The sequence below is a fragment of the Aegilops tauschii genome, chromosome 1, assembly GCF_002575655.3.
Source record: "Aegilops tauschii subsp. strangulata cultivar AL8/78 chromosome 1, Aet v6.0, whole genome shotgun sequence".
NCBI classification, from domain to species: Eukaryota; Viridiplantae; Streptophyta; class Magnoliopsida; order Poales; family Poaceae; genus Aegilops; species Aegilops tauschii.
Window position 1 is genome coordinate 322,260,351 of NC_053035.3, and position 71,908 is coordinate 322,332,258.

The 71,908-nt window shown below is 44.9% G+C and overlaps 3 protein-coding genes across 4 annotated transcripts; 2 read left to right on the top strand and 1 right to left on the bottom strand.

Moving 5' to 3' along the window:
* Positions 1 to 26,014: 26,014 nt before the first annotated feature.
* LOC109741650 (protein SWOLLEN 1) lies at positions 26,015 to 37,647 on the top strand. Of its 2 annotated transcripts, none has more exons than XM_073497149.1 (17): positions 26,015 to 26,420; positions 27,146 to 29,277; positions 29,384 to 29,617; positions 30,037 to 30,386; positions 30,562 to 30,790; positions 30,866 to 30,941; positions 31,023 to 31,075; positions 31,176 to 31,286; positions 31,365 to 32,954; positions 33,033 to 33,139; positions 33,930 to 34,032; positions 34,182 to 34,362; positions 34,700 to 34,767; positions 35,088 to 35,200; positions 35,677 to 36,672; positions 37,025 to 37,121; positions 37,223 to 37,647. In XM_073497149.1, exons 2-17 carry the CDS (start codon positions 27,156 to 27,158, stop codon positions 37,237 to 37,239), a joined length of 6,447 nt encoding a protein of 2,148 aa, XP_073353250.1. In that variant the 5' UTR covers positions 26,015 to 26,420; positions 27,146 to 27,155; the 3' UTR covers positions 37,240 to 37,647. The 2 variants fall into 2 exon arrangements, with proteins under 2 accessions (XP_073353250.1, XP_073353253.1); XM_073497152.1 differs by having other exon boundaries at positions 26,075 to 26,420; positions 31,179 to 31,286.
* Positions 37,648 to 37,920: 273 nt separating this feature from the next.
* LOC109741647 (2-oxoglutarate-dependent dioxygenase 11) lies at positions 37,921 to 39,952 on the top strand. The gene is made up of 4 exons (XM_020300720.3): positions 37,921 to 38,570; positions 38,668 to 38,915; positions 39,042 to 39,366; positions 39,505 to 39,952. Exons 1-4 carry the CDS (start codon positions 38,310 to 38,312, stop codon positions 39,733 to 39,735), a joined length of 1,065 nt encoding a protein of 354 aa, XP_020156309.1. The 5' UTR covers positions 37,921 to 38,309; the 3' UTR covers positions 39,736 to 39,952.
* Positions 39,953 to 40,224: 272 nt separating this feature from the next.
* LOC109741646 (uncharacterized) lies at positions 40,225 to 42,793 on the bottom strand. Its single transcript, XM_020300719.4, has 2 exons — positions 41,389 to 42,793; positions 40,225 to 40,806 (listed from the first exon to the last, which is right to left on the bottom strand). The coding sequence occupies exons 1-2, from the start codon at positions 42,619 to 42,621 to the stop codon at positions 40,753 to 40,755; spliced, it is 1,287 nt and encodes a 428-aa protein (XP_020156308.1). The 5' UTR covers positions 42,622 to 42,793; the 3' UTR covers positions 40,225 to 40,752.
* Positions 42,794 to 71,908: the final 29,115 nt, after the last annotated feature.

A 71,908-nucleotide genomic window follows, 5' to 3' on the forward strand; every position in this document is an offset into this window, starting at 1 on the left:
TTGAAAAATCACATGTATGTCCTTGGGTGAATTTATAGGTCCCATGCAAGAGATGGGAATGAAATTCAAACATCTGGGCGTCGTGGCTCGCCCGGAAAGATTGAGAAACTTGGTTTTTTAATTCCTGTAAATTCAAAACACGCCTGATAATCATGAAACTTGGCATGGTGTCATGACATGGCACCAACATGCTGCGGTAAAGTTTTTGGCCGAATTGGGACAGGCTTTGGTGTAAGCTTCTTGCAAACCGGAGCTTCTCTCAAGAAGCTCGTGGTTCCGAGAGGGAACGTGTCACCTCCGTGTGCGAATTAAGATACGTATACTGCCTTCTCCCGCCTTAATTTTTTTACACAGGCAGATTAGACCAAATAAAAGTATCGTGCTAAATTTTGAAATTATTTCGGGTTCGTTTGGCAATTTTATGCATTAATTGAGTTTCTGGGCATTTAATGTGCACAATTCAAATTTGAACTACAAGCACATGCTCCAGTGCACCAAAGTTGTTTGAAAAATTACATGTGTGTCCTTGGGTGAATTTATAGGTCCCATGCAAGAGATGAGAATGAAATTCAAACATCTGGGCATCGTGGCTCGCCCGAAAAGATTGAGAAACTTGGTTTTTTAATTCCTGTAAATCCAAAACACGCCTGAAAATCATGAAACTTGGCATGGTGTCATGACATGGGACCAACATGCTTCGGTAAATTTTTTGGCCGAATTGGGACAAGCTTCGGTATATTGCAGCTCGCTCTCCCGCTTCCGTCTCCCCCCAATTCCCCCCGCTCCCCATCTTCCTCACTCGTCCAGAAAACCCCCGCTCACCTTCTTCCTCACTCGTACAGAAAACGCCTGCTCCTCTTCTTCCACTCCTACAGAAAACCTCAGCCCTCCTTCTTCCCCACTCGCACTGCCACTAGGCTCGTCTCTGGCTACTCTGCTCAAACCCGTGAGCTCGGCACGATGCCCACAAGGAAAATGGAGTCGGCTGGTCCCAGCGCCAAGAAGATGAGGCTCCCGCTAGCGGCGATGCCGGTTGTAGATCCCGCACCCGGCAGCGCAGGGAGAAGCAGCGAGCCCCCCCCTACCCGGATGTGAGGAACCGGTAGAATCTCCGGTGGACCGCATCAGCGATCTCCCGGACGTCATCCTTGAGGAAATCATCTCGCTTCTCCCCACCAAGGATTGCTGCCGCACACAAGTCCTCTCAACTCGGTGGCGCCCTCTATGGCGTACCGCGCCCCTCAATCTCGACTGTCGTCAGATATCTGCCCTTCCTGAATTTGATCTCCTCAGAGCCATCGTCTCCTCTCACTAGCAGGGCCCCGTTCAACGCCTCTGCATCCCGACACGCTACCTGCTATCCATACCCGGCGCGGTGGACGCTTGGCTGACATCCCCTGAATTCGGAAAACTCCAGCAGTTTGAGTTATACAATTACCACGAAAGTTTCATACCACGAACACACCAAGAATTCATGCCCACACCACAGTTGTCCATCTCATGGTTTTCCTCCTCTCTCCACACCGCCACCTTCGCGCGGTGCCATCTACCAGACGATCTGGTACAAATGCTTCGACTCCCACTGCTAAAAAAAACTTTCGCTTGTGGTGGTTTATCTGTCGGAGGCCTCACTACACAGCATCATCCACTCCAGTTGCCCTGCCCTGGAGCACTTGTTGATTGTTTTGGGAATAGAAATCCCTATCAGTTTTCTCCAAATAAAGTCGCCTCACCTTAAAAGCATTGGAATTTGTTTTGAAGGACAACAGCTCATCATCGAAGATGCCCCTTCACTTCAAAGGTTGCTCCTTCATAATTGTTATAAACCTTCACAAATAACTATCGTCTCTGCGCCCAAACTGGAGACCTTGGGTCTAATTAGTGGTCTAATTAGTGCTCCGTTTGATGATCACAACAAGTTGGTGTTTGGCTCCACACTTTTTCAGGTACGTATATTATCATCTACACATTTTTAATCATAAGCTGCATTTTTCATTTGTGCGCATAAGTTTTATATCATCTTGGAGTACACTTTGGGTACTAATATTATGTTATGTGCTCAATGAAGAGTTCGTCCATGGATAGCCTATCAATGCTGCTGGATTCTTTCAAGATCCTATATATCGGAATGTTTAGTTATGATCTGAACATAATTATTGGCTTGCGGCGATGCTTTTGGTCTCTGGAGAATTTATATATAAAGGTGATGATTTCATGCACATTGAAAGACCGTATATATTGTACTAGAATTAACCGTTTAGCTGTTGCTCTTTCGACATACTCCTTTTTCAGACCTTAACTATTTTCAAATCTTCATGTCTACTTAGGTACTGCAACCACATGGAGAAAAACGTATAACCAATTGGTGGCATAATAAGCACCAGGATTTTCTCAGTTCTCATGACATTCGTTTGAGGACAATAACGATGGAAAGATATGCATCCAACCAGGCAAACAGAAGCTTTGTCACATTCTTCCTGTTGAATGCGAGGTTAATATTGTCCATGAGGCTTAAGTTTTACAGTAAGAGATTTCTCATGGACGGACATGTTGAACAGCAAAAAAGAAGTTTCACGTGGACAAATGGGCTTCTAAACGTGCTCGGCTTCTATTTACAACAAGTCGTAGTCATCCTGAAATATATATTTTTGCACAGGATGTTGATTTTATGGATCAGACCGATCCATTTGTTTGTGACTGCGAAAAAGAGTGGTTGGGTTAGATGTTACTGCCATGTTCAATCTGGGTTTTGTCTAAAAATTTGATGAACAATTAATCCTTGGGCTTTTTGTACCGTTTGTAAGCTTGAGTTGCATGTTGTTGCCCTCGTACTCCCCTCCACCTGCCACTACACTGCCGCATCTTCCACGGTTGCTGTTCGTTCCCGTCCGAGGCCTCGCCGTCATTCTCCGCCTTGGTTCGCTCTCTGTGCCAGCTGCCGTCTGGCGTTGTCAACATGGTCAACAACCAAGAGGAATCAGGAGATGACTGTACGTGGAGAGGCTCACAGTAAGGACCCACTAGGGTCATTGCATTACGCAAGCAGGTGCCTCGTTATTACAAGCCAAAAAAATACTTCCTCCTAACTGTTTGACAACTAGGTCCCACGCCATTGTCAATGTAGTCAATAAACGAGAAAATTACACAACGAGCAGATAACACCAGGGACCCAGCAACTCGCCCAGTTGTTTTTTAGTTTCAGAGACGGAGCACAACCACGCCCTGTGCGGGGGCTGTGGCCCGTCTAGCCCACGCTTACGCTTTTATTTAAGTACATGATGAGCCCAGTTGATATCTTTTTTCTTTCTGAAAATGGCTAGCCCAGTTATTTTTTTGGAGAATACCAAAACCGAGGCCTACTTGCTTTTCTCAGCCCTGCTAGGCTGCAAATCTTTCAAGACGAGGAGGGATGTAAGTACTAAGAAATGGGCTTCCCCAGAAAATGGGCTATAAGTTGTAAGAAATGGGCTGTAAATTTTTAAACCAAAGCCAACCGGCAATTACATTAAAATATCATTTTTTCTGGATTTCTCTACTCTCTACTCTTATAAAAACCAAAGCCAACTGGCAATTACATTAAAATATCATCTTTTCTCCCACAAGATAAACTACTCATACAAATGCATCTTCATGTTCCGTGCAACGCACGGGCATCTTGCTAGTTAAGATTTTAAATTTCATTCATTTTTTTGCGGAGAATTGTTTTTTGAATTTTATTTTGATATAATTTTTAAAAATTATTTTTAATGTGACTCGAAATTTCGTGATTAAAAGAGTTCGGACCCCACCGAAATATGCAAAACTTCGTTGAATTTTTTTAGCAGTGCCCAGAATATATGGTTTGTAATGCTAATAAAAAGAATATGGGCTTCAAATATCCTTAAGAATTAGCAAATGGGTTGTAAATTATTAAAAATAATGGCTAATGGGTTGTATGCTGTTTTCCACAGATTTGGAGGTTGACTTCTAGGCCTACTAGGTTGACAATGACGCTATCCTAATTTTTTTTTGACGCGTACGCAAGGCTTTGTCAACTTAGTCAACACAGAGCAGTGACTGTTTGATGTCCATCCAACGGCCGCCGTGCTTCTTCAATCTCTGATCTTCCTGCTCCAGCCGCCCAAACCAGCGCCGGTGGGACTGCCTGCTCCCTCCTTCCGTGGCTGGTTGTGCTGCCTCCAGGCCATCCCTCTACCCACCCGCACATCCTGTTATTTTCCGGCGACGTCAGCCTCACCCCGCAGCCGACCAGTCAGTGCTCGTACTCCCCTCAGCGTGGGCATCCACTGTGGTGGCTTCACCGGCTCTGGGTCGTTCCCTTCCAGGGCCTCGCCCTCGTCCACCGCGTTTGTGCTCTCGGCGCGGCGAGGTCAACATGATCAACAAACAATAGCCATCGGAATAGGCTGACAGTAGGGACCGACACAAGGAAATGCCTCCTTATTACGCGCAAAATAATGATTCCTCCACCTGACAGCTGGGACCCACCGGAAGGGCCTGTGTATTTCGCGAAAAAAATATTCCCCCCGCTAACAGGTCGGACCCACCAGCTATATCTTCGCACGCAAGGAAGTGCCTCCTTATTACGCACAAAAAAAAGAATACTCCCCTTGCTAGCTCGGACCCACCATAGTGGGAGGCTGACTTGTGGGCCTACTAAGATGACGGGGACACAGGGCTTTGTCAGCTTAGCCAATATGAACGATTCTAGCTCCAGTGACCGTACGATGTCCATCCAAGGGCCGTAGTGCTTCTTCAACCTCTGGTCTTCTTGCTCCAGCCGCCCAAACCAGCGTCGGTCGTGCCGCCTGCTCCTGCCTCCCGTGTCCGGCTATGCTGCCACCGCTGGCCATGCCATCCCTTCACCCACACCTCATGTTATTCTCCAGCAACGGCAGCCTCACACCGCAGCCGAAGCAGTCAACCCACGTACTCCCCTCCGCGTGGGCATCCACTGCCGCGTCTTCCCTGGCTCCACGTGTCCCCTTCCTAGGCCTCGCCGTTGTCCATCACCCTGGTGCTCTCGGTGCGGCATGGTCAACGTGGTCAAGGAACGACTTCCATCGGAAGAGTACTGTATGTGGAGAGGCTGACAGCTGGGTCCACGGCAGCAGCAAGGAAGTGCCTCCTTATTACGCGCAAAATAATTATTCCTCCACCTGACAGCAGGGACCCACCGGACGGGCCACCGTATTTTGTGAAAAAAATGTTTGCCCCTGACTTCTGGGACCCACCAGCTACGTCTTCGCACGGAAGGAAGTGCCTGACAGTCAGGACCCACCTGGTTGAAGCATACGTAGCGTTGTCATTCTGGTCGCGAACGTGTACATACATACTAGTCGATCGGTCTGTGTGCAGGCTGCAGCGATGAACCGTGGCCGTGTAAGGAAGGGCACGTGTCGTAGTAGAGGCGCGCACGTGTTGTAGTAGAGGTGCGCACGTAGCATGTACACGTACGTACAACGGCCAAGGTGCAAGAAAGTAAATACGGCCACGTACGTACATACGGGCAGGGTCTCGAACGCCTACTCGCGCATACGTACGGCCAGGGCTCGTGTACATGGCTGGGTCGGAACGGAAAAATTGCGTCGTTGTCGTGTTCATGGGGAGGCAACGGAATGCGCCATGTTCATCGGGAGGCAACGGAATACGTCGTGTTCATCAGGAGCCAACCGGCTTGGACGGAACAGCCGGTGGAAACGAGGCCTGGCGTACCGCAGAACGGAGGAAACAGCCTTGTGTTCAACCAGCCACGGTCGAAACGGGATCCTGTTCATCGGGAGGGATCTGGCGTACCGCAAAACGGAGGAAACAGACTTCTCTTGGACCTCCTACGGTCGAAACGGGGTCCTGTTGATCGGGAGGGGTGTGGCGTACCGCAAAACGGAGGAAATGGACTTGTGTTGGAGCGCTACTATCGAAACGGGGGTCCTGTTCATCGGGAATGGTGTGGCATACCGCAAACGGGACTCCACGGGATACTGTTCATCTCCACCATCGACCTCCTCCAGCCTCCACGGGCTACTGTTCATCCACCGTCGACCTCCTCCAACCTCCACCTGCGACTGTTCATCCAGCCTCCACCGCTCCTCACCGGCTACTGTTCAACCAGCCCTCTCCATGGGGTCCTGTTCAACCACCCCTCCACAGGCTACTGTTCATCCAGCCCTCCACCGGCTACTGCTCAACCAGCCATCCACGGGGTCGTCCTGTTCATCCAGCCCTCCACACACGGGGTCCTGTTTATCCACCCCCAACCGGCTCGATCTGGGTCCTGTTTATCCAGCGGCAACACCACGGGGTCCTGTTCATCCAACCCCCCATCGGGAACTGTTCATCCAAACACCCCCATCAACGCTCACTGTTCATCAAGGGAAGGAGGCAGCAGGGTTCGATCGGCTTCAGTTAGCAGCAGTAGCGAAGAAATCACTCGGGTTCAGTTAACAGCAAGGGATCGATCGCTCGGGTTCAGTAACGTAGCTAGTGCAATCGCTCGAGTTCAGTTAGAGCCCAACGCCTCGCTTGGGTTTAGTTAGAGCGCAACGCCTCGCACACACGCGCATACGTGTACGAGAGAAACGCGCATCGCTCGGCCCCCGACCACCCACCGTAACCGGGAACTCCCCGATATTTTCCTCGTCCTCGCTTCTACCATGGTTTTTTCCATCATGCACGGCCCAAAGAATGTCATGCAGCTGCGTCTCTGGCCCGCCCAGGACGAAAAGCCCATTTTCTGTCATGATTTTTTGTCACAGAAGTAGGAGCCCACCACATCTATGATGATACCGGGTTTTGTCACAATTATCGTCATAGAAGTGTCATGAGCATGACAGATTTTTTTTCGTTAGGCCCAAAATGTCACGGAAGTGTCTTTTTTGTAGTGCGTCATACCCCACTTACTCGGGTTTAAGCTTCTGTCACTCTCGCAACCCACCATAAGCGAACCATGAACATATTGCAACACCCTACTAAGGGGGGTGATACGTCCATTTTGCATCATGCTTTTATATCGATATTTATTGTATTATGGGCTGTTATCACACATTATGTCACAATACTTATGCATATTCTATCTTATTTTACAAGGTTTACATAAGGAGGGAGAATGCCGGCAGCTGGAATTCTGGGCTGGAAAAGGAGCAAATATTAGAGACCTATTCTGCACAACTCCAAAAGTCCTGAAACTCCACGAAAGTTATTTTTGGAAAAAATAAAAAATACTAAGCGGAAGAAATATCAGAGGGGGCCCACACCCTGGCCACGAGGGTGGGGGCGCGCCCCCTGCCTCGTGGGCCCCCTGTTGGCCCTCTGATGCCCATCTTCTGCTATATGAAGTCTTTCGTACGAAGAAAAATCATAAGCAAGCTTTCGGGACGAGACTCCGCCGCCACGAGGCGGAACCTTGGCGGAACCAATCTAGGGCTCCGACGGAGCTGTTCTGCCGGGGACACTTCCCTCCGGGAGGGGGAAATCATCGCCATCGTCATCACCAATGCTCCTCTCCTCGGGAGAGGGCCAATCTCCATCAACATCTTCACCAGCACCATCTCCTCTCAAACCCTAGTTCATCTCTTGTATCCAATTCTTGTCTCTAAGTCTAGGATTGGTACATGTAGGTTGCTAGTAGTGTTGATTACTCCTTGTAGTTGATGCTAGTTGGTTTATTTGGTGGAAGATCATATGTTCAGATCCTATATGCATATTAATACCCCTCTGATTATGAACATGAATATGCTTTGTGAGTAGTTACGTTTGTTCCTGAGGACATGGGAGAAGTCTTGCTATTAGTAGTCATGTGAATTTGGTATTCGTTCGATATTTTAATGAGATGTATGTTGTCTCTCCTCTAGTGGTGTTATGTGAACGTCGACTACATGACACTTCACCATTATTTGGGCCTAGAGGAAGGCATTGGGAAGTAATAAGTAGATGATGGGTTGCTAGAGTGACAGAAGCTTAAACCCTAGTTTATGCGTTGCTTCGTAAGGGGCTGATTTGGATCCACTTGTTTCATGTTATGGTTAGGTTTACCTTAATACTTCTTTTGTAGTTGCGGATGCTTGCAATAGGGGTTAATCATAAGTGGGATGCTTGTTCAAGTAAGAATAGCACCCAAGCACCGGTCCACCCACATATCAAATTATCAAAGTACCGAACGCGAATCATATGAACGTGATGAAAACTAGCTTGACAATAATTCCCATGTGTCCTCGGGAGCGCTTTTCTCTATATAAGAGTTTGTCCAGGCTTGTCCTTTGCTACAAAAAGGATTGGGCCACCTTGCTGCACTTTATTTACTTTTGTTACCTGTTACTCATTACAAGTTATCTTATCACAAAACTATCTGTTACCTATTATTTCAGTGCTTGCAGAGAATACCTTGCTGAAAACCGCTTATCATTTCCTTCTGCTCCTCGTTGGGTTCGACACTCTTACTTATCGAAAGGACTACGATAGATCCCCTATACTTGTGGGTCATCAAGACTCTTTTCTGGCGCCGTTGCCGGGGAGTGAAGCGCCTTTGGTAGGTGGAATTTGGTAAGGAAAAAATGTATATAGTGTGCTGAAATTTACTGTCACTTGTTACTATGGAAAGTAATCCTCTGAGGGGCTTGTTCGGGGTATCTTCACCCCGACCAGTAGAGCAAGAGTTGCTCCTCAACCTATTGAACCTACTGAAAATGAAAATGTCTACTTTGAGATTCCTTCGGGTATGATAGAAAACTGCTAGCTAATCCTTTTGCAGGAGACAGAACAATGCATCCTGATGAGCACTTAATATATGTGGATGAAGTTTGTGGATTATTTAAGCTTGCATGTGTGCCCGATGATGTTATTAAGAAGAAGGTCTTCCCTTTATCTTTGAAGGGAGATGCATTGACATGGTATAGGCTATGTGATGATATGGGATCATGGAACTACAAACGATTGAAATTGGAATTTCATCAGAAGTTTTATCCTGTGCATCTTGTTCATCGTGATCGCAATTATATATATAATTTTTGGCCTCGCGAAGGAGAAAGCATCGCTCAAGCTTGGGGGGGGGGGCTTAAATCAATGTTATATTCATGCCCCAATCATGAGCTCTCAAGAGAAATGATTATTCAAAAAATTTATGCTCGGCTTTCTGATAACAATCGCACCATGCTCGATACTTCTTGTGCTGGTTCTTTTATGATGAAGACTATTGAATTCAAATGGGATTTATTGGAAAGAATTAAACGCAACTCTGAAGATTGGGATCTCGACGAAGGTAAGGAGTCAGGTATGACACCTAAGTTTGATTGTGTTAAATCTTTTATGGATACCGATGTTTTCCATAAATTTAGCACTAAATATGGACTTGACTCTGAGATAGTAGCTTCTTTCTGTGAATCCTTTGCTACTCATGTTCATCTCCCTAAGGAAAAGTGGTTTAAATATCATCCTCCCATAGAAGTAAAAGTAGCTGCACCTATTAAAGTTGAAGAAAAGACTATCACTTACAGTGATCCTATTGTTCCTACTGCTTATGTTGAGAAACCACCTTTTCCTGTTAGGATAAAAGATCATGCTAAAGCTTCAACTGTGGTGCGTAAAAGCAATATTAGAACCTATACACCTCCTGAGCAAGTTAAAGTTGAACCTAATATTGCTATTGTTAAAGATCTCTTGGCTGATAATATTGATGGGCATGTTATTTATTTCTGTGATGAGACTGCTAGAATTGCTAAACCTTGTGCTAAAGATAAACATAGACCTGTGGTAGGCATGCATGTTATTTCTGTTAAAATAGGAGATTATTGTTATCATGGCTTATGTGACATGGGTGCTAGTGCTAGTGCAATACCTATTGACTTATACAAAGAAATTATGCATGATATTGCACCTGCTGAGTTAGAAGATATTGCTGTCACAATTAAACTTGCCAATAGAGATACTATTTCACCAATTGGGATTGTTAGAGATGTTGAAGTCTTGTGTGGGAAAACTAAATATCCTGCTGATTTTCTTGTTCTTGCTTCCCCACAGGATAGCTTTTGTCCCATTATATTTGGTAGACCCTTCTTAAACACTGTTAATGCTAAGATAGACTGTGAAAAGGATGTTGTCACTATTGGTCTAGGTGATATGTATCATGAGTTTAATTTCTCTAAATTTCGTAGACAACACCGTGAAGAGGAATTGCCTATAAAGATGAAATTATTGGTCTTGCTTCTATTGCCGTACCTCCTAGTGATCCTTTAGAACAATATTTGCTAGACCATGAAAATGATATGTTTATGAATGAAAGAAGAGAAATAGATGAAGTATTCTTTAAACAGGAACCCATCCCGAAACACAATTTGCATGTTGAAATCCTAGGGGATCCTCCTCCACCCAAGGGTGATCTCGTGTTTGAGCTTAAACCGTTACCTGATACTCTTAAATATGCTTATCTTGATGAGAAAAAGATATATCCTATTATTATTAGTGCTAACCTTTCAGAGCATGAATAAGAGAGGTTATTGAAAACTCTGAAGAAGCACCGCGCTGCTATTGGATATACTCTTGATGATCTTAAGGGCATTAGCCCCACTCTATGCCAACACAAAATAAATTTGGAGAAAGATGCCAAACCAGTTCGTGATCACCAACGACGGCTGAATCCTAAGATGAAAGAAGTGGTAAGAAAGGAAATACTAAAGCTTCTTGAGGCAGGTATTATTTATCCCGTTGCTGATAGTCAGTGGGTAAGTCATGTCCATTGTGTCCCTAAAAAGGGAGGTATTACCGTCGTTCCTAATGATAAAGATGAATTGATCCCGCAAAGAATTATTACAGGTTATAGGATGGTAATTGATTTCCACAAATTAAATAAGGCTACTAAAAAAGATCATTACCCCTTACCTTTTATTGATCAAATGCTAGAAAGATTATCCAAACATACACATTTTTGCTTTCCAGATGGTTACTCTGGTTTCTCTCAAATACCTGTGTCAGCTGATGATCAATCAAAGACCACTTTTACTTGCCCTTTCGGTACTTTTGCTTATAGACGTATGCCTTTTGGTTTATGTAATGCACCTGCTACCTTTCAAAGATGCATGATGGCTATATTCTCTGACTTTTGTGAAAAGATTTGTGAGGTTTTCATGGACGATTTTTCCGTCTATGGATCCTCTTTTGATGATTGCTTGAGCAACCTTGATCGAGTTTTGCAGAGATGTGAAGAAACTAATCTTGTCTTGAATTGGGAAAAGTGCCACTTTATGGTTAATGAAGGTATTGTCTTGGGGCATAAAATTTCTGAAAGAGGCATTGAAGTTGATAAAGCTAAAGTCGATGCTATTAAAAAGATGCCATGTCCCAAGGACATCAAAGGTATAAGAAGTTTCCTTGGTCATGCTGGTTTTTATAGGAGGTTCATTAAGGACTTCTCAAAAATCTCTCGGCCTCTGACTAATTTATTACAAAAAGATATACCATTTGTCTTTGATGATGATTGTGTAGAAGCATTTGAAATACTTAAGAAAGCATTGATCTCCGCACCTATTGTCCAGCCACCTGATTGGAATTTACCCTTTGAAATTATGTGTGATGCTAGTGATTATGCTGTAGGTGTTGTTCTAGGGCAAAGAGTTGATAAGAAATTAAATGTTATTCAATATGCTAGTAAAACTCTAGACAATGCTCAGAGAAATTATGCTACTACTGAAAAAGAATTCTTAGCAGTTGTATTTGCTTGTGATAAGTTCAGACCTTATATTGTTGATTCTAAAGTAACTATTCACACTGATCATGCTGCCATTAAATATCTTATGGAAAAGAAAGATGCTAAACCTAGACTTATTAGATGGGTTCTCCCGCTACAAGAATTTGATTTTCATATTATTGATAGAAAGGGAGCTGAGAACCCCGTTGCAGACAACTTGTTTGGGTTAGAGAATGTTCTTGATGACCCACTACCTATTGATGATAGTTTTCTTGATGAACAACTGAATGTCATAAATGCTGCTCATACTGCTCCATGGTATGCTGATTATGCTAATTACATTGTTGCTAAATTTATACCACCTAGTTTCACATACCAGCAAAAGAAAAAGTTTTTCTATGATTTGAGACATTACTTTTGGGATGACCCACATCTTTATAAAGAAGGAGTAGATGGTGTCATTAGACGTTGTGTACCTGAGCATGAACAGGAACAGATCCTACGCAAGTGTCACTCCGAGGCTTATGGAGGACACCACGCTGGAGACAGAACTGCACATAAGGTATTGCAATCCGGTTTTTATTGGCCTACTCTCTTCAAGGATGCTCGTAAGTTTGTCCTATCTTGTGATGAATGTCAAAGAATTGGTAATATTAGTAGACGTCAAGAAATGCCTATGAATTATTCACTTGTTATTGAACCATTTGATGTTTGGGGCTTTGATTATATGGGACCGTTTCCTGCCTCTAATGGATATACACATATTTTAGTTGCTGTTGATTACGTTACTAAGTGGGTAGAAGCTATTCCAACTAGTAGTGCTGATCATAACACCTCTATTAAGATGCTTAAAGAAGTTATTTTTCCGAGGTTTGGAGTCCCTAGATATTTAATGACTGATGGTGGTTCACATTTTATTCATGGTGCTTTCCGTAAAATGCTTGCTAAGTATGATGTTAATCATAGAATTGCATCTCCTTATCACCCGCAGTCTAGTGGTCAAGTAGAATTGAGTAATAGAGAACTCAAATTAATTTTGCAAAAGACTGTTAATAGATCTAGAAAGAATTGGTCCAAGAAACTTGATGATGCATTATGGGCCTATAGAACTGCATATAAAAATCCTATGGGTATGCCTCCGTATAAAATGGTTTATGGAAAAGCATGTCACTTACCTCTCGAACTAGAACATAAGGTATATTGGGCCATTAAAGAGCTCAACTATGATTTCAAACTTGCCGGTGAGAAGAGGTTATTTGACATTAGCTCACTTGATGAATGGAGAACCCAAGCCCATTAGAATGCCAAATTGTTTAAAGAAAAAGTTAAAAGATGGCATGACAAAAGGATACAAAAGCGTGAGTTTAATGTAGGTGATTATGTATTGCTATACAACTCTCGTTTAAGATTTTTTGCAGGAAAACTTCTCTCTAAATGGGAAGGTCCTTACGTTATCGAGGAGGTCTATCGTTCTGGTGCCATAAAAATCAACATTTTCGAAGGCACAAATCCGAAGGTGGTGAACGGTCAAAGAATCAAACATTATATCTCAGGTAATCCCATAAATGTTGAAACCAATGTTATTGAAACCGTGACCCCGGAGGAATACATAAGGGACACTTTCCGGAATGTTTCAGACTCCGAAAAGGAATAGGTATGTGGTACGGTAAGTAAACCGACTCCAAAACAGTTCTAATGGCAATTTTTTTCCGTTTTGGAATATTTAGAAAAATAGAAAATAAGAAGCAGTCCGGGAAGGACACGGGGGGCTCCACGAGGGTGGAGGGGGCGCCCTACCCCCCTGGGCGCGCCCCCTGCCTCGCGGGCACCTCGTGCGCTCTCCGGACTCCGTTTTCTTGCACGATACATATTTCGGTCGGTAAAAATTCATTATATAATCTCCCGAAGGTTTTGACTCCTGTATCACGCAAATATCCTCTGTTCTTGTTTCGAGTTGTTTTTCTGACAGATCTAGATCATCATGACGTCTCCAAGTGCCCCCAAGGATAAGTTCTTCGAGAAGGTCATCAACCCCTACCTCGCAGAGGTGCTGCAACACCCTCAAATCATTGAGATGCATGAGGGGGTGCTGCACATCCGCGATGTTGAGGGACCGAGGAAGACCGGAAGCGTGGAGACAAGGCTCGAGGCAATGGAGCAACAAGTTTTCAAGTGCCAGGAGATGGTGGAGCGTGGACTTGACTCCAATCACATGATGATCGCGGAGTTCACCAACAACCACAAGCTGGATGCCAAGGACATTGGGGAGGCCATCTTCAAGCTCCACGAGAAAATCGAGCACCTCCCAAATCTATGACCTACAAAACCAAAACTGTGTGTATGAATATAGATTCAAGAGAATGAGTTTGGCTGCAGATTTGAGGATCCCGGAGACTCGATCATCCTTCTATGATGGTGAGCCCATGCCTTGGAAGATGGACGAGAAGCCTACTTCATCAACAACCCCATCACCACCACTTCTGAGGACGGAGACATAATCACATGGGTATGGGCACTCCCCTTGGCAACTGCCAAGCTTGGGGGAGGTGCCCCGGTATCGTATCACCATCACACTCCTATCTTTACCGTTTTTCTTAGTTTGATCCTTTTTAGTATTATCTTGATCTAGTAGAATAAAAGTTTTGGTATGATCTAGTTTTGAGTTTTGCTTTATGATCCCTCTATGTAATCGAGTCCGTGAGCTATATATAATAAAGATTAGTGTTGAGTCAAGGGCTTGATTATCTTGCTATGATCTTGAGTGAATAAAAGAAAAGAGAAAAGAATAAAAAGAAACAAAGAGATCATATTAATTTTATGGAGAGTAATGACTTCACATAGAAAGAGTATGATGATTAAAAGTTGTTGAGAGTTGACAAACATAGTTTTGGTCATCGTTGCAATTAATAGGAAGTAATAAAGAAAGAGAGGTTTCACATATAAATATACTATCTTGGACATCTTTTATGATTGTGAGCACTCATTAAAATATGACATGCTAAAGAGTTCATGTTGGACAAGGAAGACAACGTAATGGGTTATGTTTTCTTATATCTGAAATAAAGTATATTGTCATGGATCATCCAACATGTTGAGCTTGCCTTTCCCCCTCATGCTAGCCAAATTCTTTGGACCAAGTAGAGATACTACTTGTGCTTCCAAATACCCTTAAACCCAGTTTTGCCATGAGAGTCCACCATATCTACCTATGGATTGAGTAAGATCCTTCAAGTAAGTTGTCATCGGTGCAAGTAATAAAAATTGCTCTCTAAATATGTATGATTGATTGGTGCTGAGGAAATAAGCTTTATACGATCTTGTGATGTGGAAGAAATAAAAACGACGGACTGCATAATAAAGGTCTATACCACAAGTGGCAATATAAAGTGATGTTCTTTCGCATTAAGATTTTGTGCATCCAACCCTGAAAGCGCATGGCAACCTCTGCTTCCCTCTGCGAAGGGCCTATCTTTTATTATCTTCTTATGCAAGAGTCATGGTGATCTTCATCTTTCCTTTTTACATTTTATCCTTTGGCAAGCACAGTGTGTTGGAAAGATCCTGATACATATATCTAATTGGATGTAAGTTAACATGAATTATTATTGTTGACATTACCCTTGAGGTAAAAGGTTGGGAGGCGAAACTATAAGCCCCTATCTTTCTCTGTGTCCGATTAAAACTCCATAACCACAAGTATTGCGTGAGTGTTCGCAATTGTGAAAGACTAAATGATAGTTGACTATGTGGACTTGCTAAAAATCTCTGACATAGACTCTTTCTGATGTTATGATAAATTGCAATTGCTTCAATGACTGAGATTATAGTTTGTTGGTTCTCAATAAAGTTTCTGATTCATACTTTGCATTGTGAATAGCTTATTACTTAAGCATAAGAAATCATATGACATTATCCATATATGTTGCTGTTATGAGAATAATCATGATGCCCTCATGTCCGTATTTTATTTTATCGACACCTCTACCTCTAAACATGTGGACATATTTATCGTTATCGGCTTCCGCTTGAGGACAAGCGAGGTCTAAGCTTGGGGGAGTTGATACATCCATTTTGCATCATGCTTTTATATTGATATTTATTGTATTATGGGTTGTTATTACACATTATGTCACAATACTTATGCCTATTCTCTCTTATTTTACAAGGTTTACATAAGGAGGGAGAATGCCGGCAGCTGGAATTCTGGGCTGGAAAAGGAGCAAATATTAGGGACCTATTCTGCACAACTCCAAAAGTCCTGAAACTCCACAAAAGTTATTTTTGGAAATAATAAAAAATACTGAGCGGAAGAAATATCAGAGGGGGCCCACACCCTGGCCACGAGGGTGGGGGGCGCCCCCTACCCCCTGGGCGCGCCCCCCTGCCTCGTGGGCCCCCTGTTGGCCCTCCGGTGCCCATCTTCTGCTATATGAAGTCTTTCGTCCGAAGAAAAATCATAAGCAAGCTTTTGGGACGAGACTCTGCCGCCACGAGGCGGAACCTTGGCGGAACCAATCTAGGGCTCCGGCGGGGCTGTTCTGCCGGGGACACTTCCCTCCGGGAGGGGAAAATCATCGCCATCATCATCACCAACGCTCCTCTCCTCGGGAGAGGGCCAATCTCCATCAACATCTTCACCAGCACCATCTCCTCTCAAACCCTAGTTCATCTCTTGTATCCAATTCTTGTCTCTAAGTCTGGGATTGGTACCTGTAGGTTGCTAGTAGTGTTGATTACTCCTTGTAGTTGATGCTAGTTGGTTTATTTGGTGGAAGATCATATGTTCAGATCCTATATGCATATTAACACCCCTCTGATTATGAACATGAATATGCTTTGTGAGTAGTTACGTTTGTTCCTGAGGACATGGGAGAAGTCTTGCTATTAGTAGTCATGTGAATTTGGTATTCGTTCGATATTTTGATGAGATGTACGTTGTCTCTCCTCTAGTGGTGTTATGTGAACGTCGACTACATGACACTTCACCATTATTTGGGCCTAGAGGAAGGAATTGGGAAGTAATAAGTAGATGATGGGTTGCTAGAGTGATAGAAGCTTAAACCCTAGTTTATGCGTTGCTTCGTAAGGGGCTGATTTGGATCCACTTGTTTCATGTTATGGTTAGGTTTACCTTAATACTTCTTTTGTAGTGGCGGATGCTTGCAATAGGGGTTAATCATAAGTGGGATGCTTCTTCAAGTAAGAACAACACCCAAGCACCGGTCCACCCACATATCAAATTATCAAAGTACCGAACGCGAATCATATGAACGTGATGAAAACTAGCTTGACGATAATTCCCATGTGTCCTCGGGAGCGCTTTTCTCTATATAAGAGTTTGTCCAGGCTTGTCCTTTGCTACAAAAAGGATTGGGCCACCTTGCTGCACTTTATTTACTTTTGTTACTTGTTGCTCGTTACAAATTATCTTATCACAAAACTATCTGTTACCTATTATTTCAGTGCTTGCAGAGAATACCTTGGTGAAAACCGCTTATCATTTCCTCCTGCTCCTTGTTGGGTTCGACACTCTTACTTATCGAAAGGACTACGATAGATCACCTATACTTGTGGGTCATCAGGGGGCCCTCACGTTTGCGCGAGAACGAAGGGCACCGTAGGACAACACCACAAATAAAATATACAATCATACCAACTAAGATCATGATTAACCCACAGGACAAAGCGGATCTACTCAAACATCATAGGATAACCATAGATCATTGGGAAATAATATAAGGAGTTGAGCACCATGTTTAAGTAGAGATTACAGCGGGGAGAAGGGGTGTTACACCGCTGCATAGAGGGGGAAAGAGTTCGTGTTGATGGTAGCAAGATTGTTGATGTAGATCGCCGTCCCGATCATTGCCCCGGCGGCACTCCGGCGCCACCGGAAGCGAGGGGGAGAGAGCCCCCCTCCTTCTTCTTCTTCCTTGGCCTCCCCCCTAGATGGGAGGAGAGTTCCCCCTCTGGTCCTTGGTCTCCATGGCGGCGGAGGGGTGGGAGCCCCTCCGAGATTGGATCTCCCTCTCTATTCTCTTCTGTTTTGCGTTCCCCGATCTGGCCGAAAACCGTTTCTTATATTTCGGGAGATCCGTAACTCCGATTGCACTGAGATTTTAACACGATTTTTTTCTGGATATAAGCTTCCTTGCGCCCGAAGTAGATCTCCAACCGATGCTCGAGGAGGGCACAACCCACCACCATGCGCCAGGGGCCTCTGGCGCGCCCTGGTGTCTTGTGGGCTGTGTGGGCCTCCGTTTGCGGTTATTCCAACTCCCAAAAATCACATATATTCCAAAAAAGTTCTCCGTGAAATTTTATTGCATTTGGATTTTGTTTGATATGGATTTTCTGCGATACAAAAAACATGCAGAAACCAGGAACTGGCATTGGGCACTGGATCATTAGGTTAGTCCAAAAAATCATATAAAAAGTTTCCAAAAGTGTGTAAATGTTGTATAATATTGGCATGAAACAATCAAAAATTATAGATACGACGGAGACGTATCACCTAAGTTTCAAAACATTCTCCGAGTGAAGAGCAACCCTCTCACTCGGGAGCTTAGCTGCGACCCCGTACTCGCCTAAGTTTCAAAACATTCTCCGAGTGAAGAGCAATCCTCTCACTCGGGGGGGGGGGGGGCTTAGCTGCAAACCAGATTCGCCTAAGTTTCAAAACATTCTTCGAGTGAAGAGCAACCCTCTCACTTGGGGGCTTAGCTACGACCCCGTACTCGCCTAAGTTTCAAAACATTCTCCGAGTGAAGAGCAACCCTCTCACTCGGGGGCTTAGCTGCGACCCCGTACTCGCCTAAGTTTCAAAACATTCTTCAAGTGAAGAGCAATCCTCACACTTGGGGGCTTAGCTGTGACCCCGTACTCGCCTAAGTTTCAAAACATTCTCCGAGTGAAGAGCAACCCTCTCACTCGAGGACTTAGCTGCGAACCAGATTCGCCTAAGTTTCAAAACATTCTCCGTGTGAAGAGCAACCCTCTCACTCGGGGACTTAGCTACGACCCAGTACTCGCCTAAGTTTCAAAAACACAACGAGGTGCACCCTGAGCTACGCCAAAAGTACAACGTCTCGTTGCACTCTGAGTTGCGCCACAAGTACAACGTCTACTCCGAGGGAAGAGCAATCCTCTCACTCAGAGACTTAGCTGCGATCTCAGATTTGCCTAAGTAAAAAATCCAAAAACATTAGAGACAAAGCAATTGCGTTCAAATAAAACAACCAAGTTCGGATAAATCCAGCAAGGTTCAAAACCACAAGCAGAAGTACTCGGGCATCAAGCCTGAAAGAGTTTAAACGACTACAAAATCACTCGGCATTCTGAGGGAAATAAAGTCAAGTTATCAAGTTTTTCACTCGGCAGGAGGAGGGCTGGCTGGCTCGACGACGGTGTCCAAGTCAATACCGTCAGCGATCCGAGTGGCTGCATTGATGAAAGTCTCCATAAAGTCTTCAAACTGGAGCTTCTTTGTGTTGGTCACCTGGAGTGCCTTCAGCTTGTCCTCCCTAGACTCCTTATAGTGGACTCGAATGAGTGATAAGGCCACATCGGCTCCACAACGAGCAGCAGACTTCTTCCAAGCTTGCACTCGACCAGGGATGTCATTAAGGCGAGCCATTAGAGACTCAAGGTCATTCTGAAGAGTGTCCTCTGGCCATAGCTCCTTGTCCACCCGAGTCAGTGCAACCTTCAGCCGAGCGATGTAGTTCAAAATGCTGGCAAGGCGAGATTCCAGTCACAGCACGTTCATTGCAGCTTCATCTCCGATAGGAGAGTTGATGGGGTCTAATTCCGTCTTGATCCACCCAGTTTCCTCCTCAAAATTCTGACAGAACTCTGCATGCAAAGAAAAGTGATGAATTGGCAGCAACATGGTGAAGAAGTTTTTTGAACCTAGTCGGATGAGGAAAAGTACCTTCGAGCATGAGGAACATCTTCTTAGCAAGACCCCCCAGATAAGCCTCCAGTTCATTCCTCTTCCGAGTGAGAGCATCCACTTTGTCGGCCAAGACCACCTTCTCCTCCTTCATCTGTGCAGCTTCTTTCTTTGCCTCATCAATAGCAGTTTTCAGCTTGGCGTTCTCCTCTTCCAACTTACCGACTGAAGCCAGCTTCCTGTCAGCAAGTTCAGTCTTCTCACGCGTCGTCTTCTGCGCCCCCGCAAGATGAGGTCCTTTTGCTCCAAAGCCTGCTTCATTTTGTCTAAAGAAATAACATTCCTCGGACGAGCTTGGAGTTGACGGTTTTCGCTATGCACATCTGTTTGAGTGGACTCATTCGGTTCAAAAGATGGAAAGGAAAAAATAAGAAGGCATGCAGTCGACAAGTCGTCACCTCCCATGACTTTCACTTCATCTTGAGCCTTCTTCAAGTTCTGCTTGGCCAGATCCAGGTCGAGCTTGAGTTGGATTTTCTCCTGTTCCAAGGCAGCATACTGAGTTCCAAGCTCACAAGATTTCTGCAATCAACAAGAAGACAAGTCAATCAACAGAAACAAAAGATCAATTACTTCAGAGTGAAAAAATGCATGGTCAAATTGCCATGGCGAAAGAGTTCTAAGACTGCTGCCGAATCAAACATTCAACAGCAGTCTCGGGGACTACACCCAGTGGGTGCACTTAGCGTGCCCCCACTGGTTCGATTTCCCACTTAGCATGGTCTGCCCAGCCCAAGTGGAGAGAGTAAAAAGATCAACTACTTCCAAGTGAAAAAACGCAAGGTCGGATTACTACGACGAAAGAGTTCTAAGACTGCTCTCGAATCAAACATTCAACAACAGTCTCGGGGACTACACCCAGTGGGTGCACTCAGCGTGCCCCCACTGGTTCGATTTCCCACTTGGCATGGTCAGCCCAGCCCGAGTGGAAGAAAACACCCACTTTTGTTCTAAGACCACAGTCGACTGCCCGCAGTCGACAACGGTCTCGGGGACTACACCCAGTGGGTGCACTCAGCGTGCCCCCACTGGACCAAGAACTCACTCGACACGACATGTCTAATTCGAGTGAAAGAGCTACACAGCTACAAGTGAAAGAGCCACACAGCTACAAAAAACACCCAGTGGGTGTACAGATGCAAAGTTCAGCCCAACATCTTACAAATAATAAAGCAGCAGTTTCCAGATGGCATATCCTAACGGAGCAAGAATCGAGTTGGAATACCAATCGGAAATCAACTTACAATCCCACTTACTCGGACATTAGCTTGGAGAGCAGAGCTAGCATCGTAAGCGGCCTTGTTGGTGTCATACACCACCTTCAGTCGGTCCATCATCAGGCCCGCCTGGATCATAGCCTCCTTGGCAGCTCCTACTTGGTCCTCCGGGGCACGATGCATAGCAAACGGAGCTGGCGGGGTGGAAGTTTGAGGTTGTGCAATCGGGTCAGAAGCCTGAGCAGTCGATGCTGAGGGTTGGTTAGTCGACAGAGGATCAGCAAAAGAGACTGTAGCCCGTACTGGATCATCAAGTTGTTGAACTACATGCTCCAATGCCGAGCGAGGCGTTCTGTTGGCAAGCGCCCTCTTGCTCAAAGCTCTGCCTCTCGTCCCGGTGTTCTTCAGAGGCACATCCTCATCGTCATCGTTGGGAAGTTGAATAACATTTGTCGGCACTGCAAACACTCGACATTAAGATTTCAGTCGACCAGAAAGTCAATTGACAGAACATGAACGCGGCTATGGTATCACACCTGCCCGAGAGGTGGCCGCATCCGCGGTCTCCGCATCACCACGCTCCTCGTCAATATCCATGGACGTTGCAGAAGTAGCAGCACTGAAAGTTCCAGATTTCACTCGGCCAAGCAAGTAAGGAAGTTCACAGTGGAAAGAAAGACAAAGAAAAGAGACACTTACGCCGAAGCGACAGGCACGACCACCTTTATCCTAGGCAGGGCCTTCTGAGACTTGGGTGGAACAACTTTGGCCTGCTTCGCGACCTTCTCTGTTGGTCTGGAGTTGAAGTTTGAGTGCGCTTCGGACACTCGGCGGAACTGCTTTGCCACGCCCTCCCGCAGGGTCCTGCAACTGTTTGGAACGTCGTTCAGAATGCGGGGACGAGTCGACTTCCTCGCTGCTGCTAGAGTCCTTGCTTTCATCCTCGCTGTTGTCTACATATTGCCAATCAGAGCTTTTGCCATCACTCTCTGCTCCTTCCTGGCGTTGCTCCCCGTTCGGCATCGAGTACATCTTGGTGAAAACCTGCGAGACACAAGTTACAAGTATCAGTCAGTTTCAAGAACAATTACAGATGAAAAAACACATGGTAGATTGAGCTGACCTCTTCTGGAGCATTGTTGGCGTCGAATGGCAAGATTCTTCTAGCCCCCCGAGGGTTGTCTTTGTTGCCAGTAATACTCCAGAGCCACTGGGCCACCGTCTCCTCGTGAACCCCCTCAGGGTGGATTCGAGCGGTGTCCTCAGGGCCCGAGTATATCCACATCGGGTGGTCACGAGCTTGGAGAGGTTGGATGCGCCGACTGAGGAACACCTCCAGCAGACCCATGCCAGTCACTCCGCCCTAGACTAATGAAACGACTGCGTCGACTAACATTTGCACCTCCCCCTTCTCATCATTCTCTACAGTCAGGGAACGAGGGGTGCGGAGTCTCTCCAAAGAGAAAGGAGGAAGACCAGTCGACTGACCGGGAGTCGAAATATCTTTGTAGTAGAACCAAGTCGACTGCCATCCCCTAACTGACTCGGGAAAAGTCATGGGAGGGAAAGTACTTCTACCCCTCATCTGGATTCCTAGCCCCCCCACACATTTGGATCACGTGCGTCTTCTCGTCGTCTGGGTTGGCTTTCTTTACCGACTGAGATCAGCAAGTGAAAATGTGTTTGAACAGACCCCAGTGCGGCGGGCACCCAAGAAAGTTCTCACACATGGAAAAAATGCGGTAAGATATTAGATTGTGTTGGGAGGAAAGTGATGGATCCGAGCACCGAAGAAATTCAAAAAACACCGAAAGAAGGGATGCGGGGGCAGGGAGAAACCTCGCTCGACGTGGGTGGTGAGGAGGACGCACTCACCCTCGCACGGCTGGGGCTCAAATTCCCCCTTCGGCAGCCTCCAGGACCCATGAGCAATCAGGCCGTCGTGGACGAGATTCTCCAAGTCCTCCTTCACGACGGTGGAGCGGATCCAGTCCCCCTGGATCCAATCGGGTGACAGACCGGACCGCAACGACGACCCTCGAGCCGTTTTCTTGCCCTTCGCCGTCACCTTCTTCACGCGCTCCAGAGCCGCGGTCTTCTCATTCACCATGGCGGTGGAGCTCGAGAGGAACGGGCGAGGGCGTGGAGAGCAGGAAGCGACGGGGAGGAGAAGTGGAGAGAAAGGGGAACGAACGGAATGCACAGTGCCTCGCATCGGCCTCGGCGCTTTTTATGGGGCCGTTTCCGAGTGGCTGACCCGTGGGCCCGAGCGATCCTATCGCATCTGTAACAGGCGTTGGCTCGATACATGGCGAAAAAGGCGGCGCGAAGATCGAGAAGCCCCTATCTGTTTGTTCCGTTTACTGCGCCACGCCCCGTCCCGCGCGCTTCTCCAAATTTTTGAATCCCGTGAGATCCGGAGACCACAGAGCATTCAATCACATCAAAGATGCCATACTTCAATTCACTCGGCAATCTCAGAAACTAGAATCGATTGAGGCGACTAATGCAGGGTTAGAGTACCAGTGTGTTTTCAAGACCTTGTTGAAATGCCTTTGAAGCATTGAATCGAGTCGGAACCACTTCAACCCTTCTTCACTCGGACCTCAATCCATTCGGGGGCTAATGACGATGACATGTACCTGGGGTGGGGTCATAGGCCTGACCTAGACACCCTACCCAAGGACACTGCCCTAGAGTCAAAGACATTTAAAGTCAAGCAGAAGATACCGACTGGAATCACCCTGAAGTGTAATCCACTCGACGGAAGATTCCACTCGACCATACGAAAGAGTCACTCGGAGCACAGAAGGCCTAGAGTCACCCGAGGATGGCAACGGTCAGGCATTCACTCCGTAGTCATAAAGGTCATTAATAACAGGCGTTACGAGTAACGTCCCTGTCTTAACTTACATTGAACCCTGTGTAACCGAGGGATGCAAGGGGCCTAGCGCACTCTATATAAGCCACCCCCTCCTCTGGTACAAGGGTTCGCACCCCCTGTAACTTCAACACACATCCAGTCGACCAGCCTCAGCGGCACCGAGACGTAGGGCTTTTACCTCTTCCGAGAGGGGCCTGAACTCGTAAATCTGTGTGTACATCCTCGCCGTAGCTAGGATCCTGCCTCCTCCTACGTACCCCCTACTCTTACTGTCAGGCTCGTTCCCACGACATCGACCACAACAGAATTATCCATCCTCACCAAGACATTATTGCATCCCCATACTCTGAAGTAACTTTAAACCTTCAAGTAGTGTCGCCGCTTCCGCAGAGACGACATCTGCCACATGCTCAAGGCGAGAAGTAGAAGCAACAATGAAATTACCTATGTGGTCTCTAACCATCGCCCCACATGACCCCGTATGCAGATCCTCAATAAAAGACACATCAACGTTTAGAATTTGTTGCACTGCCAAAACAATGGGCCATGTGTTCCGTCTAGGTGCAGTAGTTTGTTTCGCTGCCGCTCATGTGAAGTCAAGAGCCAATGCATGGATGGCTAGCGCAGATCGCAACGGTGTCTGCACTTCCTCCCCTATGACCTGCTATCTACGCTGCCACCATTCGAACCATCTCGATGTAGCTATCAACTGTGGAAGCTCTATCGAGTTATCACAATTGTGTTGCGTCAATTGATCACACAAGAGAAATTCTAGAACACCGGAACCCGAGCCATTAACAAGCGACGCATCATGTACGACCCTCTCAATCCCAAGGGCAACCCATACTGCCTTTGCTCTCGCATAGTTAAATAAAGCATGCTTGATATCTTCTGCTCCGGCTTTGCAAAATGGGCATTAAGAAATACTGCCAATGTGATGGTTTGCAAGAACACAAAAACAGTGAATAGCGTTATGTAGGCATCTCCATAGGAAGATCTTAATTGTTCCCGGCAATTTTAGACTCCAAATTTTCCTCCATACCGGGTGTGGCCGGGAACCACCATGACGACTCAGACTAGTGCTATCATTGTATGTATCCTCCCATTCTTTATAATAGGCTGTCTGTACTGAGAAAATCCTCTTTTTGTAAGGTGCCATGCAACGTAATCCTCCGTTACCTGATGGTGTAGCGGAATATGCAGAATACGCTCTGCATCAATATGCCAAAAATTGTCCCGGATAAGTTGTTCACCCCACTCTCCCGTAACTGGGTATATAAAATCATTCACTCTTGACAATAGTTGATTACCCCTTATTGTCATCACTTTCCTCGATGCACTGCTTGAGATCCAACAATCACTCCAAATATCTATTTTTGCACCATCTCATACTCTCCAAATGCATCCCTTCTTGAAGGTTTGGATCCCTGCCCATATACTCCGTCATACACATGATGACCCTTTTTTTAATTCACAGTTAAGAATATCCCCATTGGGGTAATATCTAGCTCTCAACACTCGGGCATACAATAATTCATTGTTCTCAATCAACCTCCAACACTGTTTTGCCAGCATCGCCAAATTGAAACTGTGAACACCACGAAAACCCATACCTCCTTGCTCCTTCGGTACACACGTTTTCCACCATGCAAACCAATGTATCCTACGTTGGTCATCCTCGTCACCTCACCAATACTGCGACATTGCATCAGTGATCCCCTTATAAATTTTCATGGGGAATTTAAACACACTCGTCGCAAAAATAATTTTATTTCAACATTTTACAGTTTTATTAGTGTTTCCTTTGTAAAAATCACATTTTTCAGATCTGAAAACCTGCACACCACAAGAGAAGGCTTTCACACATAGTCCTGGCCATGGGCAGCCCGGCCCGACCCGAAAAAGCCCAACCCGGCCCGGCCCGACGCCGCTCCCGGGCCAGGCTCGGGCCGGGCCCGGGCCCATCGTTTTCACGTTTTCCTGAAGGACGGGCCGGGCCGGCCCGAAGCCCGACGGGCTTTTACGTGTTCGGGCCGGGCTCGGGCCCAGAAAACAGGCCCGACGGCCGGGCCGGGCAGGGCTCGGGCCTGGGTTTTTTGCGTCGGGCTTGGCTAGGTCCGGCCCGAGGTATGGCCAGGTATATTCACACATGACACACTACGCATCGACACCTCTACCACCACTAACAGAGTCACAGGTGGTCCACGGGCCAAGTCCATGGTGGCGCCCCCGCTCGCACTCCCCACTATCCAACCGAACCAGACGTCGCGACAGGCGAAAGTCTCGTCACAAACCAAACCCAAACGCCGCAACAAGACCCCTAACCCGATCCAACCCCAGCCCGCACCCGCGCCCCCTCTTCTCTCCTCCCCTCAGTGTGCGGTGGCCGACTGACTGGCTTGTGCCTGGTTCGCGACTGGCGTGGTGCTCCGCGCAGCCAAACCACAAAGCTACAAACCCCACTCCGCCCCCGCCTCATCGCCTCCTCCGCCGCCCTCGCCCCGCCGCCGACCGCCCCCGCAGCCGTCTTCCCCCCCGTGAGGTGTCGCCGCCGCCGCCGAAGCAGTAGGCACGGTTCTTCCGGCGCCGGGCGCCGGGGTATGAGCAGCAGCCGCCGCCCCGCAGGATCTAGGGTTCCGACCACCCCTCTCACGTATGGCGGGTGCTAGAAGCTCCAGCGACATCACCTCGGTATCTCCCCCTCCCCCCCTTCCATTTATCGCTTGTGGCTGACGGGTGCAGTGTGCTCGCGTCGGGAATTGCTCCGGGGTAGCGCCTGGCCGGGCGAGCTAGGGTTTTGGGTGGCGCCTGAACTGGGACGCTTCGTGTTTTGGATGCTTTTGGCGGGCTGGTTTCAAGTTCGTTTCCAGGTCTCGGAAATTAGGGTTTTGGAGTAGCATCGAGTGACAGTCCGTGAGTGTCGGGTTTACTGTGTCCAGCTGTGACCAACTGCGGCTTTGGGTTCCTGCACTAGCGATTCGATATTAGGCTTTTAGCCAGCAGAGGATGATTTGCTGGTACGGCATATGTCATGCAGAATTAGTATTTGGTCCATTTCGCGTGCTTTATTATGTGGAGCTTAAAAATGGGCTGATGCTCATAAGGTCATCACGATTAGCTGTTCACTGCAGTTTTATGCGAGACTCATGGGGAGGCAAGTGGTTGTGGCCTCCTATAATTGGCTAAGATTCTGGCCTTTCGCTCCTATTAAGCAGGTTATTAGGCCTGTAATGTTTGATCACCCATCTGAAGACCGATGATTTATGTAGTTATGCTTATGCATTAACTGGAGACATGTGTAAACCATCTACCAAATGCCTAGCTTGCTCCAACGTTTCCTGCTCACACTTTACTTTCGTCATTGACATGTTGGAACTTCCATTTCTATATAAATTTTAAGTTTGTTTATCTTGCAGACAAACACCCATGGATTATGATGATACTGATTTCCAGAGCCGAAATTTTCAACTAGCTGGTGAAGACAACAGTAAATCCCCATCAAGTTTGCGGCCATTTGCACTGCCGAAACTTGATACTGACGACCAACTACAGGGCCATCTCAGATTTGGCAATTTAACAGACTCGGAAGGATTTTTCAGTGTAGGAGGGCACGATAATAGTTGGATTGAGGTGCTGTCCACTGGAAGTAGTGTTGTTGGTTTTAGTTCTAGCGCAGCTGAATCTTGCTCCATATCTAGGAGTAACTATGTCTGGTCAGAGGCAACATCCACTGAGTGTGTGGAAATGTTGTTGAAGTCAGTGGGAGAAAATGAGATGACCGGTAACATGAATGATAATGTGCATCAGCAGTTAAGTGGCATGGACAGTCAAATTGGTCCATCCAACATGCAACCCAACTCTAGTGACTCTCCATCAGATAGCATTGTGGTGCCGACTGAGAATGACCAGTCCCAGGGCACTCGTTCTAGAATGCCAGAAGATCCTTTGACAAGTCAACCTCAGTTTGAAGATATTGCACCTTTCTCAATGGTTGAGAAAGCTGAACATGCCATGCCTTCAACTTTATCAGGCAGGAAGTCGAACTATATGTTGGATTCTGTTTCTGAGAAGTGCATTGTGAGTGAGAAGCTGTCTTCCGCTTCTCAAAACACACCAGAAGGCTGTCCAGCTGTTGACAACTATTTTAAGGTGGTTCATGATGGTGATTCTTTGGACAATCTCAACATACACTCAGCTGGAGTTGATTCCGATAAGTTGAGCAACGAAGCCTTCTCGGAGTTAGCTCGAATTCAGAACATATACTCCACCGACTCATATCACTTCGAGCAAGGCAATCATATGCACGCAAATAAACTTGAAGGAGGAATGCATGAATTGCAAAAATTGACAGAAAGCTCTGATGGATTATTGGAGGCCATCACAAATCCGGTTAAGATGCTGCAAATGAATGATGACACTTGCAAGAGTGCCAGTGATTCACTTCAACCATCCCTTTCACAAGTAGAACATGAGGCAGAAGGCCATAAAATTTTAGTGGACGCGCACAAAAAACCTGTCATTAAGAACTTCAGCATTGGCGAAGAACCCAGTTCTGCTAAATCTTGTCAAAACCAGTCGGATTTGAATAATTCTAATCCTCATCCCGTCACTCCCTTGTCAACCGAAAGTAGCGAGTTGATTCAGTCTCCAGATGGAAAACAGCCTGCCCATGTCACTGCAGCTCCAGAAGAAACGGAAAGTGATGGAGTGGAAGATACAGTTGTTGATGTCTCAAAACATGGAGTGCCGGAGCAGCATCAAGAATCTGTTGATATTCTAAAAAATGTTGTTATGGATGATGCAAATATCAGCAATGACGTTGAAGTGCTAGAGCAGCATCAAGATTCTGTTGATAATCTACAAAGTGTTGTTTCAGAAGAACAATCAGGTAGGGAGGAAATCTCAGTGGTTTCAGGGGATTTTGAATGCTTGGTAGAAGCTGGTCATGATGGAAATGATAGACGTCTTACTGGTACATCAAAAGATGAGTTTGAATCATCAGGGCATGTTGCACCTGTCAATTCTTCAGCTGGTTTATTTGATGAGAATGAGAATGGTCCAAACGTTTCCTCAGTAAATCATGAGGGGCCAGTCAAGGAAGATGATACACCTGTTTTAGAAGACGAGTCTGGAACTAATTCTGGGCCTCAGGAAAAAGAGATAGCACCTCTAAGCAATTTAAGCAGCGATATAATTTCTACCACGGTTGCTGATACATCCAATAAATCAATGGATAAACCTGACTGTTCAGGAGGTGTTCCATCCGATGGTTCTCCTGCTGGTGTGCTTGAAGGAAATGATTCGACGATTTCCTCAATAAATCATGTGGATGCAGTTGATAAAGGTGCTAATTCTTCTTCAGAAGTTGGAGGCCACAATGTAGCACCTGTTTCTGAGTCATCGGCGAAGAAGTCAGCAATGTCGGTGAACTCTGACATCAATTCTATTTGTAGCAGTGGTACCGTTCCTGTCGCAAAAAATCCACAGGGCGAAGGGCTGGCTACTTCTTTGGGTAGTTTGACCACGAATCAAAGTCAGGATAATTCAGGTGACTTGTCTTTTTCTTTCCTTCTACCAGCCATGTATTTATTAGCAATATGTATTCCACGTAAGCAGGTTTTCTTTTGAAACTGACAAAGTTGGGATTCATTCAGGTGATCATCCAGATGCTCATACAGAGAATTGCCAGGTTGACAGACCATTACAATCTGAAGACCAAGAAATTTCTCATCCACAGAAATGCCAGATTGGTGGATCTTCTGTACAATCTGAGCATCAAGGAAATTTAGCTACTGCCTCCTCCTTGGATGTCTCATCTGGCAAGGGTGCACAAACCATCATAGAAACTCCTTCAAATGCAAATGACGATTTAAATGTGCATATAAAAGGTTAGTTGTTTGTGCTAGCATAATACTAGTGATGCAGTTTTCCTCAAGAAGAGCAGTGTGTCACTGCTTCTTTTAGAAGAAACATTCTTTCTACAAAGCAAATATTTTCTAAGCATGCTTTATACTTTTCCCTTAAAGTTGAAGTGCAAACCGTTTCCCCCCTCAAGTTTGCACATTTAATTCTTGCTCCGTTACGTTCCAGATCCATAATGTATTTCTAAATGGCATGCATGGAACTTTGGAGCATTCTTTAAATTTAATCCTTGCACTTGACTTCGATACGTTTTACAAATTTAAGCTCCACTATAGGTGATTAAGTACACTTGGTTGTCTTCATTCTGTTATGAGTAGTATGCATGTTCTAACACAAGCAGCAGAAAAATTCAAATGGATGCAAAGTGACATTCTTTTGGCTACAGATAACGAAGGAAGCTGTAATGATGGTACATGCGGTTCCCCTACAGTGATTAGTTGCACAGAACCCTGTCTCCAAGAAGGTGGGCAGGAGGGTATCACTGTGCTTCATAGCAACCTAACTGAACAAACCGAGGATAAAAAAGACCCTACAGCCTCAGCTGGCGCTTCCCCTAGTTCAGAAGATTGCTCTGCCAGAAATATAAAACATAGTCTTACTTCTGAGGAGACAAATACAACGGGAGATGATCGAAGTTTCTCATTTGAGGTCGGAGATCCACCAAAAGTGTCTGAGAAAGTTCATCGTCCTGCTTGGAGCCCTTTTCCTAGATCTAAAGCTGCTCTAAGTACCGAGGTCTCTCTCTCTCTCTCTCTCTCTCTCTCTCTCTCTGCATGAGCTTGATGCTTACATACCACACATTAGACTTACATTAGCTAGGACAAACTGTTTGAAGCTTAAACATCACACCTTAGCTGTGACATTGGCGTGATTTATTATCGTAATTTGTTTACTATTTCCTAATTTTTAGGTAAACTCACGAATCCCTAAACCTGGGACTCCTGGAAATGAGTTGAAGCACACCAGTGAAGTGAGTAAGAATACGTCTGTTCTGGATACTGGGAAAGAACAACAATCAGGGAACAAAGTGGTTGAAAGTGTTGGGGTGCGCTCTAGCAGCTCGCATATTGGTCATAGTACTGAAACTAAAAGTGCACCGCTAGAGCAGCCACAACAGCATCCAACTCCCGAGAGCAGTGGTAGGCAAATCTCCTATATTCAGACAGTTCAGATATCTCTATTACCTGTCTTGAATACATCAGTTTCTTGTGCAGCTCTAGCGCACCAACCTTTCACAGATTTACAACATGTGCAGCTACGTGCACAGATATTTGTTTATGGTGCTCTTATGTAAGTTAGAACTCTTTTACATATGTGTTGCTTGTGTAATTAGAAATGTATGGATTATGGAACTTAATTTTCTTTCTGCAGTCAAGGAATACCACCAGCAGAGGCTTACATGGTGTCAGCTTTTGGAGAACCTGGTGTGTGTTGTTTCATAGATGGAAGTCCTCTATTTTTCCTTCTTTTTTGCGGATTTTTCCTTGTTTGCATTGTCTCATAAATTTTCGCATTAACATACAGTAGGTGGCGGCAAACCTGCCTGGGAGGCAGTCTGGCGAGTTGCTGTTAAGATATTTCAGAATCAGAAGTCACCCGTAGCTGGCTTGGAAACTCCTACAAGCTCACGTATAGGTAAATATGCGATACAATGATTACACTATATACTGTACATACATATATTTTTAAATTCCTGAGCACATGAATCTGCAGGCAGCAATGTGGCTGAAAAAGCCAGTAAGGGTACAGCAGGTAAAACTTCACCAGCTAGCAAAAAAGGTGGCAAAGCTGTGTTGCCAGCACATACTGCTGTAACTCTGCACTCACCAACTTTCAACATGTCACCGCTTGGTAGTTCTACATTGAACCTGCAACGAGGTTCCCATCTGGATTTTAGTCAGGCTGTATCACCAGTATTCGCATATAATTCACAGACAAGGCAGCCTACTTCTGCTGTTGCATCCTGGTTTCCTCAGAGCCATGGTACACGTGCTGCACCTTGGCTGGCTCCACCACAAAACTTAATATTTGATTCATCAATGCAACCAACTGTGCCTTCAAGTGAATCTGCAAAAGGATCTAGTAAAACTATATCCATTTCACAAGCTATTACGCCTGGTCTATTTCTTCCCAGTCAGGCATCTTCTACTGTTGCTTCTCCATTAGCAGTTGTACAGGAGGAGAAACAGAAGACACCGGCTTCTAAGCGTAATAGAGCTGGAGCTGCATCACCAAAGCCAAGAAAAAGAAAGAAAGCTTCAGCAAGTCAAGAACAGCAACCTGACATTGCTTCCTCTCAGCTCAAAACGGACATTGCATCATCCCAGCTCAAAACAGACATTGCATCTGTTATTCCTGCCACTGAGCAGACACCAGGCTTCACCTTATCTACTCGTTCTCCAAGTAATGTTCTGGGTAGCCGGCTTGTTCCTAACTCAAGTTTGATCACATCTGTGCCTAACTACCTGGGTGGTAAAGGTGGTGAGCAAAGAATAATCTTTTCAGAACAGATCAGTGGTGGAGTGGACCAATCTATGGACCAAGCCAAAGGTGCAAGCATGTACTCTGAGGAGGCACTGAGGCACAGTGAAGGTGTGTGGAACCACTTATCCACAAACTCAAGGAGCAAATTACCTGCAGAAGTAGAACAAAAGCTTACTTCAGCAGCTGCTGCTGCTTCTGCAGCAGTTTCTGTTGCGAAGGCTGCTGCAGAAGCTGCTAAAATGGCGTCGGTGGCTGCATTGCAGGCAAAAATGATGGCAGAAGAAGCCCTTGGCTCTATGAAATCTGCTAATTCCTTGCAGAAGCGTGACACTGGTGAAGTTGATGTAAATAATATGGCAAGTGTGTCAAGTTTGACGCCCAAATCATCATGGAAAATAAAGGACAGCACTAATGCCCCAGGTTCCACCATTTCGGTGGCACGGGAGGTTGCTAGAAAAAGGGTTGAAGAGGCATCTGCAGCTGCAAAACGTGCAGAAAACTTAGATGCTATACTTAAAGCTGCAGAGCTTGCTGCAGAGGCTGTGTTCAAAGCAGGAACAATCATAGGGATGGGTGAGCCTCTGCCTTTTACTCTAAGTGAGCTGTTGGAAGCTGGTCCCGATGGCTACTGGAAGTCTGATAGAGTGAAGAATATGAAGACTGGTAACACCAGTGAGAATGCGGTAACAGAAGAATTGGAGATACCTACTAATAAATCTGGCAAAAAGCATGATAGCAAAGCTAAATATGATCAAGCAATACAGAACTTGGAGCCATCTTCCAGTGTCAAAAGTTTGCAGCCAGATAAGATGCCCTCAGGTAAAGCCACAAGTACCTTTTGGTATGTTGTGATCGATGTTCACCTCCAGCTGATTTTTGTTTGTTTGGCTCATGTAGGGAATGGGATTGAAGATAATCTCACTGCTGGCCCACTCAATGGCAACACAACTGATACAGCACCAAGCATAATTTGGAATGGCATTGGAAAAGGATCTCTTGTTGAGGTGAGTTGATTCTTTTTGTCTGGATATATTTCCCCCTTTTGACATGACTAAGATGATAATCTGCTTTGTGGACATTTTTGAAGCTAAAATATACATAAGATGTATTTTTTTTTCAAACTTATGCATGTTGGACCAAGTTTTTAGAGAAAATTATTAATACCTACAATGTCAAATTTGCATCATTAGGTCCATCATGAAAACTATTTTCATATTTAATTTATTTGGCATTGTAGATGTTGATATTTTATTGTAAAATTTTGGTCAAATGTAGAAATGTTTGACTTATACGAAAATTTATGCACCTTATATTTTGGAACGAAACGAGTACCTTCCATTATTCCTTGCGATGCATCTATTCTCCATGACTGCATCTATTTATAAATTTCAATATACACCTTTGATTTTTTTTCTAATGACATTTGTTACAAATAATAATAAGTACGCCCTAAATTATTTGAAGGTCTAGCTTTATCCAAGTAAAACTTCTCTATTTGACCAAGTCTACAGAAAAATGTGCTAATATCTACAGTACTCGAAATTTGGTGTTGTAGATGGTGTTATATCTTTCTGTAGACTTGGTCAAACTTAAGATGTTAAACCTAGGACAAAGCTATAACTTAATTTGGAATGGAGGGAGTACTTATGACTAATCTATTAATATTTTTCATGGGATTAAGCGGCTAACGACTGTGATGTACTCTATTTTTTTTCATGTTTGGTGTTAAATATATTTGTTTGTCAGCTTTGCTTTTTTCTAACCTTATATTGTATTCTTCCATTTTTGTGTCAGGTTTTTGCTGCTGAGGGTGGTTCTAGAGCAGCTTGGTTTTCTGCGAAGGTCCTTGATATAAATGAAGATAGTGCATGCATCCACTATGAAGCCCACGGTGAAGGTTAGTACCGATTGTTCTATTCATATCTGCACCTTAATTTTTCCATTAGGCACACATTGTTTGCACTCTTTGATTATCCTCAAGCTACACCACAATAAGTGTTGGTTGTTATGCTAATCAGGCTGTGGGATTGGCTGATCTTTTTTTAGGTACTGGTCTTTCCAAGGAATGGGTGTCACTGAAGCAGGAGGGGGAGAAGGCACCTCACATACGTCTTGCCCATCCTGCTACTATATCTAATTTGAAAGGTACTAGAAAGCGCCGTAGGGACACAGCAGGAAATTATTCTTGGGCTATTGGTGATCACGTGGATGCATGGATAAAAAATAGGTATGCCATTCAGTGTTCTTACATGCTGCTCTTTCATGGGTAAATGCCGGAAGCAGGAAGATAGCAGCATATAGGCTGTAGATTTGCATATCCACTGATGGTGTTTCTGCTCAATGCTGTGGTGGTAGCCCTATTTAGTATTTTGGACTGGAAAACTGCGCAGAAGCATTTCAGAAGTATATACATCTAAAATGAATTTTAGAGCAATTCTAGACTGTCTTATTTCCTGTTATAGGTTCATTCTGGTGCCAGCAGTGTTCTGCTAGTAGGTTGAGTGAGATACTAGTATTCTCTTTTTTTTATCACTTATTGATCTGAAGCTTGTTTCTTTCCACAGTTGGCGGGAGGGAGTCATTTCTCAGAATGGTGAATTTGGTGACACAAAGTTCGTTGTGCAATTTTCAGGTAACATTAGCATGATTGTCCATCTCATCCTTTATGGTATTGTTCTTATTCTGAGTTTTGTTGCCAAGTGCATGTTTCAAGTTAGTAATAATTTATTACCATAGTTTGTACATAATGAATGCTTCCAATCAACTGAGTGGAGCAGCCACAACATATCTGAACTGAAATTGATGTCATCATAATTTGATTGTTCCTAACCTAGCATTGATCTTTGGCTTTAGGTTTCCAGTTTGACCTGCGGATTTTCATTTATTAATGGGAAAAGTTCTTCAATAGATGATTCTTTAACCGTCCTTATTGCCTTGATCATGTATTTTCAGCTGGTGATTCCTTAGTCCTTGATGCTTGGAATCTTCGTCCATCACTTGTTTGGCAGGATGGTGAATGGACAGAGTGGTCCCGTGCACGAGAGAGGAAAGATAAATCAAATAAGGTTCCTTCTATATTCTACACTTGCTCGCAATTTTGACTACCCAAATTTAAGCTTTGTCCAAGAATTAATCCAAATGTTCTTTAATACTGAATTTTTACTCAAATTTGATACTACTGGATTCGTCTCAAAAAGTTCTTATGATCTCATCTTTTAACTACTCCCTCCGTTCCTAAATATTTGTCTTTCTAGACATTTCAAATGACTACCACATACGGATGTATGTAGACATATTTTAGAGTGTAGATTCACTCAGTTTGCTCCGTATGTAGTCACTTGTTGAAATGCCTAGAAAGACAAGTATTTAGGAACGGAGGGAGTACTAAAGAAATACATAATTTAAGGTTAGAACTTATATTTGGACAATCAAATACGCCACACCTCGTTCTGCATTGGATGGAGTACATTTTATTTGTATGGAATGCGCTAAATATTACCTCTACACAATTATATTTGAATAACAATATTTTTGGGTACAGGGTGATTCTCCATATGAGAAACGCCAGCGGACAGCAGTGAACGATCCTGTGCCTACTGTTGAAGAAGCACGTCCCCCTTCTAAAGACAAGAAGAGCACTAACACTGTAGTGAGCGACCCTGTGCCTACTGTTGGAGAAGCACGTCCCCCTACCAAAGACAAGAAGAGCACTAACACTGTAGTGAGCGACCCTGTGCCCACTGCTGGAGAAGCACGTCCCCCTACCAAAGACAAGAAGAGCACTAACACTGTAGTAAAACCAGATGAGCCAAAGCCACTGGCTTTATCTGATAGGGACGTGCTTTTTAACATTGGAAAAGGTGCAACTGAGATTAAAACCACCAGGCGACCTGGACTGCAGAAGGAAGGAACAAAGGTCTTCGGTGTTCCAAAACCTGGAAAGAAGAAGAAGTTTATGGATGTAAGCAAACATTATGTTGGCGATCAATCTGATAGGATTTCTGAGGGTAGTGCATCCACCAGATATGCAAAACATCCAGTGCCACAGGTGCCAAGACCACGGGAAAGTACCCTAAAACTCGATCAGAGAGCCAAGAGGGCAAGTGACATGCGATCCAGAGGACTTAAATCTGCCAAGCCTCAGACAACATCAACTAACGGTGTTCCTGGCGAGGATCCTTTATCCACTCCTGTCCCAAGCTCTAGTGCTCTTGAAAGTACTTTTGCTTTTGCGGCAAGTACGACAAGCTCTTCCAACCCTGTGAACCCAACTGTAGAAAAGAATAATTTGGCTCATGCCACTGATCTTAGAACTGAAGATGCTTCTATTCTGGAATCACGTTTACAAGCCACACCAACCATTCCTGCTGTCAAGAAGAATCCAATCGCTGCTAATCGAGCTAAAAGGAAATTCGTTCCTTCTGCGGATAGTAACGTGAACAGGAGGGTGCTGAAAACTCCTGACGTTTCAGCCAAGACTAGCTCAGATTCTGCTGAACCCCGAAGGTCAAACCGCCGGATTCAACCAACCTCACGGGTAACTACTGGAACTGTCCTTAAGTTGGCACTAAATTTATACTGTAGTTGTACTACTTTCCGTCACTGAATATTGGTAGTATGTCCTTGCGGTGCATAATATAGCTATAGCTTACTACTTTTGAGCCTTTCAGTATCGTTGTAGTCATTCTAGACTTTTGTCAGAAGTCTCATTACTGTTATGAGTTTCTATACTAGTGTTGCTCCCTTTAGAATAAATCTGAGCGATGTGACTGTTTTTCCCCATTGTGTGCTTGTTACATGTCTGAACTTGCTGCCGAACCTCTACATACACTTGTTTTACGGAGTTTGATACATCTGCTAACTTAGCCTTGCTGTTTTCTGTAATGCAGTTGCTCGAGGGCCTGCAGAGTTCTCTTATAGCCTCCAAAATTACTGGCGAAAAACTCCCTAGGACTAATTTCAGGAGTGCTACTTCTGCCTCAAGAGGTAACTGACTCTTCTCTTTTCTTTGTTTCCGGAACTTCATTTATTGGTGTCATTTCTGATCCTGTGCTTGTCAATCCGTTTCGGTAACCTTGTGGAAACAGGAAAAGCCCATGGCTGATTCAAGGCAATCGAGACGCTGTTTTGGTGAGACAACCATGGCGTGTTTGTACATATCGGTAGCTTGCCGAGTATGGAAGCAAAAGGGGATAGGATTTGAGTGAAGGCTTTTGGAGCTGGTGTGTGTGGATGTACTATAAAACTAGCTTAAGTTAGTGTCTTTTCTCTCTATTGCACTGGACAGTATTATTGTGTCGTAGGATTAGCCATTAATCACCCCCAAACCCTCCGTTTAATCTGTATGGATACAGTGCCAAGGAGAAGGACGGGGTCTGGCTTAAACTTACTCATCAACGGTTGTACTTTACCTTGTCTCGAGTACCAGCCCCATGTTGGAATGATCGACTGGTGCTCTTTGGTTCCAGTGAATGCTTTGACCTTGATGTGACAACCGTGCTTTTGCTGTGTCTGCCTTATGTGTGCACTGGTGTGTTTTGCGGCTGTTACACCCTATCTGTAGGGAGAATTGCGTTTTTCATGCTTACACTTTGTTGGTTATAAGATATGGCACAGGGTATCACTTCGATGAGTCAAACTTTGTTGCCAAGGAACGGACACCAAACGTACAATGAATTCAGTGAATCATGAAGGTGCAAGCTTTCTATGATTGTTGACCTTTATAGCCAAGAATCGTATAGGAAATCAGTGAATCGTGAAGCAACAAACTGCCTGCTGATTTTTTCAGTGAAAAATAAACTACCTGCTCATCGTTGACAGCACTAGATCGAACCATTCCCTCGGCAGTAAATGTTGTAGACATGGACAGCTCTCTATATTGCATATTAGACTATTATTTGGACACTAATATATGCTAATGGCGGCTGCTAAAACCTGTTTTCCGGGGCTTGACTTTCTGTTACCTAATAAAGAGTTTCGTGTTGCATAAGTATGTTATATCAAGTTGCCCTCTTCGAATTTCTTGAGTATGCAATTGGAGGGGAACGTTGACTTCCGTGATGAAGAATGGCTTGTCTGAATCGCCTTCGCCTGCCTAGATACATACTGTACATCTCAGCTATGAGACGCTTATAGCCATTGATCACCAGCAAAGCTAGTCGGACCAAAGGAAGGATGGCAGAGTCCTTCGACAAGATGAAGGTGGAGTTCACGGGCCATGAAGAGAGCGTGCAGGCCCTCGCAGAGGCCTTCCACGACTCCGGCGAGGTCCCCGAGAGGTACATCAGGCCGGAGATCGATGCCGATCCCCTGGCCGCCGATGCGGGGGGTCATGCTCTGCCGACGATCGACATGTCCAGGCTGCTCGACCCCGAGTTCTCGGCGGAGGAGTCCGCTAAGCTCGGATCCGCCTGCGAGCACTGGGGCTTCTTCCAGGTCTGCAACAACACCATTCCACGATTCATGTCATGTCATCAGGCAGCAAGCAGAGAAATCTCTGGAGACGTTTGATGTTTTATTTCTTCCCCTGCAGCTCGTGAACCATGGCGTGGACGGGGGGCTGCTGGGGCAGACGAAGGCCGACGTCGCCGAGTTCTTCGGCCTTCCCCCGGAGGAGAAGTCGGCCGTGGCGATCCCGCCCAACGGCATGCAGGGCTTCGGCCACCACTTCGTCTTCTCCAAGGAGCAGAAGCTGGACTGGGTGGACCTGCTGTTCCTCGCCACCAGGCCCGCCCAGGAGCGGTGCCTGGACTTCTGGCCCACCAAGCCCTCCACCTTCAGGTGAAAATGAAATGCTTCTCTGTTTCGTCAACTAGATCCCTCCCTCCCTCCACCTTCAGGTGACATGAACCGGAATGATTCAAGCATCTTTTTGATCCCTGTTGCTGTGCTCATCCTGATCCCCAGGGACACGCTTGACAAGTACACGACGGAGCTAGCAAGTGTAGCCGAACAGCTGTTCAGGTTCATGGCCAAGGACCTGGGAATTGACCAGGAGGCGCTCCTTGGCACCTTCAAGGGCCTGCCCCAGTGCGTGAGGATCAACTACTACCCTCCCTGCCGGCAAGCCGGCAAGGTGCTGGGCCTCTCGCCGCACACCGACGGCGTTGGCATGACCCTACTCCTCCATGCCAACGACGTGCAAGGACTGCAGGTCAGGAAGGATGGGGAATGGTTCTCCGTGGACGCCCTGCCCGGAGCTCTCGTCGTCAACATCGGCGACGTCCTTGAGGTGTGTTCCTAGCCAGTAGTTACTATCTGCTCTGTTTAATCTGCAAATAGTATGATCATTTCAAGTCGTCAGCTGCCGCTCTATTAAGCTTATATTGAAATAATAAAACACTGAGAAATTGCGATTGGTTTCAAACAGATCCTCAGCAATGGCAAGTACAGGAGCATCGAGCACCGGGCGGTGGTTAACCCTGACAAGGAGAGGATCACCATTGCAGCGTTCCACAGCGTGCACCTTCCCTGCACGATCGGCCCGTTTCAGCAGCTGGGCGACGCACGCTACAAGACGGTCGATGGCCTTGACTTCACCAAGGGATACTTCGCGGCGAAGCTGGAAGGCAGGAGGTACCTGGAGAGCTTGAAGCTATAGGCATATGATGATGGTCACTGGTCAGAGTGGTGAGTGTTATGATAAATTCACTTGGTTTAATACTACTCCTATTGCTTTCCTATGTCTCAGATGTGTTGCTTTCAGCGTGAATGTTATGTGCAATCTTCTCATGGGATGATTTTGTGAATTTTTTCTTTAAAGAACAGAATGTTTTGTGGACATTTTTTTGAAGAACATAATACTTTTGTGAACTTAATGTATTAGGTGTAAATACTGCCTGTGGATAGCAACAATTTGTGAACAGTCTTTTTAATTTCCCCCCTAAGGTATATATGTTCCATCGACCTAGGACTAGGAGAAGCCAGTATCCACCTTCTGTTGTGATCTACTCCCTCCGTCCGGAAATACTTTGTCGGAGAAATGGATGTATTTCCAGACGTTGGGAGTATGTAGGTTGTGATTTTCTTTTGGAAACAATAGAGATCCACAGTATGAGAGGCTAAGTGCAGAAGAATACGCAATCAGCAATTGAGAAGAACTGTTTAAACTAAAATATTAGGATGGACATAAAGTGCTGTAAGATGGATTGAGTGCAACACCAAACTCAATCATAGACAGCAATACAGAAACCTCAATGAAGATCAAGATAAAAGCTCACTCGGTCTCTTGGGAGCTAGCCACGCTGAATAAAAGCTCATCTCAACAGAAGAAATACGCCGCTCATCTCAACAGAAGAAATACGCGGTGACCATTCCAAAGAGGCAAGTTCAACTGGCAAATAAGTGGTCACGGGTTCTCCACTGCCTCTCCTTGTACATTGATCATCAGCTCTCTGTTTCTGTCTATTCCCTGTAGCTATCGAAGAACACCTATCCTCAAGATGCGAGTCCTCGCAGTTGTCAATTCTGTATGTAGAGCAGCCATTTTGCTCAGACTTCTTCTCACCCTCGAAAGTAAAAAGGCCTCTATCTCCGCGACTTTTGCCCCATCATCACTAATCAAAGCTTCTTTGCATGACTGCAACACTGACGAGAACAGAGGGAAATTTCTCTGTGCTTACAAACCATCTTCTACAACATTGGCCCCAGTTACTTTGGTCTCTGAATCCTCCTGAGACATAAAAAAGGGTTTCACTGTAAGTAAAGATTGACATGTATGTATATACAAATTGTGCGAGGTTATAGATTCCAATAATACATGATGGATTTATTTAGCATGCACAGAGGTAATGAATGTAGCATGATATGTCACACAGTCGCACCATTGCCATCTTATAGTGGTTAACATTACAAAATACTTGTCTAGACAGCATTTTCTGCACTTTACTGAAAAGGAACTTCAAGCCTCAAATATTGTCAATGTGGCACTCTATATCTGTGTGCTATCATATATCCTACCGAAATTCTTGTGCTAAAAAGTTAAATATTGCCTCCTCGTACTAACATATATATAGTCTGCAATCGAACTCATGTACAATGAGATACGCAAACCAGACATGTTACTATATCTAGACTGAGAATCAATTCATCCCTCGGTAACAAAAACATCAACAACAACTGACCAAAACAGCAAAATGTGAAGAGATGATATCAGATTTTCACAACAATAGGCACTCAAATGCTCTTAAGTAACTTAATTGTATAGTACTATAATCCAGGGACCAGATGTAGGAAGATTCAAGTTCAGGCTCACCTTGTTGCATACCAAAGAAGGTGGCCAGGCCATGATGTAGGGATGGAGAGGGCTGTCAAATGTACCCCGGAAGAGTTTGATAAACTCCGCTGTTTCAAGGCAGAAGGATAGAAACCACTCGGGAGATTCAGTACTCGCGTGACAGTAACTAGACAGGTACACAAAGCCGTCGACAACTGCCACACTGTTGACCACGATATGATCTTCTAATGAACACTCGGTGAACTCAACAAACTTGTGCAACGGAAACCTCTTCTCCATCCATCTCTTGACACCATCATCGTTGGCTCTCCAGAACCAAACAGCAAGCGTCCACTCCTTTGCACGGGAATCGTCCGCGCAAACGATACAGAGCTCGCCGTCCTTGGTCTGACCAAGCCTGAAGTTTGTGGAGTGCTTCCCTTTTAGGGGCTGCGGCAAATCCATTTGAGAGAACTGCAATGTCGCAGTGTTGAGCACAAGCATGCAGGCTTGGGTCTTGTGCTTCCAGTAGATGAATCCATTCACCAGGGTACCAGTGTGAAACATGGGCCTGTCAACTCCACCATCCCCAGGCTGTGGCGTCGCGGTATCCACCGGCGGCATAACCAGCCACCCCTTGCCCCTGTCGTCCGATGAGAAGACGGCGATGCGCGCCCGCGCCCGCCGCAGGGACCTGCCGTGGCGGACACAGACCGCACGGAACGACCCCTGGTCCTCTTGGAAGAAGACGAGGTGGATCTCGAGGGAGCAGGAGCGGGACATCTCATGGGGCAGTGGAGGGAGGAAATCCAGAGCCAGTGTGAGTGGGTTGTAGGCGGCAATCTGCTCGGTGCTCCGGTTGAGCAGGACGACGTAGCCGTCTTGGCAGCCCTGGATCTCCCACCCGGGAGAGGGGTCGTCGTTGTCTTCCGGGAGTCGGGTGAGGAAGAGATCGCCGCCGCGTATTGCGGCGGCGAGGTCTGGGTCGGACCGGCGGCGGAGGGGGACGAAAGAAGGGAGGGAACAGCTGTAGGACTCGATAAAGAGACCGAGGAATGGGGATGGGTGGAGCGACCGGAATCCGCGGCGGAAGACGGGGGACGAACGGACAGCGTGGAGGAAGGTGCGGCAGGCGAGGGCGGCGCGGATGAGGCTCGGGAGGGAGGGGAGATGGAGGAAGATCTCGCGGAGAAGGTCGTCGCCTATAGAAGTGATGGTGCTGGGAGCTGGTGGGGCATATCTCGCCGTCGGCGGCCCTAGTTGGGAGGCCATGGCAGTCGAGTTCGAGCTTGGGCGGCGGCCGCCGGCTCTTGTTTTCGGAAGGAAACGGTCGCCACGTCCGTCCGCAAGGAAAGTGCGTCCGGCGTGGAGCAGACGCAGGAGTTCTCTCGGCTGGATTTTCTCTGTTCTCGGAGCCGAGAGTGGCCGAATATTACTACGGAAAAGTATAACACCGGGGGGGTTAGATGATTTACCACGTTTTACGAGGTGTTTGATGATTTGCCCCAGATTTGTCTCAATGGTCAGTGGCCCCGGCCACACCCGTCAATCTTGGAGAGAGGGGGGGGGGGGGGGGGCATGATCAAAGTGAAAAATAAAGCGTGCGTTAAGACTTAATTTCTAACCAATGTATGGTTAGATGGTTAGCAAGACAGTGATATCCCCGTTCATCAGGGTTTAAGTCCTGATGTTTCTGGTGATGTGCCTTTAATGGGTGGAGACGTTCCCGTTAGTTGTCGACTACGAGACACCTATGATGACTTCGTCAATCTTAAATAATATACCGGCTCAGTCTCTCGGAGATGCTCATAACTAAAAAAAACTAATGGCGGGAGTTCTTCTCTGCGATGAACTGCCCATGAATCGTAAATTTTAGAAAGTTTGACTTGACAGAAAGCTTATACACGGTTAACTGAGGGAGTACAAGGCAGTCACGGTGGACGACTGTTGTCCTAGCTATGGAACAATAGTCCCTTTCTTTTTTCAGTTTTTTCTCCTTTCCTCTGATTTTTTTGGTTTTATGGAAAAACACAAAATTAGTTGGTTGGGGCTGCTGAGTTGGCACTGCCTAGTCAGCAGTAATGTGGTAAAAAACAATTGACTGAGTCAAAATTGAGACAACGGTATGTTCACTGCTTTTGCAGCTCAGGGTTGAGTTTTAAACCATCACGTTGGTTTAGTGTTGTACTGTGAACTTTTCTCTTTTCAGAAGAAAACGTTCCTCACGCCCGCAGGAAGTGAGCGCTTGTCCGATAGCTGCTTGGATCATAGCATCGGTCTGGGAGGTTGTTAAGAGCATAAATCTATATAAAGTTTCTTTTGAGGTATCGATCAACACTAAAGCATCGTAAGACCCTAGTACAAGAAAGGGGGAGAAAGCATGGGTAAGGCATGATTAAGGGGGGTTGCTTGCCTTCGATTGCAACAGCCTGGTATTGCAACGTATCCTTGGAACATTGTTGTGAGATGGATCGAAAGCGTGCACGTAAGAAGCGTCGTTTTAGAAACCAGGAGCAAATTCGGCAACAAACAGAACAAACATAAGTAATAGCGCAATGCACAAGCAAATGATGCATGCCATTTTAATGCCATGGAAATAAAGCTACAACTAGCCTATCCAATTTATGTGAAGTCAGAAAACATAAAACAATCATTTTTTAAAGAACTTCACATGCATAATTTAAGTTCAAATGGATTTACTACAGGACATTAGGTTTATAGTGTTTAAACATGCATGACAATGCTCTAGTTTGATTCTATGCATTTTCCTAGTCGATTTGGATATAAAGTTTTTAAGATTTGAAGTTGAAATGAATTAGTTTATCTTTTGATAAAGTGATATTTTACGAAATAATATAAAATACGAATATGAATATATCATGAACATAACCAAAATTATAGGATATATTTGATACGTATCTCTTCATTATGAGAAAAGTTCACATTTCAACCCTGAACTAACCACACGGTTTGGTTTACAACCCTGAACTCTGAAACCGCCCGAAATACACCTCCAACTAACCTCGAGGTTTAGAAGTCAACCCTGGTCTTGGTTTTGGTTCGGTTAACTAGTTTTGACCGCAGTTAATGCTGACATGGCGCTGCCAACTCAGCCTAGGGCATGAGTGATTACGCAATAATAGTAGTGGCTAATTGTTAATAATTATGACCAGGTCTCTGGATTTAGGAAAAAAGTCCTCAAACCAAAGTTTCTTTTTACAATCGGGTCCCTGTGGGGTGTTGCAGAGCACCGAGCGGTGCATGTGCGCTGCTGCCCAACTTTTGCCACACCAGTACCGAACTGCATGGGCCCACCACATGATCTGCACAGATGCTGGTGGTGGAGCTCCTCTTCCTCTGCTTGTCGTCGGGGCGCAAAACTCGTCGTGGAGGCCTCATTGGATCCAACGATGTTAGGGATTGTCTCTCTGTAATGGTTTTGGTGATTGATGACAATGCGTTTTGCGGACTAACCGTGTGCATTTAGCATTTCAGATATTCTTATATATGGCACAAGACGGCTTTATTCCCCTCGGTGATAGAAAGAGCAAAGATGGTTTTCCGGTGTTTCTTTTCGGTTAACTTGAGTCGTAGAAATCCGTACTATTAAGAGGGGGTTCACCTTGGAAAGTTATGAGTGGAATCAACAAGTACACAAACCCACATGCACCCACTAATCCTTTCCGCAACATGGATGGTTTAACTCTTATTGCTTGGGTAGTTTTGCAGCATCCAGGCGGTAGTACCGCTCTGGTCCATGGTAGTGCCTCTTAGGCGGCACTTTTGCACACCAATGTCGCTCTTACTTCCGCTTGGAATCTTGGTTATGTGAGTCTTTGTTTTATAAGCAGTAGTGGAACGGTAGTATCACTTGCACGGTACTGCCGCTTGCTACTACCGCCGCTACTTTCGACTATATCTGCGGTTATGTTGCCTTGTTCAACTTTCATGATACTTAGACGACAGTTACATGGTACTACCGCTCTAGCGCCGCTTCAATACCGTTGTTCCTCTGTGCTAGTGATCCAAAGCGGAAGTAGCGCTTGAATGGACGGTAGTATCGCTCCGGTGGCACTATCGCTCCAGTACTACTGTACTCAATAGCTAGAGCTGGGACTGCTGCTCTAGGCAGTAGTACCGCTCCCTCGAGCAGCGGTACTGCTTGAGTGCGGGCTGAGAGCAATAACGGTTGGATTTTATGCCCCATTATATAAAGGGGGACTTCTTCCCCATGAAGACCTACCTCTTATCCCCTTGATTCATTGTTGCCACCAAAAGCTCATTTTCGCTATTCTCTCTCCCTAGCAATCGATTCTCTAGGGTTTGGAGGAGAGGGCCTCGATCTACACTTTCACAAGAGAAATTTGATCCCCCCACTAACCCCTTGCGGAACTTGCTGCTCTTTGGTGTTTGGGCACCCTAGACGGAAGAGGTCACCTCGGAGCCACATTCCACTGTGGTGAATCTTCGTGCTGGTGTTGGGAGCCTCTAATTGAGTTGTGGAGAGAGCCCCAACCTTGTTTGTAAAGATTCGGTCGTCGCCTTCAAGGGCACCACTAGTGGAATCACGACATCTTGCATTGTACAAGGGCGTGAGGAGAATAGGTAGGCCCTATTGGCTTCTTAGGGAGCGTTATGCCTCTACATCGCTCGAACGGAGACGTACCTCCCCCTAAAGGGAGGAAACTTCGGTAACACATCCTCGTCTTCATCGACTCAACTTGTGGTTGATCTCTCCTTTTTGTTGATCCGGTATTGGAACTAAAAAGAGTATCCCACACCTATTTCCCCACAGGTGACCCTGGGTTATCGAACCCATGAGAGGAAGATTCCGTTGAAGCGATGGTCTCTAGCAAGCTTTTGCTAAAGTGTCAAATCCAGCTTTTGACCGTATCAGCAAGCAAATATTGATTCAAACACTTATTATAAAAAGAAGGTACAGGGATGAGGTCTTAATGCTTACAATAGTGTATTGGTGTTTAGATAAAAACTGATATTAGTTTGTGCTCGGGAAGCCACCCATCAAGATGTGCTTGCTTCGTTTGGAATGGGGGATGTGTGCAAATAAGATCCTGACCGGCACGAGTCCTGCATCAAGAATCATTTGTCCTACCGAAGACCCTATCCGTCTCGCGGGGTTGCCTTGATAATTAAGATAATAATATCAGATAAAAGCTTTGGCGTTCAATGACTACACCTCATGAATACCCAAGGATATGATCCATGTTACCCTAATAAACCTTACTGTCACCGGTGTTTGGTATAACACTTCATTGTCCCCTTGCTCCTAGCCTCACCGATGCTCGACCTGCATGATCCTGGGTACCTATAGGGATGAAGATCACGGACAAGACAAGAGATACTTCATGATGCAATTTTATTTTACACATACAAGACATTGCGTCAAAGGCTTCCATTGATCCCTTCACCAAATACCTGGGGCTGCAAGGCTCATGCCTCCTTACCGGACTACTCACACATGGAGATCAGATCGTGAGAAGAAATCACTGGAGAACACATCTTGAAATTGATTGATTGCAATATGTCTTACAATAGATGCCTTGTGTGATGCACGATTACAAGTATGAACTAGATGAGAGATGGCTACGGTGGTGGAGATGGATATGGAGGTGAAAATGGCAGCGGCTAGGGTTTGTGGATAAAGATCATGATGAATGGGTTGTGGCAGTGTTAGACACTCCTCCTCTGCTCTGTCTGTTGACATTTCGACTGGTCCCCTGAATAAAAGTTGTTTAGGTGGACGAGCTGCCTCGGTTTCCATGCCAAATGACCGCTCATGCGAGCGCTCGCGGTCGCATGGAACACCGTCTTTCACTCTGGAGTCCTTCTGACACCTCCTGATGATTTATTTTTTCTCCATTTTCCTTCCTTTCCTTTCTCCCACGTGATATCTTCCCTTTTTAGCCCATTTCCTGTGGAAAAAATATTAAAGAGAGGATTTGTGGAATCCTTTGCATTCATTAGTCATTGGTGGCAATATCAGAGCGGATATCTCCTAGTGAAATATCTTGGTTTAAACAAGGTTGAAATGAGTGTAAAAATATCACTCATCAACCCCCCAAGCTTAAACTTGATCTTCCTCGAGCAACATAGAGAGAAATCCAAATCATAAGGAACTCAGTTGTTTAAACCGAAATAACGAGAAGGTTTTGGTTCACTTACGATCGTCATGCCTAGATAGCCCTCCACTTCATGACCTGAAAACTTATCATAGATATAGCGGTGGCATGGTTATAGTGCAAGTGTTAGTGAAGTAAAGATAGTAAACACAAAGTTTCTGATCTACTAGATGAAACAAATTTGCAACACTTCATTTCATTTAATCTAGACAACACTTGCTTGCCGAGAATGGACAGAAGAGTTTCTTAAGATAGATCCATGAAAACATAAGTTAGGGAGTAGAAAGCATGTAGTGAAACATGATGCTCTCAAGTACTCTTGAACACACCCACAATTGTTTCCTCCTCTAGGATCTTAAACACTTCGTTTCAAGCATTGTTTGCTAGAACTTTAATTGTCACATGAAGGAGAATATGCCAAATAAGTGATCATGCATAGTGAAAGAACATGCGGTGCCCCCATGTTTGGTTTTGGTAATTGATGACAATATCTATGGACTAATGGCTGCCTTGAGTTATATCCGTAGGATTTGTCCATAGGCATTTCTTGAAGTCCATTTGTTGGTTTCAAGGAGTTTATGTGTTGACCAAGATGCTATTCAAGGATTTATCCAAAGATTGGTCATAGAGAAGACATGATATAAGGTTGATAAAGACTAAGTCAAAGAGTGGATCAAGTTGATCAACACACAAAGCATACAAGATGTACTGAGAGGGATCAAGTGATCCCATGGTATGGTAAGCATTGTCCATTACGCTTTGTGTACTAACCCAGGATCTACGTGTGAGTTCTGTGTGGGGTTAGGTATGTTTCCATGGGTTTGCGTCAAGAGGAAGATTTAATGTAACTAGGGGTGGGCATATAAACCGAAGATTGAAGTACTGAACCAAAAGAACCGGGACCGACACCGGACTGACCGAAACCTATTACTTCGGTTGTTACTTCGGTCATAACTTCTGTAGAACCGAAATTAGTTCGGGATTCTCGGTTTCAGGCCTCGGTTACCCGATAAACCGATATATCCTATACGTACTTCAAAATCTGAGAAATAGCCCAGCCCATTATCATTACCTGGAAACTCCCGAGGCCCAGCAGACTAGCACCCCACGTGATCTGCTGGAAAGTCACTCCCGATTTCCCATCTCACGCAACGACCTGACCTAGCCGCCACAAGCGTTGCCTCCCCCGCCGGCGGTAGCACTATGCTCTCCTCCCTTGTCTACTGCCCCGTCGTTGGTGGCTCTCTGCTCTCCTCCTTTGTCTTCTCCCCCACCGGTGATGGTGCTCTGCTCTCCTCTCCTGCCGTCGACGGCCGCCTGGTGGACTGGCAGCCCATAGCAGGACTTATCTCCTCTCTCCTTTGTGATTTCTTTGACCATCCCGTCATATTAAGATGAGACATTTTTGCCTTTAGATCTGATTGTGTTCGATTGACAGTGTTTTCTTTCTCTTTTCAATCTGATAGCTTCGGTCTTGTTCGGTTATACCGGAAACAGGACCGAAGTCACGGCGCCCCGAACTCTCGGTTAGCAAGATTATGAAAGACCGATCGGTCATCGTTTCCAGGAAACCGAATTTGCTATAACCCGAACAAACCGAACCGAAATTCTCGGTTAGACCGAATGCCCAGCCCTAAATGTAACCCATGGAGGATGACATCAAGTGGTGATCTTCATCAAGATTGCGGTGTGCAAGTTCAAGTGGAGCATCACAAAGAGATCATGCTTGAAGCTTGCCGTCCATTGTGGTGACAATGGACTTGTGAAGATGTGCCGAAGAGTGGCTCACCCATAGTGGAGTATGGGGGAGCAATCTAGTAGTCTTCATCGAGCCAACGCAATCAAAAGGGTGGTCCAACTTGAGGAAGTCAAGATAGTCATCATCTAGCTCAAGTGGACTTTGTGCAAGGCAAAGTTTGCCCTGGATAGGTTTTCTATTTTACCGGTCTCATGGTGGTAGTTGGGAGACCGGGTTATAGGATCGATTGCCGTACTATCAAGGGGGCTCTCAAGTTAGTAGCTTGATCGTATCGTTCGTAGAGAGCTCAAACCATTGCATCCTTGCATCATCTTTCTTGGTTCATGTTTGGTATTTCTCCTTGTGAGATTTGGAGCTTATGGTCATCTGCATGACAAACTCGAGTTCATCGAAAACAAAGTTCACATGCATCTTCTATGATGTTTTCGATGTTGGGGTTTTTGCCGGTTCTTCATTCATAGAGGTTTCACATCTCTATATCTTTGACATTTTTTCTACTGCCTCTTCTTACTATAACAGTATTTGTCGTCATCTATCCAACAAGCTTGAGTTTGCTCATTTCGGAGCTCATTTGCAGAAGTTATGGTAGTTCAGGGTTTACTGTATCCATCTGTTTGCTTCGGCTACTTTGAAGCTCACTAGCGGTAGTACCGCCCTGGGCAGTGGTAGTACCGCTTGCGTGGTACTTCCGCGGTCTAGTGCCGCAGGCACTACCGCTTGTTTTTGGGCTTCTGGACTCGTTTTCTCTTCGGCGGCAGTAGGGCGGAAGTTGGGCACGGTAGTACCATTCCAGACAGTAGTACCGCACCTGCCCAGCGGTAGTACTGCTTTGCGGTACTTCCACGACAGACTACCGCCTATCTCTTTGGTTCTGTAGTCCCTCGTTGCTTCCACGATAGTAGAGCGATAGTAGAGTGCGGTAGTACTGCTTTGTGCGGTACTTCCATCCTACCCTCCCTCTACTACCGCTGGTTCTCTGTGTCATGAGACACTAAGAGGTTATACCGCTTGTGAGGATGGTAGTACCGCTCAGGTGGCACTACCGCGCCTGAACTTGCATTCTCTCAGTGCTACACCTAGAACTACCGCCCCAAGCGGTAGTACCTCTCACCTGAGCGGTAGTACCGCTTGTGTGCGAGCTGAAGGCATAACAGTTGGATTTTTCCCTTCCTATAAAAGGGGGTCTTCTTCCCCAATGGTTCTTATCCTTTTGAGCTCGTGCTTTGCCCCCATTGTTGACCTTCTTCCATCTTGCTATCTCTCAATCCCTCCATGGATTCTTGCTAGTTTTTGAGGGAAAAGAGAGAGGAGATCTAGATCCACATTTCCACCAATCACTTTCTCCTCTATGTGAGGGAACCCCTTGGATCTGGATCTTGGAGTTCTTCGTGTTCTCTTCTTCGTTCTTCCTCTCATTTTCCTCCATAGCATTAGTTGTTGTGGTGGGATTTGGGAGAGAAGGACTTGGGCACTCCGTGTGCCCTTGCCATTGCATTTGGTGCATCGCTTCGAGTTCTCCACGGTGATACGTGGAAGTGAAGTTTGAGAGCTTGTTACTCTTGGGTGCTTGGTACCCTAGAGCTTGTTCCTCTTGGGTGCTTGGGCGCCCTAGATGGTTATTGGTGCTATGGAGCTCAATCATTGTGGTGTAAAGCTCCAGGCAAGCGTCGGGGTCTCCAATTAGGTTGTGGAGATCGCCTAGAGCAATTTGTACGGGTTCCGGTTGTTGGGGAACGTAGCATGCAATTTAAAAAAAATTCCTACGCTCACGCAAGATCTATCTAGGAGATGCATAGCAACAAGAGGGGGAGAGTGTGTCCACGTACCCTCGTAGACCAAAAGCGGAAGCGTTAGGTTAACGCGGTTGATGTAGTCGAACATCTTCACGATCCAACCGATCTAGTACCGAACGTACGACACCTCCGAGTTCAGCACACGTTCAGCTCGATGACGTCCCTCGAACTCTTGATCCAGCAGAGGGTCGAGGGAGAGTTCCATCAGCACGACGGCATGGTGACGGTGATGGTGATGGGATCCATGCAGGGCTTCGCCTAAGCACTACGACGCTATGACCGGAGGAGTAAACTGTGGAGGGAGGCACCGCACACGACTGAGAACAATTGATGTGCTATGGGGTGCCCCCCGCCCCCGTATATAAAGGAGGGGAGGAGGAGGCGGCCGGCCAAGAGGGGCGCGCCATGGGGGGAGTCCTACTAGGACTCCACTCCTAGTAGGATTCGCCCCCCCTTTTCCTTTCTTCATCGGAGGGGAAAAGGAAGGAGAGGGAGAGGGAAAGAGGGAAAGGGGGGCGCCGCCCCCTCCCCTAGTCCTATTCGGACTCCCATGGGGGGGCACCCCTTGTGGGCTGTCACCTCTCTCTCCCCTGGCCCATGAGGCCCATGACTTCCCCCGGGGGGTTCCGGTAACCCCTCGGTACTCCGCGTAAAATACCCGAACCTCTCGAAACTATTCCGATGTCCGAATAACACCTTCCAATATATCAATCTTTACCTCTCGACTATTTCGAGACTCCTCGTCATGTCCGTGATCTCATCCTAGATTCCGAACAAACTTCGGTCACCAAAACACATAACTCATAATACAAATCATCATCGGACGTTAAGCGTGCGGACCCTACGGGTTCGAGAACTATGTAGACACGACCGAGACACATCTCCGGTCAATAACCAATAGCGGAACCTGGATGCTCATATTGGTTCCTACATATTCTACGAAGATCTTTATCGGTCAAACCGCAATAACAACATACGTTATTCCCTTTGTCATTAGTATGTTACTTGCCCGAGATTCGATTGTTGGTATCATCATACCTAGTTCAATCTCGTTACCGGCAAGTCTCTTTACTCGTTCCGTAATGCATCATCCTGCAACTAACTCATTAGTCACATTGCTTGCAAGGCTTATAGTGATGTGCATTACCGAGAGGGCTCAGAGATACCTCTCCGATACTCGGAGTGACAAATCCTAATCTTGATCTATGCCAACCCAACAAACATCTTCAGAGACACCTGTGAGTATCTTTATAATCACCCAGTTACGTTGTGACGTTTGATAGCACACAAGGTGTTCCTACGGTATTCGGGAGTTGCATAATCTCATAGTTAGAGGAATATGTATAAGTCATGAAGAAAGCAATAGCAATAAAACTTAACGATCATTATGTAAGCTAAGGGATGGGTCTTGTCCATCACATCATTCTCTAATGATGTGATCCCGTTCATCAAATGACAACACATGTCTATGGTCAGGAAACTTAACCATCTTTGATTAACGAGCTAGTCAAGTAGAGGCATACTAGGGACACTCTGTTTTGTCTATGTATTCACACATGTACTAAGTTTCCGGCTAATACAATTCTAGCATGAATAATAAATATTTATCATGATATAAGTAAATATAAATAACAACTTTATTATTGCCTCTAGGGCATATTTCCTTCAGTCTCCCACTTGCACTTGAGTCAATAATCAAGATTACATTGTAATGATTATAACTGGAGTCTTGGTGCTGATCATGTTTTGCTCGTGGAAGAGGCTTAGTCAACGGGTCTGCATCATTCAAATCCGTATGTATTTTGCAAATCCCTATCTCTCCCTCCTTGACTTGATCGCGGATGGAGTTGAAGTGTCTCTTGATGGGTTTTGGTTCTCTTGTGAAATCTGGATTCCTTCGCTAAGGCAATTGCTCCAGTATTGTCACAAAAGATTTTCATTGGACTCGATGCACTAGGTATTACAACTAGATCGGATATGAACTCCTTCATTTGCTGCTTTCGAAGCAGCTATGTACTCCGCTTCACACATAGATCCCGCCAGGACGCTCTACTTGGAACTGCACCAACTTACATCTCCACCATTCAATATAAATACGTATCCGGTTTGTGACTTAGAGTCATCCGGATCAGTGTCAAAGCTTGCATCAATGTAACCATTTACGACAAGCTCTTTGTCACCTCCATAAACGAGAAACATATCCTTAGTCCTTTTCAGGTATTTCAGGATGTTCTTGACCACTATCCAATGATCCACTCCTGGATTACTTTGGTGCCTCCCTGCTAAACTTATAGCAAGGCACACATCAGGTCTGGTACACAGCATTGCATACATGATAGAACCTATGGCCGAGGAATAGGGAATGACTTTCATTTTCTCTCTATCTTCTGCAGTGGTCGGGCATTGAGTCTGACTCAACTTCACACCTTGTAACACAGGCAAGAACCCTTTCTTTGACTGATCCATTTTGAACTTCTTTAAAACTTTATCAAGGTATGTGCTTTGTGAAAGTCCAATTAAGCGTCTTGATCTATCTCTATAGATCTTGATGCCCAATATATAAGCAGCTTCACCGAGGTCTTTCATTGAAAAATTCTTATTCAAGTATCCTTTTATGCTATCCAGAAATTCTGTATTATTTCCAATCAACAATATGTCATCCACATATAATATTAGAAATGCTACAGAGCTCCCACTCACTTTCTTGTAAATACAGACTTCTCCAAAAGTCTGTATAAAACTATATGCTTTGATCACACTATCAAAGTGTATATTCCAACTCCGAGAGGCTTGCACCAGTCCATAAATGGATCGCTGGAGCTTGCACACTTTGTTAGCACCTTTAGGATCAACAAAACCTTCTGGTTGCATCATATACAACTCTTCTTTAAGAAATCCATTAAGGAAGGCAGTTTTGATATCCATTTGCCAAATTTCATAATCATAAAATGCGGCAATTGCTAACATGATTCGGATAGACGTAAGCATCGCTACGGGTGAGAAGGTGCTACCTCTTGAGCATGCGTTGGTTTTCCCTTGAAGAGGAAAGGGTGATGCAACAAAGTAGCGTAAGTATTTCCCTCAGTTTTTGAGAACCAAGGTATCAATCCAGTAGGAGATAACACGCAAGTCACCTAGTACCTGCACAAACAATCAAGAACCTTGCAACCAACGCGATAAAGGGGTTGTCAATCCCTTCACGGTCACTCGCAAAAGTGAGATATAATAATTATAATAAGATAAATATTTTTGGTATTTTTGTTGTATAGATTGGAAAGTAAAGATGGCAAAATAGTAAAACGAGATGTGATGTAAATAAAAGAGATGCAATATAATAAGAAAGAGACCCCAGGGCCATAGGTTTCACTAGTGGCTTCTCTCAAGATAGCATATATTACGGTGGGTGAACAAACTACTGCCGAGCAATTGATAGAAAAGCTCATAGTTATGAGAATATCTAGGCATGATCATGAATATAGGCATCACGTTCGTGTCAAGTAGACCAAAGCGATTCTGCATCTACTACTATTACTCCACACATCGACCGCTATCCAGCATGCATCTAGAGTATTAAGTTCATAAGAACAGAGTAACGCATTAAGCAAGATGACATGATGTAGAGGGATAAACTCAAGCAATATGATATAAACCCCATCTTTTTATCCTCGATGGCAACAATACAATACTTGCCTTGTTGCCCCTACTGTCACTAGGAAAGGACACCGCAAGATTGAACCCAAAGCTAAGCACTTCTCCCATTGCAAGAAAGATCAATCTAGTAGGCCAAACTAAACTGATAATTCGAAGAGACATGCAAATATATCAAATCATGCATATAAGAATTCAGAGAAGAATCAATAATATTCATAGATAAACTTGATCATAAATCCACAATTCATCGGATCTTGGCAAACACAACGCAAAAGGGTATTACATCGAATAGATCTCCAAGAACATCGAGGAGAACTTTGTATTGAGAACCAAAGAGAGAGAAGAAGCCATCTAGCTAATAACTATGGACCCGAAGGTCTGTGGTAAACTACTCACACATCATCGGAGAGGCTATGGTGTTGATGTAGAAGCCCTCCGTGATCGATTCCCCCTACGACAGATCGCCGGAAAAGGCCCCAAGATGGGATCTCATGGGTACAGAAGGTTGCGGCGGTGTAAAAGTGGTTTCGTGGCCCCCCTGATGTTTTTAGGGTATAAGAGTATATATAGGCGAAAGAAGTACGTCGGTGGAGCTCCGTGGGGCCCACGAGGGTGGGGGCGCACCTACCCCCCGGGCGCGCCCTCCTACCTCGTGCCCGCCTCACGGAGTTCCAAACTTCAACTCCAAGTCTTCTGGATTGTGTTTGTTCCAAGAAAGATCATCGCAAAGGTTTCATTCCGTTTGGATTCCGTTTGGTATTCCTTTTCTGCAAAACACTGAAATAGGCCAAAAAACTGGCACTGGGCCTTCGGTTAATAGGTTAGTCCCAAAAATAATATAAAAGAGCATATTAAAACCCATTAAATATCCAAAACAGATAATATAATAGCATGGAACAATAAAAAATTATAGATATGTTGGAGACGTATCAAGCATCCCCAAGCTTAATTCCTGCTCGTCCTCGAGTAGGTAAATGATAAAAACAGAATTTTTGATGTGGAATGCTACCTAACATAATTTTCAATGTAATTTTCTTTATTGTGGCATGAATGTTCAGATCCGAAAGATTCAAGACAAAAGTTTAATATTGACATAAAAATAATAATACTTCAAGCATACTAACCAAGCAATTATGTCTTCTCAAAATAACATAGCCAAAGAAAGCTCATCCCTACAAAATCATATAGTTTGGCCATGCTCCATCTTCGTCACACAAAATGCTCCAATCATGCACAACCCCGATGACAAGCCAAGTAATTGTTTCATACTTTAGTATTCTGAAACTTTTTCAACTTTCACGCAATACATGAGCGCGAGCCATGGACATAGCACTATAGGTGGAATAGAACGGTGGTTGTGGAGAAGACAAAAAATAGGAAGATGGTCTCATATCAACTAGGCGTATTAATGGGCTATGGAGATGCCCATCAATAGATATCAATGTGAGTGAGTAGGGATTGCCATGCAACGGATGCACTAGAGCTATAAATGTATGAAAGCTCAACAAAAGAAACTAAGTGGGTGTGCATCCAACTTGCTTGCTCATGAAGACCTAGGGCGTTTGAGGAAGCCCATTGTTGGAATATACAAGCCAAGTTCTATAACGAAAATTCCCACTAGTATATGAAAGTGACAAAATAAGAGACTCTCTATCATGAAGATCATAGTGCTACTTTGAAGCACAAGTGTGGAAAAAGGATAGTAACATTGCCCCTTCTCTCTTTTTCTCTATTTTTTTGGGCCTTTTCTCTTTTTTATTTGGCCTTTCTCTTTTTTTGGGCCTTCTCTTTTTTATTTGGCCTTTCTCCTTTTTTGTTTCCTCACACGGGACAATGCTCTAATAATGATGACCATCACACTTCTATTTATTTACAACTCAAGTATTACAACTCGATACTAGAACAAAATATGACTCTATATGAGTGCCTCCGGTGGTGTACCGGGATGGGCAATGAATCAAGAGTGACATGTATGAAAAAATGTGAATGGTGGCCTTGCCACAAATACGATGTCAAATACATGATCATACAAGGCAATATGACAATGATGAAGCGTGTCATAATAAACGGAACGGTGGAAAGTTGCATGGCAATATATCTCGGAATGGCTATGGAAATGCAATAGTAGGTAGGTATGGTGGCTGTTTTGAGGAAGGTATATGGTGGGTTTATGGTACCGGCGAAAGTTGCGCGGTACTAGAGAGGCTAGCAATGGTGGAAGGATGAGAGTGCGTATAATCAATGGACTCAACATTAGTCATAAAGAACTCACATATTTATTGCAAAAATCTACAAGTCATCAAAACCAAGCACTACGCGCATGCTCCTAGGGGGATAGATTGGTAGGAAAAGACCATCGCTCGTCCCCGGCCGCCACTCATAAGGAGGACAATCAAAGAAACACCTCATGCTTCAAATTTGTTACACAACGGTTACCATACGTGCATGCTACGGGACTTGGAAACCTCAACACAAGTATTTCTCAAATTCACAATTACTCAACTAGCACAACTCTAATATCACCATCTTCATATCTCAAAACAATCATCAAGTATCAAACTTCTCATAGTATTCAATGCACTATATATGAAAGTTTTTATTATACCCATCTTGAATGCCCATCATATTAGGACTAATTTTATAACCAAAGCAAATTACCATGCTGTTCTAAAAGACTCTCAAAATAATATAAGTGAAGCATGAGATATCAATAATTTCTATAAAATAAAACCAGCACCGTGCTCTAAAAAAGATATAAGTGAAGCACTAGAGCAAAATTATCTAGCTCAAAAGATATAAGTGAAGCACATAGAGTATTCTAATAAATTCCGATTCATGTGTGTCTCTCCCAAAAGGTGTGTACATCAAGGATGATTGTGGTAAACTAAAAAGCAAAGACTCAAATCATACAAGACGCTCCAAGCAAAACACATATCATGTGGTGAATAAAAATATAGCCTCAAGTAAAGTTACTGATAGACGAAGACGAAAGAGGGGATGCCTTCCGGGGCATCCCCAAGCTTAGGATTTTGGTTGTCCTTGAATTTTACCTTGGGGTGCCTTGGGCATCCCCAAGTTTAGGCTCTTGCCACTCCTTATTCCAAAATCCATCAAATCTTTACCCAAAAACTTGAAAACTTCACAACATAAAACTTCAACAGAAAATCTCATGAGCTCCGTTAGTATAAGAAAATAAACCACCACTTTAAGGTACTGTAATGAACTCATTATTTATTTATATTGGTGTTAATACTACTGTATTCCAACTTCTCTATGGTTCATACCCCCCGATACTACGCATAGATTCATCAAAATAAGCAAACAACACACGAAAAACAGAATCTGTCAAAAACAGAACAGTCTGTAGAAATCTGTGACTTTCGAATACTTCTGTAACTCCAAAAATTCTGAAATAAATTGGTGGACGTGAGGAATTTGTCTATTAATCATCTTCAAAAAGAATCAACCTAAAATCACTCTCCAGTAAAAAATGACAGCTAATCTCGTGAGCGCAAAAGTTTCTGTTTTTTACAGCAAGATCGCAAAGACTTCACCCAAGTCTTCCCAAAGGTTCTACTTGGCACAAACACTAATTAAAAAATAAAACCACATCTAAACAGAAGCTATATGAATTATTTATTACTAAACAGGAGCAAAAAGCAAAGAACAAAAATAAAATTGGGTTGCCTCCCAACAAGCGCTATCGTTTAACGCCCCTAGCCAGGCATTAATAATTTTGATGATGCTCACATGAAAGACAATTGAAGCGCAAAGAGCATCATGAAACACGTGACAAACACGTCTAAGTCTAACATACTTCCTATGCATAGGCATCTTATAGGCAAACAAATTATCATAGCAAGCAAAAACTTGCATATGCAAGGAAGAGGAAAGAAACAATAGCAATCTCAACATAACGAGAGGTAATTTAGTAACATGAAAATTTCTACAACCATATTTTCCTCTCTCATAATAATTGCATGTGGGATCATAAGCAAATTCAACAAAATATCTATCACATAAAATATTTTCAACACGATCCACATGCATGCAAAGTTGACACTCTTCCAAAATAGTGGGATTAACATTAACTAAAGTCATGACCTCTCCAAACCCACTTTTATCAAAAATTTCATAAGATTGAACATTTTCCAAATATGTGGGATCTAAAGTTGACACTCTTCCAAACACACTTTCAATATTATTGCAAACATTATTATAAATCTCATATTCATCATGGGACTTAAATAAATTTTCAAGATCATAAAAAGAATCACCCCAATCATGATCATTGCAACAAGTAGTAGACATAGCAAAACTAGCATCCCCAAGCTTAGGGTTTTGCTTATTTTTAGCATAATTGACATTAATAGAATTTAAAATAACATCATTGCAATCATTCTTTTTATTCAAAGATCTATCGTGAATCTCTTCATAAATTTCTTCATCACAATTTTTAGATTCACGAATTTCAAGCAAAACTTCATAAAGATAATCTAGTGCACAAAACTCACTAGCAATTGGTTCATCATAATTGGATCTCTTAAAAAGATTAGCAAGTGGATGAGTATCCATAAACCTTTTAGCAAGCGAAGATGCAAGCAAAAAGAAGGCACATGGTAACACAAGCAAACAAAAGATCGAATGGAAGGAAGGCGAAGAAAAGGGAAACTGTTTTCGAAAATCGTTTTAGAAGTGGGGGAGAGGAAAACGAGAGGCGAATGGCAAATAATGTAATGCGAGGGAGAAGAGTTTATGATGGGTACTTGGTATGTCTTGACTTGGCGTAGTATCCCCGGCAACGGCGCCAGAAATCCTTCTTGCTACCTCTTGAGCATGCGTTGGTTTTGCCTTGAAGAGGAAAGGGTGATGCAGCAAACTAGCGTAAGTATTTCCCTCAGTTTTTGAGAACCAAGGTATCAATCCAGTAGGACATAACACGCAAGTCACCTAGTACCTGCACAAACAATCAAGAACCTTGCAACCAATGCGATCAAGGGGTTGTCAATCCCTTCACGGTCACTCGCAAAAGTGAGATCTAATAAAGATAATAAGATAAATATTTTTGGTATTTTTGTTGTATAGATTGGAAAGTAAAGATTGCAAAATAGTAAAACGAGATGTGATGTAAATAAAAGAGATGCAATATAATAAGAAAGAGACCCGGGGGCCATAGGTTTCACTAGTGGCTTCTCTCAAGATAGCATATATTACGGTGGGTGAACAAATTACTGCCGAGCAATTGATAGAAAAGCGCATAGTTATGAGAATATCTAGGCATGACCATGAATATAGGCACCACGTCCGTGTCAAGTAGACCGAAACGATTCTGCATCTACTACTATTACTCCACACATCGACCGCTATCCAGCATGCATCTAGAGTATTAAGTTCATAAGAACAGAGTAACACATTAAGCAAGATGACATGATGTAGAGGGATAAACTCAAGCAATATGATATAAACCCCATCTTTTTATCCTCGATGGCAACAATACAATACGTGCCTTGCTGCCCCTACTGTCACTGGGAAAGGACACCGCAAGATTGAACCCAAAGCTAAGCACTTCTCCCATTGCAAGAAAGATCAATCTAGTAGGCCAAACTAAACCAATAATTCGAAGAGACTTGCAAAGATATCAAATCATGCATATAAGAATTCAGAGAAGAATCAAATAATATTCATAGATAAACTTGATCAGAAATCCACAATTCATCGGATCTCGACAAACACACCGCAAAATAGTATTACATCGAATAGATCTCCAAGAACATCCAGGAGAACTTTGTATTGAGAACCAAAGAGAGAGAAGAAGCCATCTAGCTAATAACTATGGACCCGAAGGTCTATGGTAAACTACTCACACATCATCGGAGAGGCTATGGTGTTGATGTAGAAGCCCTCCGTGATCGATTCCCCCTCCGGCAGATCACCGGAAAAGGCCCCAAGATGGGATCTCGCGGGTACAGAAGGTTGCGGCGGTGGAAAAGTGGTTTCGTGGCTCCCCTGATGTTTTTAGGGTATAAGAGTATATATAGGAGAAAGAAGTACGTCGGTGGAGCTCCATGGGGCCCATGAGGGTGGGGGGCGCGCCTACCCCCCTAGGTGCGCCCTCCTGCCTCGTGGCCGCCTCGCGGAGTTCCAGACTTCAACTCCAAGTCTTCTGGATTGCGTTTGTTCCAAGACAGATCATCGCGAAGGTTTCATTCCGTTTGGATTCCATTTGGTATTCCTTTTCTGCAAAACACTGAAATAGGAAAAAAAACAAAAACTGGCACTGGGCCTTCGATTAATAGGTTAGTCCCAAAAATAATATAAAAGAGCATATTAAGGCCCATTAAACATCCAAAACAGATAATATAATAGCATGGAACAATAAAAAATTATAGATACATTGGAGACGTATCAGAAGGTCTCATCGTAGTCAACTCCTTGAACTTGTCGAAAACCTTTCGCAACAAGTCGATCTTTGTAGACAGTAACTTTACCGTCAGCGTCAGTCTTCTTCTTGAAGATCCATTTATTCTCTATGGCTTGCCGATCATCAGGCAAGTCAACCAAAGTCCATACTTTGTTCTCATACATGGATCCCATCTCAGATTTCATGGCCTCAAGCCATTTCGCGGAATCTGGGCTCATCATCGCTTCCTCATAGTTCGTAGGTTCGTCATGGTCTAGTAACATGACTTCCAGAACAGGATTACTGTACCACTCTGGTACGGACCATACTCTGGTTGACCTATGAGGTTCGGTAGTAACTTGATGTGAAGTTTCATGATCATCATCATTAACTTCCTCACTAATTGGTGTAGGCATCACTAGAACTGATTTTTGTGATGAACCATTTTCCAATTCGAGAGAAGGTACAACTACCTCATCAAATTCTACTTTCCTCCCACTCATTTCTTTTGAGAGGAACTCCTTCTCTAGAAAGGATCCATTCTTAGCAACAAATGTCTTGCCTTCGGATCTGTGATAGAAGGTGTACCCAACAATTTCTTTTGAGTATCCTATGAAGACGCACTTCTCCGATTTGGGTTCGAGCTTATCAGGTTGAAGCTTTTTCACATAAGCATCGCAACCCCAAACTTTAACAAACGACAACTTAGGTTTCTTGCCAAACCACAGTTCATATGGTGTCGTCTCAACGGATTTAGATGGTGCCCTATTTAACGTGAATGCAACCGTCTCTAAAGCATAACCCCAAAACGATAGTGGTAAATCGGTAAGAGACATCATAGATGACACCATATCTAATAAAGTACGGTTACAACGTTCGGACACACCATTACACTATGGTGTTCCAGGTGGCGTGAGTTGCGAAACTGTTCCACATTGTTTCAAATGAAGACCAAACTCGTAACTCAAATATTCACCTCCACGATCAGATCGAAGAAACTTTATTTTTCTTGTTACGATGATTTTCTACCTCACTTTGAAATTCTTTGAACTTTTCAAATGTTTCAGACTTATGTTTGATTAAGTAGATATACCCATATCTGCTCAAATCGTCTGTGAACGTCAGAAAATAATGATACTCGCCGCGAGCCTCAACACTCATCGGACCGCATACATCAGTATGTATTATTTCCAATAAGTCAGTTGCTCGCTCCATTGTTCCGGAGAATGGAGGCTTAGTCATCTTGCCCATGAGGCATGGTTCGCAAGCATTAAGAGATTCATAATCAAGTGATTCCAAAAGCCCATCAGCATGGAGTTTCTTCATGCGCTTTATACCAATATGACCTAAATGGCAATGCCACAAATAAGTTGCACTATCATTAGTAACTTTGCATCTTTTGGCTTCAACATATGAATATGTGTATCACTACGATCGAGATTCAATAAAAATAGACCACTCATCAAGGGTGCATGACCGTAAAAGATATTACTCATATAAATAGAACAACCATTATTCTTTGATTTAAATGAATAACCGTCTCGCATCAAACAAGATCCATATATAATGTTCATGCTCAACGCTGGCACCAAATAACAATTATTCAGGTCTAAAACTAATCCCAAAGGTAGATGTAGAGGTAGCGTGCCGACGGCGATCACATCGACCTTGGAACCATTTTCGACGCGCATCGTCACCTCGTCCTTAGTCAATCTCCGTTTAACCCGTAGCCCTTGTTTTGAGTTGCAAATATGAGCAACAGAACTAGTATCAAATACAGAGGGGTTGTTATAAACACTAGTAAGGTACACATCAATAACATGTATATCAAATATACCTTTCACTTTCCATCCTTCTTATCCGCCAAATACTTGGGGCAGTTCCATTTCCAGTGACCAGTCCCTTTGCAGTAGAAGCACTCAGTTTGAGGCTTAGGTCCAGACTTAGGTTTCTTCCCGGGAGTAGCAACTTGTTTGCTATTCTTCTTGAAGTTCCCCTTCTTCCCTTCACTACAAAAAAAGACACATCCGTGACATTTTGGGCCGAACGAATTTTTTTCCTATCATGCTTATGACACTTCTATGATGATAATTGTGACAAAACCCGGTATCATCATAGATGTGGTGGGCTCCTACTTCTATGACAAAAAATCATGACAGAAAATGGGCTTTTCGTCCTGGGCGGGCCGGAGACGCAGCTGCATGACATTCTTTGGGCCGTCCATAACGGAAAAAACCGTGGTAGAAGCAAGGGTGAGGAAAATATCAGGGAGTTCTCGGTTACGGTGGGTGGTCAGGGGCCGAGTGATGCGCGTTTCTCTCGTACACGTACGCGCGTGGGTACGAGGCATTGGGCTCTAACGGAACCCGAGCGATTGCCCTGCGAGCTACGCGTTACTGAACCCAAGCGATCGATCGATGGCTGTTAACTGAACCCGATCGAGCGATTCCTTCGCTACTGCTACTAACTGAAGCCGATCGATGCTGCCTATGGATGAACAGTGAGCGTTGTTGTTGGGGGGGGGGGGGTTGGACGAACAGTTCCCGGTGGGGATTTGGATGAATAGGACCCCGTGGTAGTAGAGGCCGTTGCCGCTAGATGAACAGGACCCCGATTGATCAAGCCGGTTGGGGGTGGATGAATGTGGCACCCCGGCTCAGAGCAACCGGTTTACCTTGCATTGCCAGCCCAGAGATCAAGTCTCCTGGCAACACACAACAACATGGTACAGAAACAACCGCTTTATTGATGCTAGCGGGTACATAAGTCTGATATTACATCGAGATAAGAGGCCAAGCGGCACACACGGTGCGGCTGAACAGTATGTACATTATATAATGAACATGAAGGGGCCTCGAGCACATAAACTACACGGTAGCGGAATGACGACGAAGTGGAACTCCATAGCACAGGGACACCGACGTGGACACGACCTAGACGCGGGAAGCTCTCCGATGCGGTACGACTTGCCTGAAATCTGGCATGACACGCCAGGTCAGTACATTGAATGTACTTGCAAGCTCACAACAAACATAAGCACGATGACAAACAATATCGTGACAATTATTCAGGTTAATGCAATGCAAGTAATGGTACTAATACGATGAAACCAACATGTGCATCGAGTCCCCTGGAATCACTTACCAGACGGGTTACCTCGTAACCAAACGGTGATCATACCCGGATCACAACTGAAGCCAATCACTCATGATCAGCTCATGATCTCACAAATCATCACAAAACCAGTGCCAACAATAAATATTTGGTGTGCAGGATTAATTATAAATGTTGATCCATGGTGTGACCTACTCCCGAGTTGTGTTCGTAACCAAGGACGCGGCTATCAATAGATTGAATACACTCTGCAGAGGTAGCGCACTTTACCCACACCACGGAACCCATGGCCTCGCACTCCCATTCGGGTGGACCAACGACGTTCTGACGAAACCCTCCCCTTGCCATGACACTCTCCCGGCCACTCCGACCAACTTCCTCTCAGGGCTAAGTCCTGGGTGGCCCCGTGCCTACCAAAGGCATCAACGGCCACCGTCGTGGCAAAAATGGTCCCAAACGAGGACAAGGTACCATAAAAACAAACGGGCACAAAAGGTTATGTCTACTTACCAGGCCAGGGTACCGCACTCCCATAACCTTCCCTCGTTGGAGGCACCGGCAAGAGGCACGACAAGGGACCGAATCAAGACCCCCCATAAAGGTAAATGTGGTCGCACTGAGGAAAAACACGATTCAGTGGTACCATGACTTGATCAACATTATCTTCAAGTTGGATTATTATCACGTTTAACTTGAAAATAAAAACTACTATGCCAAGTCATACGATGCCATGAGCATGCACTAATAGATATGCAAAACATGCAACTCACAAGAACGGATCAACCTTATCAATATAACTTTCTGGCAATTACTCATCATTAAATTTTACTGGTTCTACCTTACTATTTATGATCATGCAATATTTTGATTAACTCATAATTTATATGAATTCCCATTAAGCAAAAAGAACAATCATTATTTATCATAGCAATATAACTAAGTCAAACTAGACCAAACTACTCCATGCATTCAACCAAACTTAAACAAACATTTCAAGCATGACAAGGTAACTAGCATTCAACCAAATTTATTTATCAAATTTTAAATGCATAAAAGAACTCATATTCAAGTAAGAAAAATCATAGATATTGAAATGACACCATCCAAATGCTAGTGTGGCTTGCCTTAGTGCAGAGGAGGGTCACACTCCTCCTGTTTATCTTCAAAGCAAGTCTCTCCTTCTGAAAATATTTAAAAACCAGAAAACTAAATGTCAAAAACCAATATGAAAATCACCAGAAATTCTAGACAACAAGGAAAAATCCACATTTTTGTGTGCGGCTAGAGCTTTCTGAAACAAACACAATGCAAAAAGAATCAACTCATTTGGACTTATAGGCTAGAAATTATCACTGGTCAAAGTTGTGGTCAAAATTTTGAATTAATTTGAATAAAACAGAAAACTGGGGGGGGGGGGTGACGTCGATGGCGTAAAGGAAAAATACGCCTCCACTCGTACCACTTCGGGTGCGAGTGGAGAGGCTGACACCGGGCCCCACCGGTCAGGAGAGAGAGGGGGAGAGAAGAAACAGAGCGCGGCGGTGCTCCACCGGAGCTTACGCCGGTGATGAGAGGTTCTTGGGCGAAGCCAGAGGGATAGAAGTGGAGAGGGGGTCATGGTGCACCTGCCCGTACTCGTGGCTTGTCGGGGGATCGCCAGAGCTGCTCGCAAGCGGCGGTGGCGGTCAGGGCTTGCCGGAGAGGAAGAAGGCGACGGCGAGGGGCAACTCCAGGGGCTCTGCTGCTTCCAGGCGACACCAGTGGACCTCCAGTGATGCGCCTGAGAGGTTGGTTGAGCTCGAGGGGCTCTAGAGCAGGGTGGCTGGGCTGCGGGTATCGCCAGCGATATCTGGTTATGGTCGACGGCCAGAGGCTTGCCCGACCGGGCTACGGCTATCTACGTGGTCGTGGTGGTTGAGAAGTGCGGTGGGTGGCTTCGGAACGGAGGGAGGGGATCTATATATAGCCGGAGTAGGAGGGGGGTACGTGGTGCCGCCGAAGTTCTCTGGCAGCCGGCGAGTGACGACGAAGGGAGCCAGTGAGAGGGGCAAGGGATCAGCGCTCAGGCGGGAGCTGTCCACGCTCGCGGATGAGCACATGAGGTAGTGGAGAAGAAGACACGGGCACGAGCGCACTGTGGCTTTTGGCCGCGATGTGCCCGTGCTCGCTGCGGCGTCTCCGGCGTCGGCGAGCGCCAGGGAGAGGTCAAGGGTGATGAGTCAAAGCTGGTGGCGCGGCGCGGCAGTCGCCGGCAAGCTCTGGCTCGAGCACGCACCGAACAGAGGCGTTGGCGCGACGCGGAGCGCGTCGAACACATGCCAGACCTCGTGTCCACACGCGGTCACCACCCTTGCATGGTCAAAAGACGCCCACGCTCGGCCAATCCTTGTCTGGGCTATAGTCCATGCAGTGTTAGGTCTAGGGAGGCTGAGGACTCACTGCCAAGCCGACCAGAAGTGACTCAAGCTTCTAGGCAAGTTTCTGGCCAGAAACTTGGCCGCTACGTTTTGAGGGCTTCTAAAAGGCCATCAGGGCTGATCTCCTGGGGTTAGGGTTTACTTAGGAGGGTAATGAGGCTCAAGAAAAACTAGGTCCAAAGGGTCAAGGAAAAATACACTTGCTGTACAAAGTGCATTTTTGGGCCAGAAGGGAAATGATTTTCTGTAGCCAAAATATTACAAAAAGTTATGCAATATTTTTGCTTGGGGAGGTGGGCCAAGGTTCAGAGAATATTCAGAAATTATTTCAAGATTTTTTGGAGCAATAAAAATGAGGGTTGCTTTGGAGCACTAGTTTCTGAAATGAGTTTCAGAAGAGAAATTGAATATTTTTCTTTTATGAAAAATATTCATTTGACCACTTTGGGATTTTTCAGAGAAATGAGATTGAATGAGAGGTAGATGGGTCACTTGGGTGAAGGTCAAGGGCATGCCCAAGTTATAAGTCCATTTGAATTGATTCCAAAAACTCAAATCCAAGGCAAAGGCAAAATCAAGTCTGGAAAAAGAGAGAAGGCAAAATCCAGGCTGTCACAAACCTCCCTCACTTAGGATGAATCTCGTCCTCGAGATTCGGTTGCTCGGGAAAATAGTTCTGGGTAAGCAGTCCTTAAAAATTCCTCTCTTTCCCAGGTTGCCTCTTCCTCGGCGTGATGCTCCCACTGAACCTTGTAAAACCTTTTCACTTTGCTGCGAGTGACTCTTTCTGTCTCATCCAATATTCTGATCGGTCTTTCCTCATATGTTAAATCCTTAGCCAGTTCTATCTCTGCCATATCAGTCCTTTTTTCCGGGGGCAAGATACATCTCCTTAGCTATGAGACATGAAACACATTGTGTACCTCTGACAGTTCTGGTGGCAATTCCAATTGATAGGAAACTGTTCCGACTCTGGTCATGACTGGAAATGGACCAATATATCTGGGTGCCAATTTTCCTCGGGTCTGAAATCTCTTAACTCCTTTCATAGGGGTGACTCGGAGATACACATGTTCTCCGGGTTCAAAGCTGATCTGACGATGTTTTGCGTCATAATAACTTTTCTGTCGTGACTTAGCCAACTGCAGTCTGTCTCGGATCTCCTTGACTTGCTTCGATCATTAAATCATTCCCAAAAATACGGCTGTCTCCGGTTTGAGACCAGTTCAGTGGAGTGCGGCACTTACGGCCATACAAGGCTTCATAGGGTGACATCTTTAAGCTGGTCTGGAAACTGTTGTTGTAAGAAAACTCGGCGTACGGCAAACAGTCTTCCCACTTGGATCCTTGGGCCAATGCACATGCTCGGAGCATAACCTCGAGTATTTGATTTACTCGCTTAGTCTGTCCATCTATCTGGGGATGATAAGCTGTGCTGTATTTCAGGGCAGTCCCCAAGGCTTGATGTAGTCGGGACCAAAATGCTGAAGTGAAGAGAGATCCTCTATCTGAGGTGATAGTCTTTGGCACTCCATGTAGACTGACGATTCTGGACACATACAATTATGCAAGTTGATCGGCACGGTAGGTGGTCCGGATGGGAAGGAAATGGGCTACCTTCGTCAATGTGTCCACTATGACCCATATTGCGTCATTCCCTCGGTGAGTCCTTGGTAAACCCATGATGAAATCCATGCAGACATCGTCCCATTTCCATTGCGATACGGGTAAGGGGTGAAGGAATCCGGCGGGTTTTTGGTGTTCCGCCTTTACCTTGTTGCATATATCACAACAAGCCACAAAGTAAGCGATGTCTTTCTTCATTCCATCCCACCAGAATATCTAACGAAGGTCTTCGTACATTTTGGTGCCACCTGGGTGAATTGAGTATGACGATTCGTGTTCTTCTGCCAATACCTTCTTTCTCAGACTTTGTTGATTGGGTACACAAATCCTTCCTCGAAACCTTAGCGTACCTTGCCGATCCTTAGAGAAATCTTGTGTCTGTCCTTCTTGCAAACGCTTGGCATATAATTGCAATGATTTGTCATCTGCTTGAGCGCTGTGAATTTCTGCCTCGAGGGTAGGAGAAATTTCCAATATGCTGGCAAGACTGGCATCCACTATTACCAAATTTAGCTGAGCAATTTCTTCACAAAGTTCAGGAGGCAAAGAATCCATTAGAGCATTCAGGTTGGCAGGCTTTCGGCTGAGAGCATCAGCCACCACATTAGCTTTACCCGGGTGATAATTTATACCGAGGTCATAATCCTTAACCAACTCGAGCCATCTTCGCTGACGAAGTTTTAGATCAGGCTGAGTGAATATATACTTGAGACTCTTGTGGTCGGTAAATATCTGGCACCTCTTTCCAATAAGATAGTGCCTCCAAATCTTCAAAGCGTGCACCACCGCAGCCAGTTCCAAATCATGAGTGGGATAATTTCCTTCGTGCGGCCGTAGTTGTCGGGATGCATAGGCCACAACCTTGCCATCTTGCACAAGTACACATCCAAGGCCTTTTCTGGAGGCGTCGCAGTAGACATCAAAACTGCAGTAGATGTCGGGAAGAGTCAATACTGGTGCTGATGTCAGTCTGATTTTTAACTCATTGAAACTCCGTTCGCAGTCCTCGGTCCATTCAAACTTCTTATCCTTCTTTAGGAGTTCTGTGATTGGCTTTGCAATCTTAGAGAATCCTTCAATAAAGCAGCGATAATACCCGGCTAGTCCAAGGAAACTCCGGATTTCTGAGACTGTCGTGGGTGCGGACCAATCCAGCACATCTTTCACCTTACTTGGATCCATGGCTATTCCTTCTGCTGAGAGAACATGCCCTAAAAATCCCACTTGCTTGAGCCAAAATTCACATTTGCTAAACTTAGCGTAGAGCTGATGGTCGCAAAGTCTTTTCAAAACTGCTCGGAGGTGATCCTTGTGTTCGTCTTCGCTTTTTGAATAAATGAGGATGTCATCAATGAACACCACCACAAATTTGTCCAAGAAATCCATGAACACATTATTCATCATATGCATGAAGAAGGCAGGGGCGTTGGTGAGACCGAATGACATAACAGCATACTCATAAAGACTGTATCGAGTAGTGAATGCAGTCTTGGGAATATCTTCCTTCTTGATTTTGAGTTGATGATATCCGGTCCTCAAATCAATTTTGGGGAATACTTTGGCCCCACTAAGTTGATCAAACAAATCATCAATCCTTGGTAATGGATACTTGTTTTTGATGGTGACGTCATTCAACTGCCGGTAGTCCACACACATCCGAAGACTGCCATCCTTTTTATCCACGAATATAGCGGGTGATCCCCACGGTGAAGAGCTTGGGCGGATGTATCCTTTCTGCAGCATCTCATCCAGCTGTTTCTTTAATTCCACCAATTCTGATGAAGGCATCCGATAATATTTCTTGTGTATCGGTGTGGTTCCAGGCACCAAGTCAATTGCAAACTCCAATTCTCTGTCTGGCGGCATTCCTGGCAATTCCTCAGGAAATACATCTGGATACTCACTGACCACTGGAATCAATTCCACTTCTTCCGCCACAGCTGTGAAAACCATATCCTTCTTGGGTATACTTCTGCGGGCATAAAAACTTGCGGTGCGACCCTCCTGACTTGCCATGGTAACTTCTCTGGTCGCTCAGTTGATGCATACTTGGTATTGGGTTAACCAGTTCATTCCCGGAATAATATCCAATTTGTCAGATTCGATGATGATCAGAGATGTTGGAAACTTGACTCCCTTGATATCAATTTCCAAATTACGGCAGACTAGGTTGCTTCTGAGCAAGGATCCCAGGGATTGTACCAACATATGTTTTCCCAAAATCGAGCAAGGAAATTTGTTTTGGGCAGCAAAACTCCGCGAAATAAAAGAGTGGGAAGCCCCAGAGTCAAATAAAATTATGGCAGGTAATGTTATTAACAGGAAACATACTAATGACAACTTCCGAGTCCTCTTGGGCTTCATCGGCGGAGATATGATGGATTTGCCCTTGGATGGCACTCAGGACGGAATATGGCTCTAGGTAGTTGACTTACAGACGGAATGGAGCTGTTGGCTTGCTGTTCTTGGGGCAGTGTCTGGCGTAATGTCCGGTTTGTCCACAGTTGAAACAGGAATTGTTGCGCTGACATTCTTTCCATACCAGACTGGTCACGACATTCTTGACTTGAGTGCTGGTCTTGTTGACATTTTGTTGCCAGTTGGGTTTGTAGTCAACCTGAGTCTGTTGCCAAGTACGAGCTTCTGCACGGGTTGTGTATCCTTCTTAGGCTCGAATGTGCGCTTGTGGTCATTATTAGCTGGCCTGTTGTCGTGCATGAGCTTGTGTTCCCTTTCCGCGATGAGGGCCTTGTTCACCAGAGTTTGAAAGTCCGGAAAATCAAACATACTGAGAGTGCACCTGAGATGCTGATTCAGTCCTCCAAGAAATCTGTTGATCTTCCGTTCTTCGGTGGCCACATCATAGAGAGAATAGCGGGCCAAATGGTTGAACTTATTTAGGTACTCGCTTACTGACATGCTTCCTTGAGTGAGAGCGAGGAATTTGTGCTGCTTGATTTTCATAATTCCGGCGGGAAAATGATACTTGCGGAAATGATCCTTGAATTTAGTCCAAGTAATTTCCTCATCCGTGGGCCACATGGATTTAGCATTATCCCACCATATCGCGGCAGCTCCTTCGAGATAATGTGTTGCGAAAGGGACCTTGTCTCCGTCTTCAGTGCGGGCAATTTCCAGTTTCTTCTCAATAGTCCTTAACCAATCGTCAGCGTCCAATGGATCAATAACTTGACTGAAATTGGGAGGCTTGGTTCGCTGAAAATCTGACAGCTTAGAGTAATGACCATTCTGATTTCCATTCTGCCCAACCATAACTTGCACACTTTTCAATAGTTCCAGCAGATCGTTGCTCCTCCTTTCTTCAAACATTCGCATGATTTGCTCAGTGGAAGGGGGATGTGGCGGTGGAGGCGGAGGTGGCTGGTACGGCTCGGGGGAATGTCCTGCCTGTCTTGCGGAGCGACGAACAGGGACATCCTCACAAGCTTGGCTGTTGCTGCCTCCCCGCGTCATCCTATTATTTATTTTTCCAATACACATCAACCGCGATGAGAAATATCCAAGAATGGGAGGAAAGCCAGCGACAATCCCAGAAGAAAACAGCAAAAGAAACCAAGGCGAATAAAAAGAAAGTTCCAACATAATTATACATAGGCTCAACATAAGAGTTAAACATCATGACGGGTTTACTACCCGCA

Coding starts and splice junctions, on each gene's coding strand:
- LOC109741650 (XM_073497149.1), top strand. CDS start 27,156: ATGGATTATGATGATACTGATTTCCAGAGCCGAAATTTTCAACTAGCT. Junction 30,942..31,022: donor TTTGTTTATGGTGCTCTTAT/GTAAGTTAGAAC, acceptor TTCTTTCTGCAG/TCAAGGAATACCACCAGCAG. Junction 35,201..35,676: donor GGAAAGATAAATCAAATAAG/GTTCCTTCTATA, acceptor TTTTGGGTACAG/GGTGATTCTCCATATGAGAA.
- LOC109741647 (XM_020300720.3), top strand. CDS start 38,310: ATGGCAGAGTCCTTCGACAAGATGAAGGTGGAGTTCACGGGCCATGAA. Junction 38,571..38,667: donor AGCACTGGGGCTTCTTCCAG/GTCTGCAACAAC, acceptor CTTCCCCTGCAG/CTCGTGAACCATGGCGTGGA. Junction 38,916..39,041: donor ACCAAGCCCTCCACCTTCAG/GTGAAAATGAAA, acceptor CCTGATCCCCAG/GGACACGCTTGACAAGTACA.
- LOC109741646 (XM_020300719.4), bottom strand. CDS start 42,621: ATGGCCTCCCAACTAGGGCCGCCGACGGCGAGATATGCCCCACCAGCT. Junction 40,807..41,388: donor CTTCTTTGGTATGCAACAAG/GTGAGCCTGAAC, acceptor TTTATGTCTCAG/GAGGATTCAGAGACCAAAGT.